Here is a 72,089-nt window from a genome sequence, read left to right on the forward strand (position 1 = left end):
GGAAACGAACAGAGATCATTCTTTCATTTTTGAGATTGCATCCAAGTACTGCATTTCAGACTCTTTTGTTGACCATGATGGCCACTCCATTTCTTCTGAGGGATTCCTGCCCTCAGTAGTAGATATAATGGTCATCTGAGTTAAATTCACCCATTCCAGTCCATTTCAGTTCACTGATTCCTAGAATGTCGACATTCACTCTTGCCATCTCTTGTTTGACCACTTCCTATTTGCCTTGATTCATGGACCTGACATTCCAGGTTCCTATGCAATATTTCTCTTTACAGCATCAGACCTTGCTTCTATCACCAGTCACATCCACAGCTGGGTATTCTTTTTGCTTTGGCTCCATCCCTTCATTCTTTCTGGAGTTATTTCTCCACTGATCTCCAGTAGCATATTGGGCACCTACCGACCTGGGGAGTTTCTCTTTCAGTGTCCTATCATTTTGCCTTTTCATAGTGTTCATGGGGTTCTCAAGGCAAGAATATTGAAGTGGTTTGCCATTCCCTTCTCCAGTGGACCACATTCTGTCAAATCTCTTCACCATGACCCGCCCGTCTTGGGTTGCCCCACGGGCATGGCTTAGTTTCACTGAGTTAGACAAGGCTGTGGTCCTAGTGTGATTAGATTGACTAGTTTTCTGTGAGTATGGTTTCAGTGTGTTTGCCCTCTGCTGCCCTCTTGCAACACCTACCGTCTTACTTGGGTTTCTCTTACCTTGCACGTGGGGTATCTCTTCACGGCTGCTCCAGCAAAGCACAGCCATTGCTCCTTACCTTGGACGAGGGGTATCTCCTCACCGCCGCCCTTCCTGACCTTCAATGTGGGATAGCTCCTCTAGGCCCTCCTGCGCCCGCGCAGCCACGGCTCCTTGGACATGGGGTTGGTCCTCCATAATATTAAATAAATATTTAATAAAGAAATATCCCAAGTTGCAAATAGTCTACATATATATATTAAGATAGATAGATGGATAACAGGTATTTTAGGTATTACAGATGGAGAGCAGATTTGAAAATGGAACTTTCACATACTGATAATATGTTGTTCAGTCACTCTGCTGTGTCCAAGTCTTTGAGACCCTATGGACTGCAGCATGCCAGGCTTCCCTGTCCTTCATTGTCTCCTGGTGTTTGCTCAAATTCATGTCCATTGAATTGATGATACTGGTGTGGGTTGCCATTTCCTACTCCAAATGATAAAATATTATAAGCTAAAATTTTTATCTACCTTATGTATTTATTTCTTTGCCTGTGGAGTCAGGTCTATTCAGTTTTGGATTTGGGCTCTGCCTCAGCAGCTCAGCAGTGACTCTGAGCCTGTTAATTAGTAGACCTCGCCCTCAGCATCCTTATGTGTATAACTGGGATACCAACATAATTTACTTGATGAGTTATTGGACAAAACAAAATAATATGTAAAGAGCAAAGGAAAACATCAGCTTCATAATAAATATTCAGTATATGGTATCTTAGAGAAGGCAATGGCAACCCACTCCAGTACTCTTGCCTGGAAAATCCCATGGATGGAGGGGCCTGGTGGGCTTCAGTCCATGGGGTCGCACAGTCGGACATGACTGAAGCAACTTAGCAGCAGCAGCATATGGTATCTATTTTTCTTCTTATTAAATGATATGGGTTGATATTATAAAAGCAATATATTTTGTGATATATGTAAACTGTAAAAGTTTATTATATTTCAAAAGAAGATGGCCTGAAAATTTAGACCCTGTTAATATTTTCACCTCATTTTTCTATTATATGTATTATATTTTTAAATGAGTTGAATAATTCTAAAAATTGAATGTCTACATCATCTAGAATATGCAGAACTAACATGTGTGAGTATTTAGTTGCTCAGTCGTGTCTGACTCTTCTCACTTCCATGGATTGTAACCACACAGACTCCTTTCTCCATGGGATTCTCCAGGTAAGAATACTGGAATAGGTCGCCATTCTCTTTTCCAAGGGATCTTCCCAACCCAGGAATCAAGCCTGGGTCTCCTGCATTGTAGGCAGATTCTTTACTGCCTAAGCTACCAGAGAAGCCCATAGGGAGCTAATATTGATTATCAAAATCAAGTATCCTCAAAATGAGCAAAAGTTTTAACAATGCCTTGGCCAACTGATAGTTATAGAATTGGCTTTTAGGTGACTGTAAAATTTATGTCATTATTATCACTTATTAAATTTTGATTATGAATATCTATATTTTTGTTAGTTGAAGAGTATCATTTAATTAATGTTTGTTAAAACTAATAGCTCTCCACAAAACTTTTTAAGGTATAACAGTCTATCTCACTACATTATTTCAAGATACAATCCATTCTCATAATTTACAGTAGCTATAATCTATAAAGTACATACAAACACTGAATTAATGAATACTAAATCATTGCCCCTAGGAGAAATACAGGGTTAAATCCTTGTGAGCCTCTGTTCATAACACTTTTAGCAACTGATTATTAGGTAACTTGTTTTATCTAAAGACAACTTTATTTAATATACATTATTGATTTATTAACATTGAACTCAATGAACTCAATAGAAGTCAACTGCATTGTAACTCCTGCCTGAACAAGTTTATCTAACATGTAGTATTTCCTTAAGACATATCAATGCCTATTGGTGCTTACAAACAGGAGACTCACTTCAACACTATACTTGGGTACATGTAAAACAATAAAACCACCAACAAAAAGCCACAAAATTAGCACAAAATAGATCACATAAAGAACTCAAACTTACAATATAAAACCTGAAGCAAAATTAACAATGTCACTTTGACCTTAGTTGGGAATGTGTCAGGCAACTCAAATTTTTTTGCTTCTCCACTCAAGTCTGCAAGTGACTATGAAATTGTCACATATATTGATGTCTACATATTGTAGACAAAACCACTACAATATTGTAAAGTAATTACCCTCCAAATAAAATAAATAAATTAATTTTTTAAAGATATAAATAAATTTTCTCTAGTAGGCATATTTTCAAATATGGAATTTATGATAAAGAGAAATGACTGATTATTTTCAGGGAAATTTTATTGCCAATGGATGTCTAGTGGAACTGGATCCTATTTTTCAAGTTGACACATGTTAACCATAAACTTCATTTCCTAGAGAGAATGTAAACTAGCCAAATCCAAAAAAGAGAAACTATCACCTTTTATGTCTTCACTATGAGAGTTGGCTAAAATTGGTGTAATCATGAACACAGACCAACTGTGATGCACCTAAGAGACAGCTAATTTAGAAAATGTGTTTCTTTAGTATAAAAAAGGTTTTCCTTATAACACAATTTCCAACATTTCTGAACAACAATGACAAAAACAAGAGAAACAGAAGAAAAGCTTTATGGTTTTTTCTTGATACAGAAATGCAAACTACTATTCCCAGAGTCTATATACATCTTAGAAGTAAACACAATTAGATATACTCTCATTATGGAACCTCCAGCTTTACTCCAGCCAAAAGTGGTGTATGTGATACCACAATTTGTAGCTTCCTCAGTCATGGAAGAAAACACAAATGTTAATAAACTCAAAAATAAAGACAGGAGGTGTACTGACCAGAGAGAAAACACTGACTTGAAGAAGACCTTTAGTTTCCTTAACAAGTCAAACCTTTAATGACCTAAAAAGTGCATCACAGTCATAATTCAATGTATCCATGAGTTTAACCATATTTTTTCTGCTTTTTAAAAGCTATTTGAAATGGATAAACTAATCAAGCAGATAGATTTTGACAATTTCTAAATTCAGTGGGAGAGGCTAGACAATGACTAGAATATTTGTAAAGAGTGCAGTTCAGTTCAGTCGCTCAGTCGTGTCCGACTCTTTGCGACCCCATGAACCACAGCATGCTACGCTGCCCTGTCCATCACCAACTCCCAGAGTCCACCCAAACCCATGACTATTGAGTCGGTGATGCCATCCAACTATCCCATCCTCTGTCGTCCCCTTATCCTCCTGCCCTCAATCTTTCGCAGCCTCAGAGTCTTTTCAAATGAGCCAGCTCTTCACATCAAGTGGCCAAAGTACTGGAGTTTCAGCTTGAACATAAGTCCTTCCAAAGAACACCCAGGACTGATCTCCTTTAGGATGGACTGGTTGGATCTCCTTGCAGTCCAAGGGACTCTCAAGAGTCTTCTCCAACACCATAGTTCAAAAGCATCAATTCTTTGGTGTTCAGCTTTCTTTATAGTCCAATTCTCACATCCATACATGACCACTAGAAAAACCATAGCCTTGACTAGACAGACCTTTGTTGATAAAGTAATGTCTCTGCTTTATAATATGCTGTGTAGGTTGGTCATACCTTTCCTTCTAAGGAGCAAACATCTTTTAATTTCAAGGCTGCAATCACCATCTGCAGTGATTTTGGAGCCCCCCAAAATAAAGTCAGCTGCTGTTCCCACTATTTCCCCAATTATTTGCCATGAAGTGATGGGACCAGATGCCATGATCTTAATTTTCTGAATGTTGAGCTTTAAGCCAACTTTTTCACTCTCCTCTTTCACTTTCATCAACACACTTTTTAGTTCCTCTTCACTTTCTGATATAAGGGTGGTATCATCTGCATATCCAGAGAAGGCAATGGCAGCCCACTCCAGTACTCTTGGCTGGAAAATCCCATGGATGGAAGAGCCTGGTAGGCTGCAGTCCATGGGGTCGCTGAGGGTAGGACACGACTGAGCGATTTCACTTTCACTTTTCACTTTCATGCTTTGGAGAAGGACATGGCAGCCCACTCCAGTGTTCTTGCCTGGAGAATCCCAGGGATGGGGAGCCTGGTGGGCTGCCGTCTATAGGATCGGACAGAGTCGGACACGACTGAAGCGACTTAGCAGCAGCAGCAGCATCTGCATATCTGAGGTTATTGACATTTCTCCTAGCAATCTTGATTCCAGCTTGTGCCTCTTCCAGCCCAGCATTTCTCATGATGTACTCTGCATATAAGTTAAATTAGCAGGGTGACAATATACAACCTTGACATACTCCTTTTCCTATTTGGAACCAGCCTGTTGTTCCATGTCCACTTCTACCTGTTGCTTCCTGACCTGCATACAGGTTTCTCAAGAGGCAGGTCAGGTGGTCTGGTATTCCCATCTCTTTCAGAATTTTCTACAGTTTATTTTGATCCACACAGTCAAAGGCATTGGTATAGCCAATAAAGCAGAAATAGATGTTTTTCTGGAACTCTCTTGCTTTTTCCATGATCCAGCAGATGTTGGCAATTTGATCTCTGGTTCCTCTGCCATTTCTAAAACCAGCTTGAACATCTGGAAGTTCACGGTTCACGTACTGCTGAAGCCTGGCTTGAAGAATTTTAACCATCACTTTACTAGTGTGTGAGATGAGTGCAATTGTGCAGTAGTTTGAGCATTCTTTGACATTGCCTTTCTTTGGGATTGGAATGAAAACTGCCCTTGTCCAGTCCTGTGGCCACTGCTGAGTTTTCCAAATGTGCTGGCATATTGAGTGCAGCACTTTCACAGCATCATCTTTCAGGATTTGGAATAGCTCAACTGGAATTCCATCACCTCCACTAGCTTTGTTCGTAGTGATGCTTCCTAAGGCCCACTTGACTTCAAATTCCAGGATGTCTGGCTCTAGGTCAGTGATCACACCTTCGTGATTATCTGGGTCATGAAGATCTTTTTTTTTTTTTTGTACAGTTCTGTGTATTCTTGCCACCTCTTCTTAATATCTTCTGCTTCTGTCCTTTATTGAGCCCATCTTTGCATGTAATGTTCCTTGGTATCTCTAATTTCCTTGAAGAGATCTCTAGTCTTTCCCATTCTATTGTTTTCCTCTATTTCTTTGCATTGATCACTGAGGAAGGCTTTCTTGTCTCTTCTTGCTATTCTTTCGAACTCTGCATTCAAATGGGAATATCTTTCCTTTTCTCCTTTGTTTTTCACTTCCCTTCTTTTCACAGCTATTTGTAAGGCCTCCTTTCTAAAGAGAGTTTTAGTTTACTACAAATGATGATTTCTAAAAAATATTCATCCAAGCTTGAATATTTATATATTAATAATAAAATATATTTTGAAGCTATGCTTCCTAATCTCCTTCAAGCTACAGTTCAGTTCAGTCGCTCTGTCATGTCTCAATTTTTGTGACCCCATGGACTGCAGCATGCCAGGCTTTCCTGTCCATAACCAAAGCTCAGAACTTGCTCAAACTCATTTCCTGTGAGTCGGTGATACCATCCAGCCATCTCATCCTCTATTGTCCTCTTCTCTCTCCTTCAATCTTCCCAGCATCAGGGTCTTTTCCAATGAGTCAGTTCATTGGATCAGGTGGCCAAAGTATTGGAGTTTCAGCTTCAGCATCAGTCCTTCCAATGAATCTTTAGGTTGTTTTCCTTTAGGATGGACTGGTTTGATCTCCTTGCAGCCCAAGGGACTCACAAGAATCTTCTTCAATACCACAGTTCAAAAGCTTTAATTCTTTGGCACACAGTTTTTTCTGTAGTCCAACTCTGACATCCATGCATGACTTCTGGAAAAACCAAGGTTTGACTAGACAGACCTTTGTTGGCAAAGTAATGTCTCTGCTTTTTCATATGCTGTCTAGATTGGTCATAGCTCTTCTTCCAAGGAGCAAGTGTCTTTTGATTTCATGGCTGCAGTCACCATCTGCAGTGATTTTGGAGCTCAAGAAAATAAAGTCTCTCACTATTTCCATTGTTTCCCCATCTATTTGCCATGAAGTGATAGGACCAGATCCCATGATCTTTGTTTTTTGAATCTTGCATTTTAAACCAGCGTTTTCAGTCTCCTCTTTCACCGTTATCAAGAGGCTCTTTAGTTTCTCTTCTCTTTGTGCCATAAGGGTGGTGTCATCTGCATATCTGAGGTTATTGATGTTTCTCCCTGCAACCTTGATTGCAGGTTATGCTTCATCCAGCCTGATATTTCTCAAGATGTACTCTCAGTTCAGTTCAGTTCAGTCACTCAGTCATGTCCGACTCTTTGCGACCCCATGAATCGCAGCACGCCAGGCCTCCCTGTCCATCACCAACTCCCGGAGTTCACTCAGACTCATGTTCATCGAGTCCGTGATGCCATCCAGCCATCTCATCCTCTGTCGTCCCCTTCTCCTCCTGCCCCCAATCCCTCCCAGCATCAGAGTCTTTTCCAATAAGTCAACTCTTGGCATGAGGTGGCCAAAGTACTGGAGTTTCAGCTTCAGCATCATTCCCTCCAAAGAAATCCTAGGGCTGATCTCCTTCAGAATGGACTGGTTGGATCTCCTTGCAGTCCAAGGGACTCTCAAGAGTCTTCTCCAACACCACAGTTCAAAAGCATCAATTTTTTGGTGCTCAGCCTGCTTCACAGTCCAACTCTCACATCCATACATGACCACAGGAAAAACCAGAGCCTTGACTAGACGGACCTTTGTTGGCAAAGTAACGTCTCTGCTTTTGAATATGCTATCTAGGTTGGTCATAACTTTCCTTCCAAGGAGTAAGTGTCTTTTAATTTCATGGCTGCCGTCACCATCTGCAGTGATTTTGGAGCCCAGAAAAATAAAGTCTGACGCTGTTTCCACTGTTTCCCCATCTATTTCCCATGAAGTGATGGGACCGGATGCCATGATCTTTGTTTTCTGAATGTTGAGCTTTAAGCCAACTTTTTCACTCTCCACTTTCACTTTCATCCAGAGGCTCTTTAGTTCCTCTTCACTTTCTGCCATAAGGGTGGTGTCCTCTGCATATCTGAGGTTATTGATATTTCTCCCAGCAATCTTGATTCCAGCTTGTGTTTCTTCCAGTCCAGTGTTTCTCATGATGTTCTCTGCATAGAAGTTAAATAAACAGGGTGACAATATACAGCCTTGACAAATGCCTTTTCCTATTTGCAACCAGTCTGTTGTTCCACGTCCAGTTCTAACTGTTGCTTCCTGACCTGCATATAGGTTTCTCAAGAGGCAGATCAGGTGGTCTGGTATTCCCATCTTCTTCAGAATTTTCAACAGTTTCTTGTGATCCACACAGTCAAAGGCTTTGGCATAGTCAATAAAGCAGAAATAGATGTTTTTCTATTAGAACTCTCTTGCTTTTTCGATGCTCCAGCAGATGTTGGCAATTTGATCTCTGGTTCCTCTGCCTTTTCTAAAACCAGCTTGAACATCAGGAAGTTCTACACATGTTAAACATACAGGGTGACATATATACAGCCTTGTCATACTCCTTTCCCACCATGTCCAGTTCTTACTGTTGCTTCTCAACCTACATACAGATTTCTCAGGAAGCAGATAAGGTGTTCTAGTATTCCCATCTCTTTAAGAATTTTCCACAGTTTATTGTGATACACGCAAAGGTTTTGGTGTACTCAATAAATCAGAAGTCTATTTATTTCTGGAACTCTCTTGCTTTTTCTATGATCCAACAGATGTTGCCAATTTGATCTCTGGTTCCTCTGCCTTGTCTATATCCCACTTGAATGTTTGGAAGTTCTCAGTTCATGGACTTTTGAAACCTAGCTTGGAGAATTATGAACACTACAAGCTACAACTTTTAACAAAAAACTTTAACAGTAATCACAATTTTCAATTGTACTGACTCTTCTATCAGTTCAGTCACTCAGTTGTCTCCGACTCTGTGACCCCATGGACTGCAGCAGGCCAGGCTTCCCTGACTCTTCAATAACTACCTTTAATTTCATTTGAAACATGGAGGAAAATAGATAACCTGTTGCTAAATTTGCAAGGTTTTCTTATGTCCAGTGATGTGTTGTCTAATTTTTAAAAATCATTTGTCCAAACACACACACACACACACACACACACACACAAAGACACACATAAACAACCCTTTGTTTTGTATTGCTTGTTGATTTTCACTGCATAAAGAAATACTCCCTGATAATGAGTGATGTTGAGCATCTTTTCATGTGTTTAAAAAAGAAAAGAAAAGAAAAGAAATACTCCCACCATAGCTGATTTTAAATTAGCGATATGTCAGTCACTAAAGATGAAACAAAGAAATGAGAAGCAAAAGAAACATTCAGTTTTCATGGCAAGATCATGACAGCTGACTCCAACACACCACTGACTATATCTCTAAATTATTCTTTTCATTAAAATGAATTATTCACCATTAGAAAACAATTACTTTCTTAAGGAATATAGCTTATCTTGCTTTATATGTAGTCGTGTCTGACTCTGTACGACCCCATAGACAGCAGCCTACCAGGCTCCCCTGTCCTTGGGATTCTCAGGCAAGAACACTGGAGTGGGTTGCCATTTCCTTCTCCAGTGCATGAAAGTGAAAAGTGAAAGTGAAGTCGCTCAGTTGTGTCTGACTCTAGCAACCCCATGGACTGCAGCCCACCAGGCTCCTCCGTCCATGGGATTTTTCAGGCAAAAGTACTGGAGTGGGGTGCCATTGCCTTCTCCAGTATTAGGGCAGAAAGTACCAATATTTAAAATTTGATTGCACTTCCTAATTTTTTCTAAATTTTATGTATTATTGAAATATTGGCATTTGCATTTATCTTCAAAGATGCAAATTATCATGTACAAATACTTTATATATATATATATCATTTATAAATAATTAGTATGTATAAGCATATATTTGTTCATCAAAATTTTATACTGCAATAGTCAGGCTGAAAATCAGTCTTATCTTTCTTCTGGTATCCTTCTTAATGCCTGAAAGGGCAGTGCATGGGCATATATGTTTATAAGTGTGCATATGTTTGAGTATGAAGATGCATGTGATGGTGAAAAAGAAAGAAAAAAGTAGGGGGAGAGTACTGTTTAGATATCCCCAACATGATTGATCATTAAGAAAGCATAAAACTTACTGGATGAATAGGAAATGATTTGTGACAAGGTATTAACAACCTCAGATATGCAGATAGTACCTCTCTAATGACAGAAAAAGAAGAGGAACTAAAGATCCTTTTGATGAAGATGAAAGAAGAGAGTGAAAAAGCTGGCTTGAAACTCAACATACAAAAAACTAAGATCACAGAATCCAGCCCCATCACTTCATGGCAAATAGATGGGGAAACTATGGAAACAGTGAGAGACTATATTTTTGGTCTCCAAAATCACTGCAGATGGTGACCACAGCCATGAAATTAAAAGATGCTTACTCTTTATAAGGAAAACTATGAGAAACCTAGATAACATTTTAAAAAGCAGAGATATCACTTTGCCAAGTGATCTGTATAGTCAAAGTGGTCTGTATGGTCAAAGTGGTCTGTATTGACCATCTGAATACAAGTGGTCTGTATAGTCAAAGCTATGGCTTTTCCACTAGTCGTGTACAGATGTGAGAGTTGGACCATAAAGAAAGTTGAGTGCCATAGAATTGATGCTTTCAAATTGTGGTACTGAAGAAGACTCTCGAGAGCCCCTTGGACTGCAAGATCACACCTGTCAATCCTAAAGGAAATCACCCTAAATATTCATTGGAAGGACTGAGGCTGAAGCTGAAGCTCTAATACTTTGGCCTCCTGATGGAAAGGGCTGACTCTTGGGAAAAGACCCTGTTGTTGGGAAAGATTGAAGACAAAAGGAGAAGCATGCGGCAGAGGATGAGATGATTGGATAGCATCACCCACTCAATGGACATGAATTTGTGCAAACTCCCAGAGGTAGTGAAGGAATGAGGAGCCTGGAATGTTGCACTCCCCGGGTGGTGAAGAGTAGGACATGACTTGGCAAATAAACAACAACAAAAAATCATGAAAATATATATGAAATATTAAAACAACAGGATATTTTCAGTCAAAAATTTTCAAAATGCATTAAAAGGATTGAGAGGGGAGTTTTTTGTTGTTAAATTTATATTCTTTTTTTTTTCTAGACATTTTCATTTTATTCTGGAATTAAGATTCCAAAATAGGATTTTTCTTTCTTCTTTCTTTTGTTGAATATATATAATAGAGTTTGGTTCATCATAGTATGTTTTAGGCATTTGAAGTAGTTGTAGGTAAGAAACTAGGAATCAGTGCTTTGGGGGCAGTGATACAGATTTCTGTTCAAATTTTATAAAAGTGTTTATTTTTAGAATGTAATTGCAGAATTCTGGATAAGCTCATGCTTAAAATAATTAATTCCATGCATTCTCAAATTCATGTAGTACTTTTGCAGTTACTTCTATTGCAAACAATGTTTTCAAGTTAAATATTATATTTACTTGAATTTGATTTAATATTCATATCTATTTTTACAATCAAACTGAATTAAAATCAGATATATCTGTAACCATTAATATTTATTTGCTAAAGCTTATTTAACAATAAGGCTCATTTTAGTTCAGTTCAATTCAATCGCTCAGTTGTATCCCACTGAACCCCGTGGATTACGCCATGCAAGTGTTCCCTGTCCATCACCAACTAGTGGAGTTTACTCAAACTCATGTCCATTGAGTCAGTGATGCCATCCAACTATCTCATCCTCTGTCGTCCCCTTCTCCTCTTGCCCTCAATCTTTCCCAGCATCAGGTTCTTTGCAAATGAGTCAATTGTTCACATCAGGTGGCCAAAGTATTGGAGTTTCAGTTTCAGCATCAGTCCTTCCAATGAATATTCAGCCCTGATTTCCTTTAGGATGAACTGGTTGGATCTCCTTGCAGTCCAAGGGACCCTCAAGAGTCTTCTCCAATACCACAGTTCAAACGCATCAATTCTTCGGCGCTCAGCTTTCTTCACAGTCCAACTGTCACATCCATACATGACCACTGGAAAAACCATAGCCTTGACTAGATGGACATTTGTTGGCAAAGTAATATCTCTGCTTTTCAATATGCTATCTAGGTTGGTCATAACTTTCCTTCCAAGGAGTAAGCATCTTTTAATTTCATGGCTGCAATCACCATTTGCAGTGATTTTGGATCCCAGAAAAATAAAGTCTGACACTGTTTCCATTGTTTCCCCATGTATTTCCCATGAAGTGATGGGACCGGATGCCCTGATCTTCGTTTTCTGAATGTTGAGCTTTAAGCCAACTTTTCACTCTCCTCTTTCACTTTCACCAAGAGGCTTTTAAATTCCTCTTCACTTTCTTCCATAAGGGTGGTGTCATCTGCATATCTGAGGTTATTGATATTTATGCTCCCGGCAATCTTGATTCCAGCTTGTGCTTCTTCCAGCCAAGCATTTCTCATGATGTACTCTGCATATAAGTTAAATAAGCAGGGTGACAATATACAGCTTTGACATACTCCTTTTCCTATTTGGAACAAGTCTGTTGTTCCATGTCCAGTTTTAACTGTTGCTTCCTGACCTGCATCCAGGTTTCTCAAGAGGCAGGTCAGGTGGTTTGGTATTCCCATCTTTTTCAGAATTTTCCACAGTTTATTGTAATCCACACAGTCAAAGGCTTTGGCATAGTCAATAAAGCAGAAATAGATGATTTCCTGGAACTCTCTTGCTTTTTCGATGCTCCAGCAGATGTTGGCAATTTGATCTCTGGTTCCTCTGCCTTTTCTAAAACCAGCTTGAACATCTGGAAGTTCATGGTTCATGTATTGCTGAAGCCTGGCTTGGAGACTTTTGAGCATTACTTTACTAGCATGTGAGATGAGTGCAATTGTGCAGTAGTTTGAGCATTCTTTGGCATTGCCTTTTCTTTTGGATTGGAACGAAAACTGACCTTTTCCAGTTCTGTGGCCACTGCTGAGTTTTCCAAATGTGCTGGCATATTGAGTGCAGCACTTTCATAGCATCATCTTTCAGGATTTGAAATAGCTCAACTTGAATTTCTTCACCTCCACTAGCTTTGTTCATAGTGATGTTTTCTAAGGACCACTTGACTTCACATTCCAGGATGGCTGGCTTTATACAGTATATCAACTATCTAATCAATCTTTCATTATATATATATACTACATCTTCTTTATTAAACACTCTGTTGATGAACATTTAGGTTGCTTCCATGTCCTGGCCATTGTAATTAGTGTTACAATGAACACTGGAGTTCATATATCCTTTCAAATTATGGTTTCATCTGGATATTGCCCAAGAGTGAGGTTGCTGAGTCACATGGTAGCTATATTTTTAGTTTTTTAAGGAACTTCTATACTGTGACTTGGATAAGGAAATGGCAACCGACTCCAGTGTTCTTGCCTGGAGAATCCCAGGGATGGGGGAGCCTGGTGGGCTGCCGTCTGTGGGGTCGCACAGAGTTGGACACTACTGAAGTGACTTAGCAGCATATTGTGACTATAAAAGTTTAGATTCCCACTCTAAACAGTATAGAAGAGTTCCTTTTACTCCACACCCTGTCTAGCATTTCTTTCTTTTTTTTTTTTTGGCAATATAAATACATTTATTTATTTTTTGAAAGTGAAATTGCTCAGTTGTGTCCAACTCTTTGTGACCCCATGGACTGTAGCCCACCAGGTTCCTCTTTCCTTGGGATTTCCCAAGCAAGAATACTGGAGTGGGTTGCCATTTCCTTCTCCATAGCAGTTCTTATTTGTAGAATTTTTGATTATGGCCTATCTGACCAGTGTGAGGTGATACCTCACTGTAGTTCTGAATTGCATTTCTCCAGTTATTTATGATGTTAAGCATACATTTCGGTATGTGAGAATGCTTTGTAAGCTACTTGAAAAAAGTGAAAAATGATGTGCTCATGGCATGATTACACCTGTGTAGATTATCTCTTCTGCTCTCACAAGGAGAAAGGACATGAATAGCTTCCCTTTACAATATTTATCCAATATCATCTATATGCAAGGCATGTTCAAAGAATTTTATATGTATTAATTTAAAGAAAATTAGTTCATCTTCATTTTACAGAGAAGTGAACTGTCTTTACACAGGAAGCGACAGATCAAGTATTCAAACAGCCACTGGTTAAACTCCACACCATACCTGCTGATCCAGCACATCATGCTGCGTCTTCACAAATGCCCAATCCCAAAGTAGACTAATATTCACCATCAGTAAAACTAGATATTCCTGATGGCATATCATCTATTGCAAGACTCTAAATTCTATGCACATCCATCAATTAGTTCTCAAATGCTTTTAATCCATTGACATTAGTTTTGTACTGGCTACACATGGACATCACAAGATGGTCAACACCGAAAACAGACTGATTATATTCTTTGCAGCCAAAGATGGAGAAGCTCTATACAGTCAGCAAAAACAAGACCAGGAGCTGACTGTGGCTCAGATCATGAACTCCTTATTGCCAAATTCAGACTGAAATTGAAGAAAGTAGGGAAAACCACTAGACCATTCAGGTATGACCTAAATCAAATCCCTTATGATTATACAATGGGAGTGAGAAATAGATTTAAGGGACTAGATCTGATAGATAGAGTGCCTGATGAACTATGGACAGAGGTTCGTGACATTGTACAGGAGACAGGGATCAAGACCATCCCAATGGAAAAGAAATGCAAAAAAGCAAAATGGCTGTCTGGGGAGGTCTTACAAATAGCTGTGAAAAGAAGAGAAGTGAAAAGTGAAGGAGAAAATGAAAGATGTAAGCATCTGAATGCAGAGTTCCAAAGAATAGCAAGAAGAGATAAGAAAGCCTTCTTTAGCGATCAATGCAAAGAAATAGAGGAAAACAACAGAATGGGAAAGACCAGAGATCTCTTCAAGAAAAGTAGACATACCAAGGGAACATTTCATGCAAAGATGGGCTCAAAAAAGGACAGAAATGGTATGGACCTAACAGAAGCAGAAGATATTAAGAAGAGGTGAAAGAATACACAGAACTGTACAAAAAACAGCTTCACGACCAAGATAATCACGATGGTGTAATCACTAACCTAGAGCCAGACATCCTGGAATGTGAGTCAAGTGGGCCTTAGAAAGCATCACTATGAACAAAGCTAGTGGAGGTGATGGAATTCCAGTTGAGCTATTTCAAATCCTGAAAGATGATGCTGTGAAAGTGCTGCACTCCATATGCCAGCAAATTTGGAAAACTCTGCAGTGGCCACAGACTGAAAAAGGTCAGTTTTCAATTCAATCCCAAGGAAAGGCAATGCCAAAGAATGTTCAAACTACTGCACAATTGCACTCATCTCACACACTAGTAAAGTAATGCTTAAAATTCTCCAACCAGGCTTCAGCAATACGTGAACCGTGAACTTCCAGATGTTCAAGCTGGTTTTAGAAAAGGCAGAGGAACCAGAGATCAAATTGCCAACATCTGCTGGAGCATCGAAAAAGCAAGAGAGTTCCAGGAAATCATCTATTTCTGCTTTATTGACTATGCCAAAGCCTTTGACTGTGTGGATTACAATAAACTGTGGAAAATACTGAAAAAGATGGGAATACCAAACCACCTGACCTGCCTCTTGAGAAACCTGGATGCAGGTCAGGAAGCAACAGTTAAAACTGGACATGGAACAACAGACTTGTTCCAAATAGGAAAAGGAGTATGTCAAAGCTGTATATTGTCACCCTGCTTATTTAACTTATATGCAGAGTACATCATGAGAAATGCTTGGCTGGAAGAAGCACAAGCTGGAATCAAGATTGCCGGGAGCATAAATATCAATAACCTCAGATATGCAGATGACACCACCCTTATGGAAGAAAGTGAAGAGGAACTAAAAAACCTTTTGATGAGAGTGAAAGAAGAGAGTGAAAAAGTTGGCTTAAAGCTCAACATTCAGAAAACGAAGATCATGGCATCTGGTTCCATCACTTCATGGGAAATAGATGGGGAAACAGTCTAAACAGTGTCAGATTTTATTTTGGGGGGCTCCAAAATTACTGTAGATGGTGATTGCAGCCAAGAAATTAAAAGATGCTTACTCCTTGGAAGGAAAGTTATGACCAACCCAGATAGCATATTCAAAAGCAGAGACATTACTTTGCCAACAAAGGTCTGTCTAGTCAAGGCTATCATTTTTCCAGTGGTCATGTATGGATGTGAGAGTTGGATTGTGAAGAAAGCTGTGCCCATAGAATTGATGCTTTTGAACTATGGTGTTGGAGAAGACTCTTGAGAGTCCCTTGGACTGCAAAGAATTCCAACCAGTCCATTCTGAAGGAGATCAGCCCTGGGATTTCTTTGGAAGGAATGATGCTAAAGCTGAAACTCCAGTACTTTGGCCATCTCATGTCAAGAGTTGACTCATTGGAAAAGACTCTGATGCTGGGAAGCATTGGGGACAGGAGGAGAAGGGGACAACAGAGGATGAGATGGCTGGATGGCATCACCGACTCGATGGTTGTGAGTCTGAGTCAACTCCGGGTGCTGGTGATGGACAGGGAGGCCTGGCATGCTGCGATTCATGAGGTCGCAAAGAGTTGGAAATGACTGAGAGACCGAACTGAACTGAATGATCTTGAGTATAATGCAGAGGTTTGTAACTGAATGTTAATTGGTGTTTTCACTTTTAAATTGTCAATTATATTGATAATATTTGCCTCTGAGTGTATGGAGGATGATAGACCTGAATACATGTTATTAGGCAATTTATTTTTTTCAGTTTTCAATTTTCATTTTTTAACAGACTTAGTAGCATTTAGAAGTTTCAAGTTAACCAAATTAAACAGAAAGTTCATAGAATCCCCACTGGCCTTCTGTCTCACTCATGCCCAGTCTCCCCAGCTGTCATCCTTGACACATAAAAGTACATTTTGTAAAATCAATAAACCTACACAAATAATGGCATATCATTATTATCCATGGTCCACAGTTTACCTTCGGGTTCATTCTTGATGATGTAAATTCAGTTAGTTCGGCAAACATATAATGATATGTAGTCATCATTATATTATCACACAAGCCGTTTCCACTGACCTAAAAAGCCTCTAGGGTCTATTGATTCATTCTTTCTTCTGCCATCCTCTTGCAATCACTGATCTATTTACTGTCTCCACAGTTTTCCCTTTTCCAGAATGTCATGTAGCTGGAATCACACAGTATGTAACCTTTTCAGGTTGGCTTCATTCACTTACTTCACTGTCTTTTCATGATTTATAGCACTTTTAATTTTAGTGCTGAATAATATTACATTGTCTATATGTACTACAGTTTATTTATCCATTCACCTACTAAAGAATATCGGGATTGTTGCCAACCTTTGGCAGTTACAAATAAGGCTACTATAACATCCACGTGCAGGTTTTTGTGTGGACATAAGGCCTCATATCACTTGGGAGCACAATTACTGGATCATATCATAAGAGCATGTGTAGTTTCTAGGAAACTGTCACTCTGATTTCCAATGTAGTTGTATTATTTTGCATTTCTACCAGCAATGAATTAGAGTTCCTATTGCCCTACACCCTCACCAGCATTTAATATCATCAATATTTTAGATTTTAGCTATTCTAATAGTTATATAATACCATATTTTCATATGTCTATTTTCTATAAGTATATATTCTTTTGTAAGGTCTCTATTTTAGATCTTTGACCATGTTTGAATTATTTTTTTTACTGGTGACTTTTAGGCTTTCTTTGTATACTATATTTTGGAATATAATATTTACTATGTACATCTTTTGCAAATAATTTTTTTTCAATTTGTGGTTAATCCTCTCATTTTCTTGACAGTATCTTTCATAGAGCAGAAGTTTTAAATGATGTCCAGAATACCAATTATTTCCTTCAAGTATCATGTCTTTAGTGTATGTTTAATCATTGCCAAACATAAAACCACCTAGATTTTTTTATACCTCCTAGAAGTTGTACAGCTTTGTGCTTTACATTTAGATTTATGAACCTTTTTGAAAATATCTGTGAAGGATATAATGCACATGTCTATATATATATTATATATATAATATATGTAAGATATATTTATACGTCTTATATGCATTAAATATCTACATAAAATCTATATTTTGCATTTCAATGTCAATTTTTTCCAGCATTCTTTGAAAGACTATTTTCAGTCCTTTGTCAAAGATCAGTTAACTGTTCTGTGCTCTATTCTGGGTTCCCTTGTTATACCTGCCTATTCTTTTCCAATACCACACATTCATGATTACTGTATCTTTGTAGTAAGTCTTAAATACAAGTATTGTCAGTCTTCCTCTGCCTTTTCTAAAGCCAGCTCGAACATTTGGAAGTTCTCAGTTCACATACTGTTGAAGCCTTGCTTGGAGAATTTTGAGCATTACTTTGCCAGTGTGTGAGATGAGTGCAATTGTGCAGTAGTTTGAACATCTTTGGCATTGCCTTTCTTTGGGAATGTTATAGGTTCAACTTTGTAACAGGTTAATTTCTCCAAAAAGTAGAATCTGAGACTGAGATTTGCATGTAGAAATTATACTGGGGAATGCTCTTAAGAACTGTAACTCTGAATGTTACTATGCTTATGCCTAAGTATTTCACATTGTGGTGCTAATATAAATGTTATTGTCTTCTGATTTTTAAATTTCAATGTTCCATGCTGGTAATAAAGGAAAGAGATTGACATCTACATATTAAACTTGTATTTTGTGATTCTGCTATAATTGCTTATTGCATATGGTGATTTGGTGATTTATTGTATGTCAGAATGAAGTTTAAAGACAATAAAAATAGAACTATCCTGTGTACAAGCAAGTCAATACAAACAACCAAGAGAAGAATGACTGCATATAGGTGCATCCGTCCCACTATCCAACAAAATATCTTCTGTAGTATCCCCTGGTTCCTGATACTGAGTATTCTTCCACAGTTGTATCCCTCTAGCTTCTTTATGTTATCTTGGACTGTGCCATCTCTGAGTGAGAAAAATATGAATGACCTGGTAAAGCATAAACAGATCTCCTAATTGGAACTTATTATTTCAACTCTGAGCTCCCCTCGTGTCTCAGCAGTAAAGCAATCTGTCTGCTATGCAGAAGGTGACGGAGATGTGGGTTTGATCCCTGGATCAGGAAGACCCCCTCCAGGAGGGCATGACAACCCACTCCAGTAATCTTGCCTGGAGAATTCCATGGACAGAGGAGCCTGGCGGGCTACAGTCCATAGGATTGCAAAGAGTCAGGCGTGACAAGTGACTGAGCATGTGCACACACACACATTTCAACTCTAGCAATAGTGGTAACTCAGCCAAGTAGAAAATGGTCAGATGTTTACTGCTGCTCGTGACTGCTATTATAGACAGCTATAGATTACTACCCCCTGACCTTTGTTCCCATATATTTGGGGAAAAAATTGTAGTCTATGACTTTCATGTTTTCCTTTTGTCAGTTTGTATAACATTCTGGCAAGTACCGCCACTAATCAGTGGGGATGGCAGCTTACTGAAAAGTGGAAGTGAAAGTCACTCAGTGATGTCTGACTCTTTGTGACCCCATGGACAATGCAGTCCATGAAATTCTCCAGGCCAAAATACTGGAGTGGGCAGCCTTTTCCTTCTCCAGGGGATCTTCCCAACCCAGGGACCAAACCCAGGTCTCCTGCATGGCAGGCGGATTCTTTACCAGCTGAGCCACAAAGGAAGCCCCAAAATACTGGAGTGGGTGGAAGGGTATCTTCCTGACCCAGGAAACGACTGGAGTCTCCTGCATTGCAGACAGATTCTTTACCAACTGAGCTATCAGGGAAGCCAGCAGCCTTCTATCCAAGCCTACTAATCGACACATTGATGTTGCTAAGCCAGTTATATAGGGATAAATTTCTCACTATGACAGGAGTATAGGCACTTGCAATAGCCACTTGTTTCCTATCAAATCTGCAGTATAAACTGTGTTATTTACTTAAGATTCTATAACCAAGTTTACATCCCAATTTTGGCTTAACTAAGTAATTTTCCACCTTATTTTATACTTGGCTTTCCAGCCACTGATGAGGAAAAGTCATACAACCATGGAAAATTGTTTATAGGATGAATCAAAGCCTTGAAAATATACAGACTTATAATATGCCAAAGCCTTTGATGTGTGGATCACAATAAACTGTGGAAAATTCTTAAAGAGATAGAAATACCAGACCACCTGACCTGGCTCTTGAGAAATCTGTATGCGGGTCAGGAAACAACAGGTAGAACTGGAGATGGAACAACAGGCTGGTTGCAAATAGGAAAAGGAGTACGTCAAGGCTGTATATTGTCACCCTGCTTATTTAACTTATATGCAGAGTACATCATGAGAAAGGCTGGGCTGGAAGAAGCACAAGCTGGAATCAAGATTGCCGGGAGAAATATCAATAAGCACAGATATGCAGATGGCACTACCCTTGTGGCAGAAAGGGAAGAAGAACTAAAAAGTTTCTTGATGAAAGTGAAAGAGGAGAGTGAAAAAGTTGGCTTAAAGCTCAACATTCAGAAAACCAAGATCATGGCATCTGGTCCCATCACTTCATGGCAAATAGATGGGAAAACAGTGGAAACAGTGTCAGACTTTATTTTGGGGGTCTCCAACATCACTGCAGATGGTGATTGCAGCCATGAAATTAAAAGACGCTTACTCCTTGGAAGGAAAGTTATGACCATCCTAGACAGCATATTAAAAAGCAGAGACATCAGCAGATGAATGGATAAGAAAGCTGTGGTACATATACACAATGGAGTATTATTCAGCCATTAAAAAGAATACATTTGAATCAGTTCTAATGAGGTGGATGAAACTGGAGCCGATTATACAGAGTGAAGTAAGCCAGAAAGAAAAACACCAATACAGTATACTAACGCATATATATGGAATTTAGAAAGATGGTAACAATAACCCTGTGTACGAGACAGCAAAAGAGACACTGATGTATAGAACAGTCTTATGGACTCTGTGGGAGAGGGAGAGGATGGGAAGATTTGGGAGAATGGCATTGAAACATGTAAAATATCATGTATGAAATGAGTTGCCAGTCCAGGTTCGATGCACGATACTGGATGCTTGGGGCTGGTGCACTGGGACGCCCCAGAGAGATGGAATGGGGAGGGGGGAGGGAGGAGGGTTCGGGATGGGGAACACATGTGTACCTGTGGCGGATTCATTTTGATATTTGGCAAATCTAATACAGTTATGTAAAGTTTAAAAATAAAATAAAATTAAAAAAAAAATAAAAAAATAAAAAGCAGAGACATTGCTTTGTCATCAAAGGTCCATCTAGTCAAGGCTATGGTTTTTCCAGTGGTCATGTATGGATGTGACAGTTGGACTATAAAGAAGGCTGACACAGAAGAATAGATGCTTTTGAACTGTGGTGTTGGAGAAGATTCTTGAGAGTCCCTTGAACTGCAAGGAGATCCAACCAGTCCGTCCTAAAGGAGATCAGTCCTGGGTGTTCATTGGAAGGACTCATTTTGAAGCTGAAACTGCAAATATTTGGCCACCTGATGCAAAGAGCTGACTGATTGGAAAAGTCCCTGATGCTGGGAAAGATTGAGGGCAGGAGGAGAAGGGGAAAACAGAGGATGAAATGGTTGGATGGCATCACCGACTCAATGGACATGGGTTTGGGTGGACGCCGGGAGCTGGTGATGGACAGGGAGGCCTGGCGTACTGCGGTTCATGGGGTCACAAAGAGTCGGACATGACTGAGCAACTGAACTGAACTGAACTAATATGACAATTCTTAACTCTGAGATTCAACTTTGTACCAGGTTAATTTCTCCAGAAAGTAGATTCTGAGGCTGAGATTTGCATGCAAAACTTATCCTGGGGAATGCGCTTAAGGACTCTAACTCTGCAGGGTTGCAGCACTGCAATTGTGACGGCTCTTCACGGTTGAGGGCTGCAAACAGAACATGAGGTCTTCATGTTTTCATATATATATCATTTTTTCCTCTGTAATTCCCTAATGAGAATGTTCCATTCTTCTTATAACTTCCTAAAACTCAGCTGTACAAGGACAATATGAGGCACTGGGGTCAGATAATAATCCCGACTCGACCACTTACTAGACATACTACTTTATGTCTTTTGGACTGAATTTTGTCGTCTGTAAAATTAAAAGATGTAAATAACGATTCTACAGAATCTAAAATGCCCTGAATGTGCTTAAACAATCACAGATGAAATGAAATGATGGCTATAACTCTCAATAATATAGCATTTGGGTGGAGAAAAAGAAATAGTTACATAAATGAAATAATATTTATGGTATGGAATGGATTTATTTCAATTTATTGTGAAAGTTCCTCTATCTTGGTTCATGCTTGAAACATTCCCTAAAGAAAAGTATTTGAAACAGATCTGTTTCTAAAAGTCTATTTTCTATATTTTGCTTACAAAAATATTGATTACAAAGCTAATGCAAAAGATAAGGCTTATTTTCCTAATTTCCTCTATAAACCACATCCAAAATTTCTGTCATGTGAGCATATAAAACTACAACACAAACACCTCAAGAATTTCAAGTTTTCCTAGTATTGAAAGTTTAGATTTTTCTCATTAAAAATTAATACTGTGCTACTTCATCACCTCTGAAAAACAGAGCTATGGATTCTTATTCACAAGTGAAGAGACTCTCTCCAGCCATTATAATTGTATTAACTTCTATGTCTACTCTAGTAATTTATGATTACTTTAAACTCAAAATATATCCTTGTAAATGTGATGCTATGCTCAAAAGTAATTGAAACAAGAGATTACATGCTTTTGCATATTCTTCATAAAGACATTCATATAACATGTTACTCTAGTTACTACACAAAATGTTTTATTTTCATTACTACTATCATCATTAATACCAATCTCATCACTAGGCAATACATTATGAATGTATTGACGACTAGGACCTTAAAACATCTTTTTAAGTATTTATTTTTAGACACTGACATAGCATCTAGCACAGAACAAGTCTAAATTAATTTTTATTAAAATAAATTTGCTTTTTTATCTGTTTTTGCATTTTTAAATTTACTTCTGATTTTTTCTCCTACTTTTTTCTGCTGACCATTTATTTTTCTTATAAAAAAGCTTTTATTTATTTTACTTAAAATTTTATTTTTCTTGTATTAGTCTGTCATCTCCTCAAAAATAGGACACCATGGGTCTGTAAACACAGGTTTTAAAACTCTTTCCAGCTTCTCTTGTGTTCTAGGTGTGACTTAGTAAGCTATAATTGCCTTAATCCATTATCTTTCTTCTGTGCTCATTCTTGTTATTGATTTGCCTTTGGTTTTCTTTTCTTTTTCAAGGTAGTCTTTTATAATTACCTGACAGCAAGGTTCAGTACATAACATAGAGAAATTCGTTTAATACCCAGATAATGGTAATCTTAATGATGATTATAAAAAAGAAGAAAAACAGCTTTTATTATAGAAAACATTAGGAAGTATGAAATAGAAGTAAGCCTATCTTCAGTGAGATATTACTTTATACAAATATAACCTAATGTATTAAAAAGCAAAATTCACTATCTCCTGCTCAAATGTGTGCTGATTATACTGTCTAATCTTCCTGGTGACTCTCCCAGGTCACAGATTAGTTTCTTAAAATGATTTGTAAATTGTGGAATTCAACAGGAATTTACAAAAAGAATGCATTTTTATTTTAGCAGTGAATGCTTATTCGAACCAGGTACTCAGTGAAGCAATAGCACATCAGAAAAGAATTAAAATGGCAACACATGTATACCTGTGGCGGATTCATTTTGATATTTGGCAAAACTAATACAATTATGTAAAGTTTAAAAATAAAATAAAATAAAATGTCTATGAAGTGTGAAGGGGTAATAGAAACAAAGGTTGCCTGTAGCATAATGTACAGCACTAGGCAAAATTTGTGCTACTTGCACACACTTAGCATCTTAGTTTTTTGCGTGACTGTAAGACAACCCCATAGATGAGGTGGCTAATAAAACAATAGAAATTTATTTTCACAGTTCTGGAGGCTGGGAAGTCCAAGGTCAAGATGCTGGCAGATCGAGTGTTTGGTGAGAGCCTCCTTCCTGGTTCACAGATTTCAATCTTTCTGTTGCGTCTTCACGTGAAGGAAGGGGCTTCCCTGGTGGCTCACATGGTAAAGAATCTTCCTGCAGTGCCAAAGACCTGGGTTCAATCCCGGGGTTGGGAGGATCCCCTGGAGGAAGGCATGGCAACCCACTCCAGTATTCTTGCCTCGACAATCCCATGGACCGAGGAGCCTGGCATGCTGCAGTCCATGGTGTTGAAGAGTTGGACGCAACTGAGTGACTAAGCATTCATGCATACATGAAGGAAAAGCAAGAGAGCCTTGTGGGTTTTTTTTTTTTTAATAAGAAATTAATCCTGTTCATTAATTAATACTGCCAACAAAGGTCTATCTAATCAAAGCTATGGTTTTTCCAGTAGTCATGTATGGACATGAGAGTTGAACTATAAAGAAAGCTGAGCACTGAAGAATTATGCTTTTGAACTGTGGTGTTGGAGAAGACTCTTGAGAGTCCCTTGGATTGCAAGGAGATCCAGCCAGTCCAGCTTAAATGAAATCAGTCCTGAATATTCATTGGAAGGACTGATGCTGAAGCTGAAACTCCAATACTTTGGCCACCTAATGTGAAGAGCAGACTCATTGGAAAAGACCCTGATGCTGGGAAAGATTGAAGGCAAGAGGAGAAGGGGACGACAGAGGATAAGATGGTTGGATGGCATCACCAACTCAATGGACTTGAATTTGAGCAAGCTCCAGGAGTTCGTGATGGACAGGGAAGCCTGGCATGCTGCAGTCCACAGGGTCACAAAGAGTTGGACATGACTGAGTGACTGAACTGCACTGAACTGAATCCTGTTCGTGAAGGTTCCACACTCAAGACCTAATCACCCCCTAAAGACTGCACTAATCACATTGTGGGTTGGAACTTGAACATATAATTTTAGTGGGACACAAACATTGAGTCCATAACACCTACATATGAAGCAGGAGGATAGCAGACTGCTATCGTCTCCTTTCCCTGTATGAGAAAACATTAAACCAACTGTGATGGGAAAGTAATTAGTACAGGAAAAAGCATTTAATTATAAAATTAATTATAAAAAACTTTTAATATTTATCTTCAGTTCGAAAGATAGTTCTCATCCTGCTAAGATCCTTTTTCTCAACTGTGATTACTTATTTATTTTGGAAATTCTTTCTCCCAAGGATAGTTACAGTGTTCATTACACATGAGTAGTCACACACACACACACCCAATGCCACACCATTTTTTCTAAACCCCATGATATATAAAACATACATACATTGGAGAAAATATTACATTAATTTTTCATACATATCCTGTGGACAGGAAAACACAACCTACCAGAGATTTGTCTAATGAGAGTTTAAAGATATAGAAGTTTTCTCAAGTATAAGGCCTTCTAAAGATCACAGTATCCAGAGAGAAACAGAGAAATGTGTCCTTGACATGAACAAAAGTTGAATGTGGATTGTTTATGATTTTAGGATTTGAATAGTTGTAGGGCAAACATATTAGGAACAATGATGCAAAGGTCACAGGCATGAAACTAGAACACTTTCTAACACCATACACAAAAATAAACTCAAAGTGGATTAAAGATCTAAACATAAGACCAGAAACAATAAAACTCCTAGAGGAGAACATAGGCAAAACACCCTCCAACATAAATCACAGCAGGATCCTCTATGATCCACCTCCCAGAATACTGGAAATAAAAGCAAAAATAAACAAATGGGACCGAATTCATGTTGATATATGGCAAAACCAATAAAATATTGTAAAGTTAAAAAATAAAATAAAATAAAAAAATTAAAAGCTTCTGCACAACAAAGGAAACTATATGCAAAGTAAAAAGACAGCCTTCAGAATGGGAGAAAATCATGACAAATGATGCAACTGACAAAGAACTAATCTCGAAAATATACAAGCAACTCCTGCAGCTCAATTCCAGAAAAATAAACTTACCCAATCAAAAAAATGGGCCAAAGAACTAAATAGACATTTCTCCAAAGAAGACATACAGATGGCTAACAAACACATGAAAAGATGCTTAACATCACTCATTATCAGAGAAATGCAAATCAAAACCAAAATGAGGTACCATGTCACACCAATCAGAATGGCTGCAATCCAAGAGTCTACAAACAATAAATGCCGGAGAGGGTGTGGAGAAAAGGGAACCCTCTTACACTGTTGGTGGGAATGTAAACTAGTACAGCCACTATGGAGAACAGTGTGGAGATTCTTTAAAAAAAACTGGAAATAGAACTGCCATATGACCCAGCAATCCCATTGCTGGGCATACACATTGAGGAAACCAGAATAGAAAGAGACACATGTACCCCAATGTTCATCGCAGCACTGTTTATAATAGCCAGGACATGGAAGCAACCTAGATGTCCATCAGCAGATGAATGGATAAGAAAGCTGTGGTACATATACACAATGGAGTATTACTCAGCCATTAAAAAAATACATTTGAATCAGCTCTAATGAGGTGGATGAAACTGGAGCCTATTATACAGAGTGAAGTAAGCCAACAAGAAAAATACCAATACAGTATCAAATCAGATCAGATCAGTCACTCAGTCGTGTCCGACTCTTTGCGACCCCATGAATCGCAGCATGCCAGGCCTCCCTGTCCATCACCAACTCCCGGAGTTCACTCAGACTGACGTCCATCGAGTCAGTGATGCCATCCAGCCATCTCATCCTCTGTCGTCCCCTTCTCCTCCTGCCCCCAATCCCTCCCAGCATCAGGGTCTTTTCCAATGAGTCAACTCTTCGCATGAGGTGGCCAAAGTACTGGAGTTTCAGCTTTAACATCATTCTTTCCAAAGAAATCCCAGGGCTGATCTCCTTCAGAATGGACTGGTTGGATCTCCTTGCAGTCCAAGGGATTCTCAAAAGTCTTCTCCAACACCACAGTTCAAAAGCATCAATTCTTTGGTGCTCAGCCTTCTTCACAGTCCAACTCTCACATCCATACATGACCACTGGAAAAACCATAGCCTTGACTAGACGAACCTTTGTTGGTAAAGCAATGTCTCTGCTTTTGAATATGCTATCTAGGTTGATCATAACTTTCCTTCCAAGGAGTAAGTGTCTTTTAATTTCATGGCTGCAGTCACCATCTGTAGTGATTTTGGAGCCCAGAAAAATAAAGTCTGACACTGTTTCCACTGTTTCCCCATCTATTTCCCATGGGTGGTGGGACCAGATGCCACGATCTTTGTTTTCTGAATGTTGAGCTTTAAGCCAACTTTTTCACTTTCCACTTTCACTTTCTTCAAGAGGCTTTTGAGTTCCTCTTCACTTTCTGCCATAAGGGTGGTGTCATCTGCATATCTGAGGTTATTGATATTTCTCCCGGCAGTCTTGATTCCAGCTTGTGTTTCATCCAGCCCAGCATTTCTCATGATGTACTCTGCATATAAGTTAAATAAACAGGGTGACAATATACAGCCTTGATGAACTCCTTTTCCTACTTGGAACCACTCTGTTGTTCCATGTCCAGTTCCAACTGTTGCTTCCTGACCTGCATACAAATTTCTCAAGAGGAAGATCAGGTGGTCTGGTATTCCCATCTCTTTCAGAATTTTCCACAGTTTATTGTGATCCACACAGTCAAAGGCTTTGGCATAGTCAATAAAGCAGAAAGAGATGTTTTTCTGGAGCACTCTTGCTTTTTCTATGATCCAGAGGATGTTGGCAATTTGATGTGTGTTTCCTCTGCCTTTTCTAAAACCAGCTTGAACATCAGGAAGTTCACGGTTCATGTATTGCTGAAGCCTGGCTTGGAGAATTTTGAGCATTACTTTGCTAACGTGTGAGATGAGTGAAATTGTGCAGTAGTTTGAGCATTCTTTGGCATTTCCTTTCTTTGGGATTGGAATGAAAACTGACCTTTTCCAGTCCTGTGGCTGCTGCTGAGTTTTCCAAATTTGCTGGCATATGGGGTGCAGCACTTTCACAGCATTATCATTCAGGATTTGGTATACTAACACATATATATGGAATTTAGAAAGATGGTAATTATGACCCTGTATGTGAGACAGCAAAAGAGACACAAATGTATAGAACAGTCTTTTGGACTCTGTGGGAGAGGGAGAGGGTGGGATGATTTGGGAGAATGGTATTGAAACATGTATAATATCATATAAGAAACGAATCGCCAGTCCATGTGTGATGCAGGATACAGGATGCCCGGGGCTGGTGCACTGGGATGACCCAGAGGGATAGTACGGGGAGAGAGGTGGGAGGGGGGTTCAGGATGGGGAACACGTGTACACCCATGGTGGATTTATGTTGATGTATGGCTAAACCAATAAAATATGTAAAGTAATTAGCCTCCAATTAAAATATATAAATTTATATTTAAAAAACAAAAATAAATAAATAAACCTTAGTTAAAAAAAAAGAAAAATGGGGAAATTGTCTCATACATTTATATTTAAAGTTTTCAACTATTGTTATCCTGAGATAAATTAATACTTCTTTCACCAGAAGTCAAAGCCATCTCTCTGAAAAATGGAAATCTTGCTTAAATAGAGCTCATATAAACCTTAGATAGATATCTCATTTTGATAGTAACTCAAATACCAATTCTTTTATGAAACATATACATAATATGTGCAAAGCACTAGGCTGGGCAAGGGCATGTAAATATATATGCAAACATATTTCCCTTGCTCTTGAAGACTATGCAAACTGAAAATAAGAGCAGACATAACGCGATACTGTAGCAAAGGGTTCAGAGTAACACATGACAAGATACAAATATCACTCTAGTGTATGAGAGTTTAGAAGAGGACTAGATTAATTCTGGTTGGGGGGATATTTTGATGGTGGCAGAGGGATTTGAACTGGGATTGTGGTATTAAAAAATATGGATTTAAGGAGGATTAATATTCTAGAAAAGGGATTATATAGGCACCAAACAATAAATCAGGAAGATGAAAGCTGTATGTAAGGGATTTGCTTAGTTTGATTAAAATTAAAATTCAGTGATGAGGGAAAATGATTGCTACTTTTGAATAGATTTGTGGAGGGATTTTAACAGGCAAGCTATGAATTGCTGATTTAAGCACTGAGACAAGAAGTGTTACAGTGCATGAAGATAAATAACTACAGTTAAAAGATATTACTTTGTTGTGTAAGGATAGAAAAACAGATTCGTGTTTTGAAAAATGTTTACAAAGACTATGAGGTTTTGACTTTATCTAATATTCAGCTTTTTATAGTCAGTCTACATAAAAGTTTGCTGAATTTATCTGCTTCTGGTTTGGGTCTGATGGCAAAGGTGCGGAAAATATCTGACTAGTTAATTTATGTCTCATTAGACCAGACCACCTGATCTGCCTCTTGAGAAATCTATATGCAAGTCAGGAAGCAACAGTTAGAACTGGACATGCAACAACAGACTCTTTCCAAATAGGAAAAAGAATATGTCAAGGCTGTATATTGTCAACCTGCTTATTTACCTTATATGCAGAGTACATCATGAGAAATCCTGGGCTGGAAGAGGCACAAGCTGGAATCAAGATTGCCGGGAGAAATGTCAATCACCTCAGATAATGCAGATGACACCACCCTTATGGCAGAAAGTGAAGAGAAACTAAAAAGCCTCTTGATGAAAGTGAAAGAGGAGAGTGAAAAAGTTGGTCTAAAGCTCAACATTCAGAAAACGAAGATCATGGCATCTGGTCCCATCACTTCATGGAAAATAGATGGGGAAACAGTGGAAACAGTGTCAGACTTTATATTGGGGGGCTTCAAAATCACTGCAGATGGTGATTGCAGCCATGAAATTAAAAGACGCTTACTCCTTGGAAGGAAAGTTATAACCAACCTAGACAGCATATTCAAAAGCAGAGGCATTACTTTGCTAACAAAGGTCCATGTAGTCAATGCTATGGTTTTTCCAGTGGTCATGTATGGCTGTGAGAGTTGGGCTGTGAAGAAAGCTGAGCACCGAAAAATTGATGCTTTTGATCTGTGGTGTTGGAGAAGACTCTTGCGAGTCCCTTGGACTGCAAGGAGATCCAACCAGTCCATTCTAAAGGAGATCAGTCCTGGGTGTTCATTGGAAGGGCTGATGCTAAAGCTGAAACTCCAATACTTTGGCTACCTCATGCGAAGAGTTGACTCATTAGAAAAGCCCCTGATGCTGGGAGGCAATGGGAGCAGGAGGAGAAGTGGATGACAGAGGATGAGATGGCTGGATGGCATCACTGACTCAATGGACATGAGTTTGAGTAAACTCCGGGAGTTGGTGATGGACAGGAAGGCCTGGTGTGTTGTGATTCATGGGGTCACAAAGAGTCGGACACGAATGAACGACTGAACTGAGACTTGATTATGTTGTTGGCATTTCAAACGAATCTCCAAACTCCGAGGCACTGAGATACCCTGGCCAACGAAGGAATCCCTTGGAGATTCTCTGTTAGACCATTTCAGTGTTAATTGTAAAGAATGTTCTCAGGACATGGTTTTGAGATGCTATGGCAACTTTCTATGAACATTAACTGCTAACGTACTTCTGAAAGATTAGTGGAGTTATTGAAAAAGATGCACATGGGTGTAACTGTAGTACTTGTGTTGATGTAACTCACTGGGAAGTGATTTCACTAGGGTCATTCTATTAAGCAGCACATAGATTTTGTCAAACTACTTCTAGAAGGATCTTTCTGGAAATTCTGTCCTCTTGCTTTTCACCTTTTCCTAGGGTTTTAAAGCATGAGATATCAGAATGGGAATACAAATTTTTGTTTTAAGAAATATGGGCATTTGGCATACATACTCTGAAAACATTCTTATTCACAATTCTACATCTTACAACGTTAGGAAGCAATAGCCTAAAAGGTCTCACTAGACCCTGCTATTTCTAAGGATACCATGAAGAGCGGTTGTAGTAGTCTTGCATGCTCAGTCGTGTCCAACTCTTTGCACCACACGGACTGTAGCCCATCAGACTCCTCCATCCATGGGATTTTCCAGGCAAGGATACTGGAGTGGGTTGCCATTTTCTACTCCAGGGGATCTTCCTGACACAGGGATCGAACCCATGTTTCCTGAGTTTCCTGCATGTAGGCATATTCTTTAGAGCTGTAAACAGGAAACTTCATTAAAAATTTCAATGGAGGTAGTGTCAATTGCAGAGATTCTAGGTCCACTGAGTTCACTTTCAAGGTCAACGTGTTATATACTTTAGCATTTCCCAAAAATGCATCTATCGGTGTACAATACAGTATGGAAATTACTATATCGTTTAGCATGTATCTCTTTGAAAATTTACTGAAAAAAATGAAACACTTTAGGCATTAGTTTTAAAGCATTCAATAAACAACAGTAGGCAGAAAGAAATAACATTGTCCCTACTCACTTCAACTGCCCTTCTATTTGAGTATTATCTTTAGCTGTCACCCTGTCACTCTCTAGCTTTCATCCCCATACACTTACTTTTAAGAAGAAAAGTAAATATATTCTCTCTAAAAGACAGATTATAGAGAAACTTATAATTATTAGTTTGTGACTAGAGAACAGAATCATCTGGGGGCTCAGAGAGAAAAGCATCAATTTATTACTGAATCAAATATTTCATTTCTTTTTCTCCCTTGACCCCTGCGGTGGGAGAATAAGTGTAGAAAATGAGAGAGTCAAAGTAAGTACATCAATTCAAAAGGAAAGAGAAGACACAGGCCCTTAAAATAATTAGTGTAAATATGATATTTTTGACTATTTAAAATCTTAGTCAACACTGGGATCTTGCTTGAAAGAGAAAACAAAACACTTTAAAATAAAAATTAATTTAGGGAATGGATTTATTTGGTTTGAAAGAAACAGTTTTCAGTTTGACATATTCTAAATATACATCAATTTATTATCTTCATAATAGATGAAAAACAAATTGGAACACTATTTTAAGTGTTGATTAATTTCTATTATGTATTTATCATTATATTAAAATTTGTGATTTAAATGTTTGGAAACCGAATAAAGTATCGACATAATCCAAGAAAAACTTAATTGTTCACCAAGCAGTTTGTAGAAAACCCAGCATTTTGTAATGTTCAACAAAGAACATATTGTAATTTATACACAAACATAATATGATACGCACAATCATAGACAAAGCCATAGAAAAGAAAAGGAGGAGGGAGTGAGGAGGAAGAAAGAATTGACGAGCAGTTTATTTTTTGAGTGGCCTCATCTTTGTTTATAAGACTTTGTTAAGAAAAAAGCCAGGCCTCTGATATAGCATGGTCATTTTTTATATTATCTCTCTGTGTCTCTTCTCTCTCTCTCTCTCTTTTTTTTTAAAACAATTACCTTCTTACCCTTGACTTGCTCTGTGGTACATTCTTTCAACTCCTCTCAAGGTCTAAAATAATGAAACATGAATATATCTTAAAATGTGTATTAACTATATTCTAAACAGTGCAATATACTTGTTAAATTTTGTTTAAAAATCCCTCTCAGTGTAATGGGACAAAACGGTATGTAAATAAATTCCTTCCAAATAGTGTTTGTAATAATAATCATAATTAAACATGGCAGCTATCAGTGAAATCATGGGATTCTATGGGGACTCACTGGCTTTTATTCTTTCTAGATAACTGTACAATTAATAAAAGTGGTTTATTGTCAACACTGTATGGAAATTATTCACAAACATTCTAATGAGGTTATTCTTACAAAGGGATAAAATTAAACTTGACAATTATCATGTTTTGCTAATTGTTTTCTAGACATCCAGAATGCATTTTGATAAGCCTTTTCATTTCAATTCTACCAGTTTTTCTGAGCAACTCCAGTTTGTGTAGAGAAGTATGTTTCAGTCCTAATAAAAGAGAATGGTTTTTCAGCCTCAAATTCTTTAAGCAATTTGAACAGAAGGCAGACAGAGCTGTGCAGAACTCCTTCGGGGGTTGTAAAGTAAATGTCCATTATGACCTTTTGAAATCTGAGGCAGGAAAAATAAAATCAGGGGCATGAAAATAGACAAATGGGAATTCTCAGTGGTTTCATGGGCATTAGCCATTCAAGATATAGGATGTAATTGTATTTGTTGACTAAATACTGAATGAATAGAAAATGGTACTTTTCATTTGGAAAACAAACAAAAAAAACCATGAATTGATTTATTTGAATAAAACAATTTATGAAGTCTTTTGTTAAGTCCTATGAAGAAAATTGCTTTATAATAACTGAATGCTGTTATTAACTAACATTTAGGAAATTTTTGTATATGTGGCTAGGGTTCTTACCTTTTTAAAACTGTGTGATTCAGATAAATTCAAACAAAATATAAGCCTAATTACTAGGACAATGGTTGGATTTTCTTACCAACTGGCATGAATAAGTATAGTGCATTCAGCAATTTGGCTGACTTGGAAAGATCTTCTGGTACTAGGATGTAAGGGTCAATTTAACTTAAGGCTGTAATATTCTGATCTAGGCTCAAGTGACACTGACTCTCCCAATATATAATGAAATTCTCTTGATGGTGATCTTTCACATGAGAATTGTAGCTGTCTATAAATAATGGGGCTTCCTCGGTGGCTCAGAGGTTAAAGCGTCTGCCTCCAATGCAGGAGACTCGGGTTCGATCCCTGGGTCGGGAAGATCCCCTGGAGAAGGAAATGGTAACCCACTCCAGTATTCTTGCCTGGAGAATCTCATGGACGGGGTCGCAGAGAGTCAGACACGACTGAGCGACTTCACTATACTATAAATAATGCACTGAAACTGTGCATTTGGAAAATACTTCAAATTTTATTGCTTATAGAGACAGAAGGGCACTGCAGTCATGTATCTAAAGTAAAATAATTCTCTTATTAAATATATTTCAATGCAGTATTTGTAATAGCAGCTATACAGAAAAGTATTTAATTTTAATATTAAAATTATCTCCTTAAACATGTTTCTCTTAAAAAATTAAAATGGAGATAATTTTAAAATTCTCTCAAAAATTAAATGGAGATACAAAAAAAGTATGATTTTCCTAATGAATTGACCAAATTTAAAGAGAAACAAAATGAACACAATAGTGCACTCATAGTCAAGAATCCAAAAGTGGAATTTAACAAAGATTTATTTTGTTCATTTTTAAAAACAATTTTTATGCTGTGATATTTTTTAATGATTCTTGACTGTCCTTAGCTCAAAACACCCAAGTATTGGGAAATAAAAGTTCCATTATTTATAGCTAAGTGCACAGAGAAATGGTTAATGTCCTCAGAAGTCAGGTTACCTTTGGTTTCTGTATTTTATTTTCCCCTTTTAATTAAGAGGGGGAAACATCCCCCTCTCAGTTATTTGACTGATTTTGCAACCTCCCACTTAAGAATGGAGGATAATGGGGTTATTCCCCATGAGTGACTCCATCACTTTACTCATGTCTAAACTATTTTTATAGCTTGGCCATTATCCAGAATTATAACGGCAAGAATACTGACAAAACTCATGGTGTGTTTAGAATTGCCTGACTGTTCAAATCTCTGAAACTCACCAAAAGGTGGCTTGATATATGGAAAGAATAATAGTGTTTTGGGTCATCAGACCACTCAGGTTTCATATGTTCTGGTTTCAATAAGATCTCAAAGATTTCCCAAACCTTTGAAGTGTTTAAAAGTGTCCACAAGTTTAAAAGTGTCCACACATACTCATAGACACACCCAAAGTAACATAATGTGAATTTCTGAATCGTCAACATGAAAGCAATAAACTATATAGCATTTTGGCAAAATACAGAGAAAGGCATTTGAACTTGCTTTTAAAATGGCACAACATTTAATTATATAGAGTTTACAAACTGTGAGGAGCATGGTAAGTGAATGTGTGTATTCTCTCTGTTTAAATACTTCAATAGCCCTGTGAGATAAAAATTATTGTACTATAACTTAGAATATAGAACATGGAATAGAATACAGAAATAATAATTCAGAATTTATTCTACAATTTTAAATGCATGCCGTGGATGGGGAAACAGACACAGAAAAATTAAGTAAGTAATCAAAGGTCACAGACAGAGTGAATAGAGGAACAGTAACTTGAACTCAGGCAGTCTGATTCTAAAAATTGTACTTTTAGCCACTATATTATGTAGCCTCCTATTTCTAATCCAATAAGCAGTTTGTTAACACAACATTTTATATATTTTAAGAAAAATCATAAATGTCATGATTCTATTCTGAATTTTTGGTAACTCACAGATATTCTATTTATTTTCTAAACCATTCCATACACTTTCTAGAGAGGAGATGTACAGACAAGCTACATATGTATAATTATTTTCATTATGCATTCCTACTAAGGAAAATTATTGCTTGTTTTTAAACTGAAAACAGTGTTTTTAATAATTTAAATATCTAAACTCTTCAGTTAAAATGTTTGTACCTATTGGATTTATAAAGGTAAATCAACTTATTTTCCAATTAACAGAGCTTATCCAATTTTCAAAATGTAATGTTATGATTCATTTTCTAAATTGTGCTACTATAATGGGTAGAGGGAAGATATTTTTCCCAATGAAGAATACATTTAACTTTGAGAGCTGAAATGTCTATATCAATTTTACAAATTTGGTTTAAACTTAGAAAATAACATAGGACTGCAGGCCCATTTCAAAGTATTTTATCTCCTGCATAACACATTGCCATTATATTTGTCGTTATGTCTCTAGTAGATGTATTTTATGTGCTATACAGATTTGATTCGTATAATTTTTTTAAAAGTATGAACTACATTTTCCTGGGGTTTTGTAACTAAGCATTTTTGCTCTTAAACACCTGATATCTGCTATCACCCTGTGGTAGTAAACTTTGAAAGCTAAGGTAAAATATTATGGTTGGTTTTAAAAATCATAGTACAGTTATCATGGGACTCAAACCTCAATTAAAATAATGATAAAAGTACATCTTTGAAAAAGATATTAAAATTACAGAAACCTGCTTCTGCAAGATGGAAAAGAAATCACCTACATCCTATAAATACTAGTTTTCAGAAATACTAATTTAAGCAATCCTTAGAAAGGATTTGAACTCAAAACATATGTCATCCTCTGTAAGATCAATGTGAAAGTTACGTCTAGCATTATACAAAAGAATTAAAATTAACAGACTAAAAATGACTCAGAAACTATTGGTCTTGATTTTTAACAACTGTGCTTATATACTAGTGTGAGAATAATTGTATATCAACTGTATATTTTTGTAGAATCCTAAGATTCATATTAATACTAGTGTTAAGTATAATGTATAAGAAGAAACTAGAAATTATTTTACTTGAACTCAAGTCAGAAGTTATTGATCATGTCAAAATTTGATCCTGTCTTTATCATTTTGGGCAAGTCACTGAATTTTTGAATATAATTTATTTTATCTGTCAAATCTCAGAAATAACTGATGTATATGTTTTAATATTAAACTGCCCCATTAAATTTAAACATCATTAAAAAAAGACAGATTGATAAAGTAGATTTTAAAAATGACCAAATTATATGAATATGAGAAAAGATAGCATCACCCTCTCTATAAGCAAACTCTGGGAGTTAGTGAAGGACAGGGGAGCCTGATGAGCTGCAGTCCATGGGGTCACAAAGAGTAGGACATGACTTGGCAATTGAAAACACACCTCATATTCAACAATATAGGAAGATTGAAAGTAAAACATGGAATAAGACATTCCATGACACATTAATTTTCTTTAAAAGTGGCTATAGTAATATCTGAAAAAACAGACTGTAGTGCAAAGAAAATTACTAAAGCTACAGGGACTCTGAATAATGATAAAGTCAAATTTAAAAGTCTTATCAATTCAGTTCCGTTCAGTCTCAGTCGTGTCCAACTCTTTGCAACTCTGTGGCATGCAGCATGCCAGGCCTCCCTGTCCATCACCAACTGCCAGTGTCCACCCAAACTCATGTCCATTGAGTCGGTGATGCACCCAACCATCTCATCCTCTTTTGTCTCCTTCTCCTCCTGCCCTCAATCTTTCCGAGCATCAGGCCCTTTTCCAATGAGTCAGCTCTTCACATCAGGTGGCCAAAGTACTAGAGTTTCAGCTTCAACATGAGTCCTTCCAATGAACACCCAGGACTGATCTCCTTTAGGATGGACTGATTGGATCTCCTTGCAGGCAAAGGGACTCTCAAGAGTCTTCTCCAACACCACAGTTCAAAAGCATCAATTCTTCAGCACTCAGCTTTCTTTAGAGTTCAACTCTCACATCCATACATGACCACTGGAAAAACCAAAGCTTTGACTAGACAGATCCCTGTTGACAAAATGATGTCTCTGCTTTTCAATATGCTATGTAGGTTGGTCATGACTTTTCATCCAAGGAACAAACCTCTTTCAATTTCATGGCTGCAGTCACCATCTTCAGTGATTTTGGAGCCCCCAAAATAGTCTGTCACTGTTTCCGCATCTATTTGCTATGACGTGATGGGACCAGATGCCAAGATCTTAGTTTTCTGAATGTTGAGTTTTAAGCCAACTTTTTCATTCTACTCTTTCAATTTCATCAAGAGGCTCTTTAGTTCCTCTTCACTTTCTGCCATAAGGGTGGTGTCATCTGCATATCTGAGGTTATTGATATTTCTCCCGGCAATCTTGATTCCAGCTTGTGTTTCATCCAGCCCAGCATTTCTCATAATGTACTCTGCATATAAGTTAAATAAGGAGGGTATCAATATACAGCCTTGACGTATTCATTTCCCTATTTGGAATGAGCCTCTTGTTCTATGTCCAGTTCTAACTGTTGCTTTTTGACCTGCATACAGATTACTCAAGAGGCAGGTCAGGTGGTCTGGTATTCCCATGTCTTGAAGAATTTTCCAGTTTGTTGTGATCTACACAGCCAAAGGCTTTGGCATAGTCAATAAAGCAGAAATAGATGTTTTTCTGGAACCCTCTTGCTTTTTGATGATCCAGAAGATGTTGGAAATTTGATCTCTGTTTTCTCTGCCTTTTCTAAATCCAGCTTGAACATCTGGAACTTCAGTGTTCACGTAATGTTGAAGCCTGGCTTGGAGAATTTTGAGCATTACTTTACTAGCATGTGAGATGAGTGCAATTGTGTAGGAGTTTGAGCATTCTTTGGCATTGCCTTTCTTTGGGATTGGAATGAAAACTGACCTTTTCCTGTCCGGTGACCACTGCTGAGTTTTCCATGTTTGCTGGCATATTGAGTGCAGCACTTTCACAGCATCATCTTTTAGGATTTGAAATAGCTCAACTGGAATTCCATCACCTCCACTAGCTTTGTTTGTAGGGATGCTTCCTAAGGCCCACTTGACTTCACATTCCAGGATGTCTGGCTCTAGGTGAGTGATCACACCATCGTGATTATCTGGGTCATGAAGATCTTTTTTGTACAGTTCTTCTGTGTATTCTTGCCACCTCTTCTTAATATCTTCTGCTTCTGTTAGGTCCATACCATTTCTGTCCTTTATCGACCCCATCTTTACATGAAATGTTCCCTTGGTATCTCCGATTTTCTTGAAGAGCTCTCTAGTCTTTCCCATTCTGTTGTTTTCCTCTATTTCTTTGCATTGATCATTGAGGAAGGCTTTCTTATCTCTCCTTGCTAATCTTTGGAACTCTGCATTCAGATTTTTTTTTTTTTTTTTTTTTTTTTGGCTTTAACGGAGACAGGATTTATTTTGTCAAGACTAAAACAGAGTGGGAAGGAGGCTCAAGAGGGAGGGAATATTATATATTTATAGCTGATTCATGTTGTTGTACAGCAGAAACCAACACAACGTTGTAAAGCAATAATACTTAAATTAAAAAAAATAGACTTCTCTAATTGTTTGGTGATTAAGAATCTTCCTGCCAATGCTTTTATCTTTTCTTTTATCCTTTGCTTTTCACTTCTCTTCTTTTCACAGCTATTTGTAAGGTCTCCCCATACAGCCATTTTGCTTTTGTGCATTTCTTTTCCATGAGACTTTATGGAGATGTTTTTGAAAAGCAGTTTTAGGTTACAACAAAACTGAGCAGGAATTGGTTCAGAGATTTCTGATATATGCCTGCCCCTACACATGTATAGAGTTTCCCATTTATCAACATAGTTACCAGAACCATACATTTCTTACCAAAGATGAACCTACATGGACATATCATAATCACTCAAAGCCCACATTTTACCTTTCGGTTCACTCTCAATGCCACATGTTCTATGAGTTTGAACAAATGTATAGTGATATATATCGGTTTCCATGATGGCTCAGATGGTTAAGAATCTGCCTGCAATGCAGGAGATTCAGGTTCAATCCCTAGGTTGGGAAGATCCCCTGGAGAAGGGAATGGCTACCCACTTCAATATTCTTGCCTGGAGAATTCCATAGACAGAGGAGTCTGGCAGGCTACAGTCCAAGGAGTCACAAAGAGTCAGACATGTATGAGTGACTACCAGTTTTACTTTCATAAAAATATATATCCATCATTTTACTCTCATTTTCACTGCCCTAAAATGATTGTTTTATAGTTTTCAATTCTCTGAATACATTCCTCATCTGTCCATTCATTATTTTTTATCTTTTATTATAGATCATGATCTGTTAATCCCAATATCTGAGTCACCAGTGGTTCTGCATTTATTTGTTTTGATTATGAGTTCATTTTTCTCTTTTTTTACCTTTATTGTAACATTTACTGGAATTTATGAATAGATTACAGTAGAAATTAATATGTACTTTTATTTTGCTTTATTCATTTTGCTTTTCCCTGTAAAGTACATTCCTTCTTATGCCTGCTGGCAAAAGTGGGGAGAGAATCATTTGCGTCTTACTAAGTGCAAATTGATATGTGGTGGGCCGCAGGTTTTGATAATTGCTGTAGCTGCTACAGATAGTATGCTGGGTCTTATCAAGGTTGACGCCTGGGAATCAGATTGTTACTTGCCTTTGGATTTATTGGTAGCATAGCTTCTAGTTTCAGAAACTACAAATATAGTACACAAACACTATGATAATTGTTTCTGACTTTCATTCTAAACTTCACTGATCTAACAATAAAAAAAATAAGGTAGTAGAAAAGATTGAGAGACTGCATAATGCTTTAGCAGGCAAAAACTCCTAAAACAATTTTTAGAAATCAAAATTACTCCTAACTGTAACAACTTCTCTACATAAAAAAGTATTTGTGGTTAAGAGTAGTAGTTATCATGAGCTTCTCTGGTGACTCAGACGGTAAAGGCATCTGCTTGCAATGCGGGAGGCCTGGGTTTGATCCCTGGGAGGGAAAGATCCCCTGGAGAAGAAAATGGCAACCCACACCAGTACACTTGCCTGGAAAATTCCATGGATGGAGGCGCCTCGTAGGCTACAGTCCATGGGGTCACAAAGAGTCGGACACGACTGAGGAACTTCACTTTCACAGTAGTTACCAAGGTAAAGTGATACCTTGCAATTGAAATTACAGAGTTTTTAGATGACTATAAATTACAGATAAATATTCCTCAATTATATGTGTGTGTTTAGTTGCTCAGTCATGTCCTATCCTTTGTGACCTCCCAAAATTATGTTATAATAAATGTTTTTGGTTTTATAAATCACAGTAACTCTTTACATTCATTCTTGAAAGTAATAATTCCTATTTTCAGTGATATGGGAAAAAACTCTGTCAAAACGTTATATTTGATTTTTATTTTTGTAAGAACTTACAAGTTAAATCTTTTATCTAAACCTCAGTTCTTCCAAGGTTCTTTACTTCTGTCAGTAAGTTGTAATATCCCCCCAATCCCTGACAACAATTCGTTTCCTTGCATAAAATAATGAACCTTAAAAATACATAAACCCTAAAATTCTGTTTAGGGAAAAAGTAAAGAGAAACTAAAGAGAAAAACTAGTTATTGGAAAAACTAACAATATCATGTCATGAGGTTAATATTGACATCATGAGGAGAACTCTGTTAGAAAGCTGTTGTTAAATTAATTTGATTATGATAATATAGAAATGATACTTATCACCTCAGTTAAGGACAGAAATAATACTAATTAATGTCTTTATATTTCTAGTTCTTCCTATTTCTACTATTTAAATTATGACAAATATGTATATATATATATATATAGAGAGAGAGAGAGAGACAGAGAGAGAGAGAGAGAGACAGAGAGACATATTACTATTCCAGTATGTGTAAAATACTGAGGTCATTCTTAGAAATGTCATCAAACATTAATATTAATATTATTGATATATTTTATGTAACCTATATGCACAAAACCATATTTTTCCAATACATAATGAAAAGTCTCTAGTATTTTGAAAAGAACCTGAAATTTGTAGTTTAAGGAAGTTGAATTTGAAATTAGCTCTACATTAGCTGGTGACAAGTTCTATCCTTCTAAAATATGGATAATAAACAATTTTTCAGTATTTTTAGGAAGAATATATGAGATGTAAATGGACTGTGCCTGGAATATTGATTATCCTAATTAATATAAATAGTTCTATTAGAAAAATCAGAGAGGTGTTCAGAGCACATTCAAGAATAAAAACATTAAAGGTACAATTTTTACTCTGGGATTGATTTTCTGTCTGCCTCTTAGCTTCACCATGGCAACTCTGGAAATGCTTAAATATCACACAGAGTTTTCTTATGGATTAACCAGTAGGCAGCTTTATGCTACTCCATGAAGTGGATTCATATAGCGAGTCCTCCTATCTTAGTAGGAAAATAATGCAATTTCATGTAAGAACGTACAATATCCATAGTTACTAGAGGCATTTTGAACTGCCTCCTTATAATAGTTATGTATTGATTCTCTTCTACCCATACACTTGATGCTGCTTGTACCCAGGAACATTCATATCTGGGAATAAACTTTCATGAGTGGGCACAGAACATAAAACAAAGGAAAATCTTGCAATTTTCCCTATGACTCAAGCTGTTTGAAAGCTTTCCTTGTTCTTATTTGGCAAAACTAATACAATTATGTAAAGCTTAAAAATAAAAAAATAAAAAATAAGGTTCCTTTACTAATTCAGTTTATAGTGTATGCACATGATTTACTAAAACAGAATGCACTACCCATGAACACATCTATTAGATTCTTTTGTTTTTTGGTGTATTAAAACTGAGGAAAATGGAGAGGAAGTAAGAATTTATTTTTTTTAATTAATTAATTTATTTTTAATTGGAGGCTATTCACAATATTGTGGAGTTGTTTTTTTTTTTGGCCATATATCGACATGAATCAATCAGGGGTGCACAGGTGTCCCTCCACAAAGCACTGTGGAAAGGTCCCTGTAATTAGGCAACATATAAAGTTGTTTATAAAATAATAAAGTTCAACCTACCTGACTTCAGGCTCTACTACAAAGCCACACTTATCAAGACAGTATGGTACTGGCACAAAGACAGAAATATAGATCAATGGAACAAAATAGAAAGCCCAGAGATAAATCCACGCACATATGCACACCTTATCTTTGACAAAGGAGGCAAGAATATACAATGGATTAAAGACAGTCTCTTTAACAAGTGGTGCTGGGAAATCTGGTCAACCACTTGTACAAGAATGAAACTAGAACACTTTCTAACACCATACACAAAAATAAACTCAAAATGGATTAAAGATCTAAACGTAAGACCAGAAACTATAAAACTCCTAGAGGAGAACATAGGCAAAACACTCTCCGACATACATCACAGCAGGATCCTCTATGACCCACCTCCAGAATATTGGAAATAAAAGCAAAAATAAACACATGGGACCTAATTAACCTTAAAAGCTTCTGCACATCAAAGGAAACTATTACAAGGTGAAAAGACAGCCTTCAGAATGGGAGAAGATAATAGCAAATGAAGCAACTGACAAAGAACTAATATACAAAATATACTAATTACAAAATGTAATTATTAAATGTACTATTAAATGTATTATTAAATGTACTAATATACAAAAATATACAAGCAACTCCTACAGCTCAACTCCAGAAAAATAAATGACCCAATCAAAAAATGGGCCAAAGAACTAAATAGACAGTTCTCCAAAGAAGACATACAGATGGCTAACAAACACATGAAAAGATGCTCAACATCACTCATTATCAGAGAAATGCAAATCAAAACCACTATGAGGTACCATTTCACACCAGTCAGAATGGCTGCAATCCAAAAGTCTACAAATAATAAATGCAGGAGGGGATGTGGAGAAAAGGGAACCCTCTTACACTGTTGGTGGGAATGCAAACTAGTACAGCCACTATGGAGAACAGTGTGGAGATTCCTTAAAAAACTGGAAATAGAACTGCCTTATGATCCAGCAATCCCACTGCTGGGCATACACACTGAGGAAACCAGAAGGGAAAGAGACACATGTACCCCACTGTTCATCGCAGCACTGTTTATAATAGCCAGGACATGGAAGCAACCTAGATGTCCATCAGCAGATGAATGGATAAGAAAGCTGTGGTACATACACACAATGGAGTATTACTCAGCCATTAAAAAGAATACATTTGAATCAGTTCTAATGAGGTGGATGAAACTGGAGCCGATTATACAGAGTGAAGTAAGCCAGAAGGAAAAACACCAATACAGTATACTAACGCATATATATGGAATTTAGAAAGATGGTAACAATAACCCTGTGTACGAGACAGCAAAAGAGACACTGATGTATAGAACAGTCTTATGGACTCTGTGGGAGAGGGAGAGGGAGGGAAGATTTGGGAGAATGGCATTGAAACATGTAAAATATCATGTATGAAACGAGTTGCCAGTCCAGGTTCCATGCATGATACTGGATTCTTGGGGCTAGTGCACTGGGACGACCCAGAGGGATGGAATGGGGAGGGAGGAGGGAGGAGGGTTCAGGATGGGGAACACATGTATACCTGTGGCGGATTCATTTTGATATTTGGCAAAACTAATACAATTATGTAAAGTTTAAAAATAAACTAAAATTAAAAAAAATTAAATTAAAAAAAAGTTTGATGGAAAAGTAGAAATCAATTTTTTTTCATTTACAAAAAGAATAATACATCTTGATGTTACAAAAGCAGATATGGCAATATCTGTGATTTTTATTTCATTGTTCTATTTACATTACATAAATGTTAAAAAATGAGAAGTTACATGTTTCTTTTCTACCGTTTCATCATATATCTAAAGAAACTTCCTTCCTAATTACCTGGGTCAAAGATAGCAAGTCCCAATAGTTTACCAAATTATTTGCCAAAGTAATGCTCAATATTTGGGGTTTTATTAGTTGGTTTCAACTGGAGAAGACTTTATTCAAATCATCCCTTTTATCATGTCTGGGAGTAATTAATCCTGCTTGAGTCTTTCTTACTAAGCTCATTAATTTTCATGATGTTCCTTCATTGCTTGATAGATTTTATTCATAACACAACAAAATAAATCAATTTTTGCAAAATGTATTTCCCTGACATTTCTTTCTAAATCTATTTCTCTATTAAGATAAATATCTACAGGAACATGTATGAAGTGAAATAAGTGAAGTAAGTCACTCAGTTGTGTCTGACTCTTTGTGACCCCGTGGACTGTAGCCCACCAGGCTCCTCCGTCCATGGGATTCTCCAGGCAAGAATGGGAGAAAATGGAGTGGGTTGCCATTTCCTTCTATAGGGGATCTTCCCGACCCAGGGATTGAACTTAGGTCTCCTGCATTGCAGGCAGATGCTTTAACCTCTGAGCCACCATCTGCATTTATGTATTTATACCTATATATTTGTATCTATAGCTACATGTAATATAACAGTGAAAATTATCTACAGGAGAATTTATATATGAATTTGGAGGGTAAAACCCTGTGGACAGTAAGTGTGTACTTGATTGAATAAGGGACATTTGAGACTACTGATGAATTAGCTTTTCACAGGTTTACTGCAGCTACTTGATAAGTTTCCTATTGTCTAACTGTGATGAATCATGGAACTTGCTGAAAATAATAATGACAAGAAAACTAGTGCTCATGTGATCCCAGAATCTCTAAGAACATAATAGTAAGATCAATGATTTCTGTTAAGTAGAAATCTTCTGTGTGTGGTAAGGTTTCAGAGACTCTGGGCTGATTCTACCTGTTAATAAAGTCAGTGTTTCCATATTGTCTGGGTGTCTTCCAGGTTAAACTGACTGAGCCTGGATTATATTAGTGGTTCTATAGTAGCAAAATTGCATCTGGAGACCATACGCACACTTTCTTCCTTACCAATTTTCACTTGTTTGTATTTATTGAACTTATGAAGGTGTTGAGTGAGTCATGGCAAGCTGCCTGTTAAGTGAAAGGTACCATCCCGCCTGGCTGAAGTAAGCACAAGGACTCAACATCTTTCTGTATAAGTGGCTGGTAGGCAACAACTTGGCTCCTTCATATTAATAACTGCATACGTAAGCAAGAAAATCACTATTATTATATGAACAAAATTATACTTGGAGTTTTGTCATTTTTTCTAATGGAGGAATTTGATAAAATGCAGGAAGGCCTTCCATCCAACCTTCTACTGAGATGTCCCCTCAGACTCTCTGTATGTTTCCAATACAAGACAATACAACACTTTCATTGTTGAATTATCCTAATGGCAATGCCTGGTCATTTCTTAAGTTCTAGATTTGAAAGAAAAGTAGGGCGGGGGTGGGGGCGGAATAAAACTAGCCTAGCTTCAAAATTTCTCAAGAAGTTGAGATGTAAGCTCTGTAGGCTGTAGGTACTGGTGATTCTATTATCAAATTAGAAGTTGTGCTGAATAAACTCAACAATCTTCAAGTGTAACCCTGTCATTCTAAAGTGCCATGAATGTTGGTGTCTGAAAAAAGAAATGTCTAATCTTTTCACTTGATATCTGTCTTTTGCATTTCCCCAAAACTGATCGGAGTTCTTTACTCTAAAACAATGACTCTCAATGGAGGGTAATTTTGCTGTGCAAGGGATATTTGGCAATGTCTAGAGATATTTTTGATTGCCACAACTGGGGACAATGGGTGCTATGGGCATGTAGTGGGTAGCAGCCACCGATGCTGCTAAACAATGGTTCCACAGCTCTTGCATTTCCTGGATTGCAGGTGGATTCTTTACCACTGAGCAACCTGGGAAGCCTACAATAAATACTGCAGATCAAAAGAGAGTTATTTGACCGAAACTGTCAATAGTTCCAACTTTGAGAAACAGTGATCTAAGGATATGGAATTAACCCAAGTATTTAACATATATAATTTTAAAGTCATATTGCTTTCTTTTCTGTTGATATATAATTGAGATAAAATATTACATTAGATTCAAGTATACTACTATTGTGATTTGACACTTTATACATTATGGAAAGGTCACCACAGCAAATCTGAAAATCTTCTGTTTCAATTCAAAGTTATGAAAATAACAATATGATTGACCATATTCATTATGCTGTGTATTACATTTTAATGGCTTATTTATTGTATAACTGGAAGCTTGTACTTATTAACACACTATATCTACTTGACCATTCTAACACACTTCCCCTCTGCAAACCACCTATTTGTTCATTCTCTGTAACTATGGATGTTTTCATTTTATTTTTTTGTTTGTTTTCATTTTTAAAATGCCAAATTTTGAGATCAAAAGGTATTTGTCTTTCTATGTCTGCCTTCTTTTAGTTCAGTTAGTCGCTGAGTCATGTCCAACTCTTTGCAACCTCATGAAACACACCTGTTACTCCAGGTGTTTCTTGACTTCCTAGTTTTGTATTCCTTATAATGAAAAGGACATCTTTTTTGGGCGTTAGTTCTAGGTCTTATAGGCCTTCATAGAACCGTTCAACTTCTGCCTTGTTTAACTTAGCATAATACCTTTTAGATCCATCCATAATGTCACAAATGCCAGGGTTTCATTTTTCAAGGGTGACTAATATTCCTGTGTGTGTGTGTGTGTGTGTGTGTGTGTGTGTGTGCACGCACCATATTCTTTAGCCATTCATCTATCAATTAGTGCTTAAGTTGCTTTCATACACTGGCTATTGTAAATAATGCCACAATGAACATTGATAACACTGATGTGTATTTATCTTTTCAAATTAGCGTTTTTGTTTTTTTTTTTTCATTTTCTCCAGATAAATACCCAGAAGTGAAATTGCTGGATTGTATTGTTCTTCTTTTAATTTTTGGATGAATACCCATACTATTTCTTTAGAAGCAGTTTACAATCCCACAAATATTGCATGAGGAGTCCATTTTCTCCACATCCTTGACAACACTTGTTATTTGTTGTCATTTTTATGATAGCCATTCTGACCAGTAAATTGTTATCTCATTGTGGTTTTGACATGTATTTCTCTAATGATTAGTGATGCTGAGCTTCTTTTCAGTTGCCTTTTGACCATCTGCATATCTTCTCTCAAAAAATGTCTATTTGAGCCTTCTGTCCATCTTTGAATTGGGATTTATTTTTTGTTGTTATGTTGTATAAGTTCTCTGCATATTTTGAATATTAATGCATCATTGGATGCATGATCTGTAAAAGTCTTCTCTATTCCACAGGTTGCTTTTTAACTGTGTTGATAGTTTCCTTAAGTATGAAAATCTTTAGTTTAATGTATGCCCATTTGTTTCTTTTTTCTTTTGCTTCCCATATTGTTTTCTACATTGATGAGAGTATATTCAGAAAGGCAAATGACTTGAGCAGTATCACAGAGCTAGAAAGTAAATCAGTTGAACCCAGATTTTCTTGGATTCATAAGCAATGCTTTATCAATAGATTAAGAGAATGCTTGCTTCTCATGTCAAAGTGAAGTGAAGTGAAATGAGGTCTCTCAGTCGTGTCTGATTCTTTGCAACCCCATGGACTGTAGCCTACCAGGCTTCTCCATCCATGGGATTTTCTAGGCAAGCGTACTGGAGTGGGTTGCCATTTCCTTCTCGAGGAGATCTTCCTGACCCAAGAATAGGACCCGGGTCTCCTGCATTGCAGGTAGATGCTTTACCCTATGAGCCACCAAGGAAGCCCTTTCATGGCAAAGGTATTATTAATTTCAGAAGTAATTCATGTCCCTTCTTGTTATTAATTGGTTCTAAGACAGCAAACCAAAACCAGAAAAATTTTGAAAGTCTTTTAGTATGATTTTACTCTCTACTATATGAGTATATGCCCAGGTGCTCTTTCAGCTGTAATAATATTGCCAAAAAGGGTGCAAAATTTTCTTACTTCTCCACTTCATGGGATGTCTGCCAGTTATTTAGCTTGCATATTGTTCCTTTCTGTTGGTGGGAGGAGAGAGGAGTGGGAAGTATAAGTATTCTGTAGTTCACTTAACTCTGTGTCTAGCAAATGTTCATTCCTTGTTTTAAGTACTGATGCACAATTCTTCCATATGCACTTTACAGATCATTTGCTATAAATATGCACATGGAGTAGGGCATACTTTTAGAGGTCTATGATCAATTTCTACTCATGACTCTTGAATTATTTTTTTTTTTTTAGTAAGTGAGGAAACTTTATATATATATATAAAACTCAGCAAAGTAATATTGGAGTAGAATCGCAAGGCTCAGGTTAGTATCACTGATGGTATCTATGAGAAGAAAGAAATATGGGAGGCAAAAGTGGGTCACATATCAGCCTCAATTTGTAGAGGTCATGGAAATCTCTTTAGAAAAAAGATATGAGAGAAATTAAAATCAGAATCACAAATTGTGAAACATGAGCTATGACTCTACTTTGGTTTGCAGAAGTTGTGTGAAAAGTAGGAGGTTTTTTTTCTTAACAGAGAAATAATCATGAGGAGCTTGGTATAGTCAACTTGTAAAGTGAAAGTGAAGTGAAGTCGCTCAGTCATGTCCAACTCTTTGCAATCCCATGGACTGAAGCCTATCAGGCTCCTCCATCCATGGGATTTTCCAGGCAAGAGTACTGGAGTGGGTTGCCAACTCATAGTGACTCTTTAATCATATTTTCTTTACCATATTTGTGTTCTACCTGCACACATATTTGCTAAAGTTTTAAAATTTCCATTGTAAACATGTATTTCTTGTTCTTAGAAAATTTTTTCATAGAGACTAAAAAATTTACTTAATTTTTTCTATATCTTTTCTTCCACTGTTATTGATATAAGTGACATACAGTATTATACAAGTTTAAGGGATATCACACAATGATTTTAAATATATCGTGAAATAATTATCACAATAAATTAGTGAATATCTCCCTTATTTTAGCATTGTCAACAGCATCTTGGTACTAATGTCAGAGTACAATACCCTCTGCCATGTATTATCTGTCAGCATAATCCATGCTTAACAGCGAGCCATTTTCCCATTTCTCTCACTGAAATCTGAGTAATCCCTAGTTAAAAAAATAAAGATATGTAATCTGTTATGATTTTTAAAAAACTCTATTTTCTACATTTTTTCAGAGTGTATTTTACTAATTTTTTGACATGCTTACTTTTTCATTATAACAGCAACATTGATGTTATTTGAACATTGATCATGGCTTTTCTTCTAATTATAATAGAGTATGTTCTAAATTTATCAAGAATATTCAAATATATTTTATGATCCTTAATATGGTTTTGGTTGCTTGTTAGTTTTTTATTTTTAATAACGTAGTTTAACATTCCATTTTTTAAAATTCTTGTCTAATTTTTGAGTAGTTTATCTTGAGTAGTTTATGAAGAAACATATACTCATTTCTACAACAAACACACAGTGAGAACCTACATGAACGTGAAGGTGAAGTCGCTCAGTCGTGTCCGACTCTGCGACCCCATGGACTGTAGCCTACCAGGCTCCTCTGTCCATGGGATTTTCCAGGCAATAGTATTGGAGTGGATTGCCATTTCCTTTTCCAAGGGATCTTCCCAACCCAGGGATCGAACACAGGTCCCCCGCATCGTAGACAGGGGCTTTACCGTCTCAGCCACCAGGGAAGTCCTACATATCATCCTATATTTGCTTTAATCTAGAGATCAAGTAACTGCTTTTTAAGCATCTGCAAACCTCCCATGGATGTGGTAAGAGAAAAAGATAAATAAACAAGCAGTACATATGCTGGCCTTAGAGAGATTACACTCTTGTGGGGAAAAAACAAAGGCAACAAATAAAACACAATGCTTATACAGAAAATGTATATGTATAAAATAGTCAGTGAGCACAGACAAAAACAAGTGATATATTTAATTTGGACTGGGTGGGAAAGGGAAGGACATACAAATGAGCATAAAATAGAGTTTTCCAAAAAATATCATGAACCATCCTGTAATCCACAATTTTAATTTTCTTGATTTAATACCAACTTTGGTATTACTAAGTAGTGCGTGGGGCTCAGTCACTTCAGTCATGTCTGACTCTGTGCGATCCTATGAACTGTAGCCCAACAATTTCTTCTGTCCATGGGATTCTCCAGCAAGAATCCTGGAGTGGGTTGCCATGCTTTTCTTCAGGGATCTTCCTGATCAGGGACCAAACCCAAGTCTCTTATATCTTTTGCATTGGCAGGTGGGTTCTTAACTTAGCGCTACCTGGAAGCCCATTACTAGGTAGATGTTCAACTAAAATTATACATTATTTGGTAGATAATGTATTATTACTCTGTGCTGGTGTTCACACACACACACACACACACACACACATTGACTAAATATAAAAACTGGTGTTTTTAATCATTTTCATGGTAGATTCAATGAAAATTACATCAATATAACATAAGTCTTTCTTTGTAGGTATGGGTGGTTATTATATCAGAAACCCTTTATAACATGAATATAGAATTCACTTTCCCCTTTCTTTTATTGTACAGACTGTTATCTTTCAAAGTAACCTATTTCATTTTGAGATATCTATAACTGCCAGTCCAGAAACTTTTACCATTTTAGTAATGATGGGTAGTATGTAATATGATGGGTCCAAATAAATGGAGTTGCATTGTAATTATTTTTAATTAAATTTCAACAGAGACAAAACCAATTTCCAAATGATGTAAGTTTTCCATGGTGTTTCCTATAATGGCTTATTTATATCTATATCCATCAGATCTAACTCAGTATCTAGCCAAAATCAGACATTAGATATATGGTTATTTAAGCTTTTATACTTTTTGAAAAATAGTTCTACATTTTGAACAATCTACAATTTACAATAAAAAAAGTTAGGCTTGAGGATCATATTAATGCATATAATTTTAAACTAAAAATGCATAAGAAACAACTTTTCATTTGAATTTTATAAAAAGAAACTCACAGCATATTCCAGGTGCAAAAGTTCAGGAGTGCCACACAATTTGTTTAAACTTTTTATTTTTCAGTTTCTCCTGATATTAAACAGACTTCTACATCCATGGTATCAATGTGTACACTGGATTCCAGACTAATCAGAAGTTTCCAAAGTGCAATTATTACATGATTCTTTTGCCCTTTGTAAATCTGGAATTAATTTGGTGATGTATAAACAATGAAAGGAATCTAAAATATTTCCAAAAAATTCAAAATAAAATATTTATTTCAGTTAAGTTTTGCCACAATTGAACTTATTATCTTGACACTTGCAAAATCATTGTCTCAAATGAAAAGAAAAAAGTTAATTTCAAGGGAATGAAAGCTGAAGTGAAGAATAATTAAAAAGCATTCAGAATTGTCTATTAACCATTGTTCTTAAATGCAATATTAATACATCAAAGCTCCAATTTTATTCACTTTACTTACATATACATACACATCTATGTATCATTTTATTTAAGGATTTGGGTTTTACTTTAAAAATAATTTCTTGATTTTTTTTATATTATCTTCTGTTCAGTTTCCTCTACTTTCTATGTAGTTCTTTTAATTGGAATTGGCTCTCCTAGGTTGCTTAAATATGTTAACTTATCTTCTCTAATTTTTCAGATGTAATTTCCTTTTCCTATTTGTGCTTCCTTCAATTCCCTGAATAGATTTTTCCTCCAGGGACAGTTTTAGTTTCTGTGAGAAATTACTCATATTAAAATCATTAAAAATAAAGTAAAAGGAGAGGTTACTCTGTGGTTTGCACTCATGAATGAGATCTTCCAACTGATAAAATTCATTTCAAAATGACTTGGTGAAGAGTCTGACATTTTCCTGAGCAGTCCCAAATGCCAAAATGTAGATGACTTATTCTGGGCTACAACTGCAACTATTCTGGTCCTCCCAGCCTATACCATTACATTTGTTTATATGCATTTACCTAGGGGTGGATGTTTGTCTGTTAATCTTCCTGTGTGCAGAAGTGGGTGATTTGGCATTGGCAAATCATCTCTCCTTTTTAGTCAGCCTTCTCTGAGGATGTCCTGAACTGTGACATCCACTGCCTACTTTATCTGGCAAACAGACACACTGTTCTTATTCCAGGTATTTGTTACAAGGCCCCACCACAACTGTTCTGTCTATTGATGTGTGTTTACATGTCTTGGCTCGGTGGTAAAGCATCCTCCTGCAGTGGAGGACACTCAGGTTTGATCCTTTTTTTTTTTTAATATAAATTTATTTATTTTAATTGGAGGTTAATTACTTTACAATCATTGTATTGGTTTTGCCATACATCAACATGAATACGCCATAGGTATACACATGTTCCCAATCACGAACCCTTCTCCCTCCTCCCTCCCTGTACCATCTCTCTGAGTCATCCCAGTGCACCAGCCCCAAGCATCCTGTATCATGCATCGAACTTGGACTGGTGATTCATTTCATATATGATATTATACATGTTTCAATGCCATTCTCCCAAATCCTCCCACCCTCTCCCTCTCCCACAGAGTCCAAAAGACTGTTCTATACATCTGTGCCTCTTTTGCTGCTTCGTATACAGGGTTGTTGTTACCATCTTTCTAAATTCCATATATATGCATTAGTATACTGTATTGGTGTTTTTCTTTCTGGTTTACTTCGCTCTGTATAATAGGCTCCAGTTTCATCCACCTCATTAGAACTGATTCAAATGTATTCTTTTTAATGGCTGAGTAATACTCCATTGTGTATATGTACCACAGCTTTCTTATCCATTCCTCTGCTGATGGACATCTAGGTTGCTTCCATGTCCTGGCTATTATAAACAGCGCTGCGATGAACAGTGGGGTACACGTGTCTCCTTCAATTCTGGTTTCCTCGGTGTGTATGCCCAGTAATGGGATTGCTGAGTCATAAGGCAGGTCTATTTCCAGCTTTTTAAGGAATCTCCACACTGTTCTCCATAGTGGCTGTACTAGTTTTCCCACCAACAATGTAAGAGGGTTCCCTTTTCTCCACACCCTCTCCTGCATTTATTGCTTGTAGACTTTTGGATTGCAGCCATTCTGACTGGCGTGAAATGGTACCTCATTGTGATTTTGATTTGCATTTCTCTGATAATGAGTGATGTTGAGCATCTTTTCATGTGTTTGTTAGCCATCAGTATGTCTTATTTGGAGAATTGTCTATTTAGTACTTTGGCCCATTTTTTGATTGGGTCGTTTATTTTTCTGGAATTGAGCTGCAGGAGTTGCTTGTATATTTTTGTGTATTAGTACATTTAATAATGCATTTAATAGTACATTTAATAATTACATTTTGTAATTAGTATATTTTGTATATTAGTTCTTTGTCAGTTGCTTCATTTGCTGTCATTTTCTCCCATTCTGAAGGCTGTCTTTTCACCTTGCTTATAGTTTCCTTTGTTGTGCAGAAGTTTTTAAGTTTAATTAGGTCCCATGTGTTTATTTTTGCTTTTATTTCCAATATTCTGGAGGTGGGTCATAGAGGATCCTGCTGTGATGTATGTCGGAGAGTGTTTTGCCTATGTTCTCCTCTAGGAGTTTTATAGTTTCTGGTCTTACGTTTAGATCTTTAATCCATTTTGAGTTTATTTTTTGTGTATGGTGTTAGAAAGTGTTCTAGTTTCATTCTTTTACAAGTTGTTGACCAGTTTTCCCAGCACCACTTGTTAAAGAGATTGTCTTTAATCCATTGTATATTCTTGCCTCCTTTGTCAAAGATAAGGTGTCAGTATGGTACTGGCACAAAGACAGAAATATAGATCAATGGGTTTGATCCTTGAATCAGAAAGATCCCCTGGAGAAGAAAATGGCAACCAACTCCAGTATTTTTATATGGGAAATCTCATGGACAGAAGAGCCTGGCAGGCTATAGTCCAAGGGGTCACAAAGAATCAGACATGGCTCAATGACTCAAAAATAACAAATAATTGTAATGTTTCCAAGAGCACTAGAAGATCAATTTAGTTCAGATTTTTGAATAAGAATCACCAAATATCTATTAATGTTTGTTGCTTTGATTAGTCTAAATCCTTAGCAAGAGACACTATGTCTCACTAACTTTCCTTTCTTTTTTTTTAAATTGAGGTATAGTTTATTTACAATATTAGTTTCATGTGTACAAAATAATGATTCAAAATTTATATAGGTTATACTCTATTTAAAATTGTTGTAAAATATTGACTATATTCCCAATACAACATACAACTGAATTTATCTTTGACCCATCATGCTGCCTGTTCAGGATTATCACTAACTTTTCTTTGTTAGTTATTTGGCATAGTATCCAGGTCAGAGCTGGCACTCAATGATGTCCATTTGAGTAATATGTTCCTTTTTCAAGATCTTTTCTACACTCAAGAGTGTGAAAGAGATTGTCTTTCTATACATATATGTATGCATTCTTGCTCTTCATGATTCTCACAAAGGGCAGCTAAGAGAATGTCACTGAACTTCCTCCAGCTCACCCCAATTTCAGTAAAACATATATGACATCATGGACTTTGGAAGGTAAGTAATTTATAAACACCAAAATGAGTTTGTTTAACGTTACTCTATACTCAAATATTACCAAATGGTTTATGAACTGATCAAGAAACCTGTTAGTTTAAATATCCAAACATATTTATTAATATGGTATTTCACATTGACTGATTTGCAGTCATTAAACCATTTTTGCATCCCTGGGATAAACCCCACATAAACATTGTGTAAGATCTCTTTAACGTGCTGTTGAATTTGGTTTGCTAATATTTGTTGTGAATGTTTGTTTACATATTAGCTGATGATACTGGCCTATAAATTTCTCTCTCTTTTTGTGGTGTCTTTGCTCAGTTTTGGTACCAGGACGATGCTGGCCTCATAGAAAGAGTTTGGAAGTACTCTTTCCACTTCAATTCTGGGGCATAATTTAGAAAAAAATGGGTGTTAATTATTCTTTAAATGGTTAGTAGAATTCACCTGTGAAGTCATCTGGTCCTAAAATTTTGTTTGTTGGCAGCTTGTTTGATTACTGATTCAATTTCATTACTGGTAATCATTCTGTTCACTTTTCTATTTCTTCCTGATTCAGTCTTAGGATTTTTTATGTTCCTAGTATGGCACCCCACTCCAGTACTCTTGCCTGGAAAATCCCATGGACGGAGTAGCCTGGTAGGCTGCAGTCCACAGGGTTGCGAAGAGTCGGACATGACTGAACGACTTCACTTTCACTTTTCACTTTCATGCATTGGAGAAGGAAATGGCAACCCACTCCAGTGTTCTTGCCTGGAAAATCCCAGGGATGGGGGAGGCTGGTGAGCTGCCGTCTATGGGGTCGCACAGAGTCAGACACGACTGAAGCGACTTAGCAGCAGCAGCAGTAATGTATCCATTTTTTTTTAGGCTGTCCACTTTCTTGCAGCATAACTGTTCACAGTAATCTGCTATAATTGTTTGTATTTCTATGGTGTTGGTTGTCACTTTTCTTTCACTTCTGATTTTATTTATTTGGGCACTCTTTTATTCTTGATGAGTCTTGCTAAAGGTTGATAAATTTTATCAGTACTACCAGCTAAAAAGCTGGTGATCTTTATTATGTTATGGCAAATATTTGGCAAAACTGCTGTTATTTGTTAACCTAGAAGGCAGACCACTTACCCATAAGTCTATAGCTACATTGAATAATTTGGGGTATATCATGTTTGGAGAAGCTATTCAAATGTAATTAGAAGAGAATATTATTTTTGTTCAGAGGTTTTCTTTAAGGTGTCTCCTTGTGAATTTCATCTAGATCTTGTGAGTCATAACTCTGGTATGTCTAGTCTAAGGAAGGTTTTTCAGATGGCTTACTGCTTCAGATGTCTTTATTAAAAACAAGAGGAGACAGATGATTCAAGCATAGATGACAGTAACCAAAAAAAGATAATCAGTGGGCTTAAATGTGATGTCAAGAACAGAGTTTAAAGATGGTTACTCAACCGCAGAATTTTCTGGAAATGAATAAACTAGAAATCTACTATATAAATTTACTGTCAGAGAAATAACTTTGAATTGAAAAATTATCTAAGATTGTTTTATTCCTATAACAGCCCCAAGATTTCACTGGCAGGAAGTAGATACTAAAAGCTCCCCATGTCTAGAAAAGACACACATTCTAACACTCATTAAATGTGGCTATGTGAAACAAAACAACAACAACAAAAATGATGCATCAGTTATTGTAGACAGTTTCACTACAAGATCAAAAACTTATAGGACAAGATCAAAAGGAAAAAAAGTTTTATTTTTTTTAACTCTGCAATGTTTAATGTAAAATCAGACATCTCTCTGGGGTCGATGGCTCCCATGTAAATATATGTTTCCACCATCATAAAGAGGCGTCCCTTACTTCACTGGTCAAAAAAAGGCACTTGGCCATATGTAACTTCAAATAGGAATGGAAGAACAATTTTTCCTCTGCCTATTAAGTAAAGAGGATTTCATTACTATTGAATGTTAACAATATCTACCCTAAACCAATTTAAGGAATACTTCTCCAAGAACAAAACCAGGAACCACAGAAAACAAGGGACACAAGAGAGTTACTTTCAGAGAAAAGAACCAAGTGCAGCCTGCTGGGCTGAAAGAAAACCTTACTCCATTGATGGAACAGGACTCACCTTGATTGCTGCCTATTAGGAATTGATAACTGAATGTGTTTGCATTCTTCCTTTTTCCAAATGGGAGTTTTTAATCGTATTTGTTTTGTCATTGTAACATTTTATATGAGAAGATAAATAGCACATATATTTTTTTTAATCAATTTTTCAAGGGCGGTCCTAAGATGGTGGAGGAATAGGACAGGGAGACCACTTTTGTCCCCACAAATTCATCAAAAGATCATTTGAATGCTGAGAAACTTCCACAAAACAACTTCTGAAAACTGGTGGAGGACACCACACACCTAGAAAGGCAGCTCATTCTCTTTAAAAGGAGGTTGCTGCTGCTGCTAAGTTGCTTCAGTCATGTCTGACTCTGTGCGACCCCATAGATGGCAGCCCACCAAGCTCCCCTGTCCCTGGGATTCTCCAGGCAAGAACACTGGAGTGGGTTGCCATTTCCTTCTCCATTGCAGGAAAGTGAAATGTGAAAGTGAAGTCGCTCAGTCATGTCCGACTCTTTGCGACCCCATGGACTGCAGCCTTCCAGGCTCCTCCGCCCATGGGATTTTCCAGGCAAGAGTACTGGAGTGTGTTGCCATTGCCTTCTCCATTAAAAGGAGGTAGGACCAAATATAAAAGACAAAAAGAGAGACAAAAGAGTTAGGGACTGAGACCCGTCCTGGGGAGGGAGTCATGAAGAAGGAGAAGTTTCCAAACAGCAAGAAACCCTCTTACCGGTGGGTCTGTGGGGAGTTTTGGAATCTCAGAGGACAGCATAACTGGGAGGAAAACAAAACAAAACAAAACCCACAGAACACATGCCTAACTGCAACTCCCATCAGAGAAGTAGCCCAAACGTTCATGTCTACCACCAGCGAGCAGGGGCTGGACAGGGAGGTGGGGATTGCGTGTTTAGGGTAAAGACCAGGCCTGAATGCCCTGAGGGCAATCTGAGGGACCTAACCTGAGATAGCAACCAAAACCATGGGAAAGCCAGAGAGAGAAGAAAAAAAAGAGAGAGAGAACTTTCCCACGAAAAGCTCTAATCTAAGGCGCAGCCTGGCCAGCTCACAGAACAAAGGATTGAGCAAATACCAAAGGAGAGCTAGCCAGCTGCACACCGGCCCCTATCCCCATGGGAGGCAGAGAGACAGGCATGCAACAGGAAGAGCCAGAAGGCAAGGGGCAATCTCAGGCCCATAGACAGCACCCTCTACCAAACTGTGAACAGGCTCCAAGTTCCTAACCAAGTCTTCCTGAGATCCTGGACAGTTGACATCTGCCAGGAGGGTCAAAGCTTGAGATCATCTCCCCAGAGGAGACATACCTGAGATGGTGCTCTTACAGCACATCTGGGAAACCAAGCAGCCAGAACCAGGTAGGTGATTAAGATGCATGGTCCTCCTGGGACAGTGTGCTCACCAAGCACCTGGTTGCCTGAGCTGCTCGGACCTGGGAAGGGCACAGCATGCACACCCAACTGAGTCTGTGTCTTTGTGGAGTATCTGAGAATCTGAACCTGAGCAGCTTAGAACTGGAAAGTGCAAGAAACGCAGGGCCTGCTTTAGACAGTACCTCTGCAGGGAAACCTGGAGCCTGACCAGTGTAAACCTGGAAAGCACATGCCACCATGAGGTGGGGCAAACCCAGTGTGGTCCATAAACTGTGAGCACTCCCAACACATGCCAGTGATATTTGTTTGCAGTGTTCCTGCCTCCCCAAAACACAGCTGAACAATTGAGCCTTAATAAGTGACCACCTTTGCCCCCTTGTGTCAGGGCAGAAATTAGACACTGGAGAGACTTGCAAAAAGATCAGATCAGAGTCGTTCAGTCGTGTCCAACTCTTTGCGACCCCATGAATCACAGCACGCCAGGCCTCCCTGTCCATCACCAACTCCCGGAGTTCACCCAGACTCACGTCCATCGAGTCAGTGATGCCATCCAGCCATCTCATCCTCTGTCGTCCCCTTCTCCTCCTGCCCCCAGTCCCTCCCAGCATCAGAGTCTTTTCCAATGAGTCAACTCTTTGCATGAAGTGGCCAAAGTACTGAAGTTTCAGCTTTAGTATCATTCCTTTCAAAGAAATCCCAGGGCTGATCTCCTTCAGAATGGACTGCTTGGATCCCCTTGCAGTCCAAGGGACTCTCAAGAGTCTTCTCCAACACCACAGTTCAAAAGCATCAATTCTTTGGCACTCAGCCTTCTTCACAGTCCAACTCTCACATCCATACATGACCACAGGAAAAACCATAGCCTTGACTAGACGAACCTTTGTTGGCAAAGTAATGTCTCTGCTTTTGAATATGCTATCTAGGTCAGTTCAGTTTCAAATAGTTCCTTGTTCCAGCTTATACTTCTTCTCAAGATCTATAGGCCCCTTCCAATGCTTAGTCAATGCTAACTACAGGGTTTTAATCTGTTGAACCTGTCACTTCCAGAGCGATTCCCTCTTCTTTGTTTATTTTGGCTTCCTCTGTTTGCAATGTAGCTATCCCACAATAATTTTTATCCCAAAATAAACAATTTGCAATGTAGCTATCCCACAATTTTTATCCCAAAATAAACAAAGAAGAGGGAACCGCTCTGGAAGTGACAGGTTCAACAGATTAAAACCCTGTAGTTAGCATTGACTAAGAATTGGAAGGGGCCTATAGATCTTGAGAAGAAGTATAAGCTGGAACAAGGAACTGTTTGAAACTGAACTGACCCCACACTGCCCTCAACAGCTCCAGACAAATTCCTAATTTTTTTTAATATTATCATTTAATTTTTAAGTTCCTTATTCCTCCTTTAATTTTCATTTTTATAACCTACTATTAACTTGCAAAAAAAAAAAAAAAAAGAGACCCGATTTTTAAAGCAAGTGTCATATGTATATTTTTTTGTAATTTTTGTGATTGATTTTGTTTTGTAGTTTTAATGTTGTATTTTTGAAGTCTAACCTCTAGATTTTTAATCTTTGCTTTTTGGCATTTGCTATCAATTTTGTACCTTTAACAATCTAATCTTCAGTATCCATTTCCACTTAGGAGTGTGATTACTGACTTGATTTGCTCTCTCCACTTTTGACTCTCCCTTTTCTCCCCCAGGTTACCCCTATCTCCTCCCTCTCCCTTATCTTCTCTGCTTAACACTGTGAATGTCTCTGAGTCTTCCGGGCTGTGGAGAGCACTTAGGGAACTGATTACTTGCTAGATCGGTCTCTCCCCTTTTGAGTCCCCCTCCTGGTCATCTCTATCTTCCTCCTCCCTCTCCTCTTTTCTAAGTAACTCTGTGAACTTCTCTGGGTGTTCCAGACTGTGAAGAGCACATAGGGAATTGATTACTGGCTAGATTGCCCTCTCCCCATTTGACTCCCCCTCTTCTCCTGCTCTCTTCTAGCTCCCTCCTCCTTTTCTTTTCTCCATGTAACTCTGTGAACCTCTCTGGGTTTCCCTCATTGTGGACAATCTTTTCACCATTAAGCTAGATATTTTATCAACTATGCTGTATAGATGGAGAAGTCTTCAGGCTACTGTAAGAATAAGACTGAAAGCCAGAGGCAGGAGGCTTAAATCCAAAACTTGAGAACACCAGAAAACTCCTGACTCCCAGGAACATTAATCGACAAGAGCTCATCCAAAAGCCTCCATACCTACACTGAAACCAAGCTCCACCCAAGAGACAACAAGTTTCAGAGCAAGACATACCATGCTAATTCTCCAGCAATACAAGAACACAGCCATGAACATTAAAATGCAGGCTGCCCAAAGTCACACCAAAACCACAGACACCCCAAAACTCACTACTAGACACTTCATTGCACTACAGAGAGAAAAGATCCAGCTCCACTCTACAGAATACAGACACAAGCTTACCTAACCAGGCAACCTTGACAAGCCACTCATCCAACCCCACCACAGGCAGCAACCTCCACAATAAAGAGGAATCACAAACTTCCAGTCTAGAGAAAGGCCACTTCAAACACAGCAATCTAAACAAAATGAAAAGGCAGAGAAATATTCAGCAGGTAAAGAAGGATGATAAATGCCCACCAAACCAAACAAAAGAGGAGACAGAGAGTCTACCTGAAAAAGAATGCAGAATAATGAGAGTAAAGACGATTCAAAATCTTGAAAACAAAATGGAGTTACAGACAAATAGACTAGAGCCAATGCCTGAGAAGATGCAAGAAATATTTAATAAGGACCTAGAAGAAATAAGAAAAGAGTCAATCAATAATGAATAATACAATAACTGAGATCAAAAGCACTCAGGAGGGTACCCACAGTAGAATAACTGACACAGAAGATAGGATAAATGATGTGGAAATAAATGAAGCAGAGAGGAAAAAAGAAAAAAAGAATTAAAAGAAATGAGGACAAGAGAGACCTCTGGGACAATGTTAAATGCCCCAACATTCAAACCATAGGAGTCTCAGAAGAATACAAAAGAAAAGGCATGAGAAAATACTTAAAGAACAGACTTTTGGACTCTGTGGGAGAAGGCAAGGGTGGGATGATTTGAGATACTAGCATTGAAACAAGTATATTACCATATGTGAAACAGATTGCCAGCCCAGGTTCAATGCATGAGAGAGGGTGCTCAGGGCTGGTGAACTGGGATGACCCTGAGGGATGGGATAGCAGGGTAGGTGGGAGGGGATTTCAGGAAGGGGAACACACATACACCCATGGATGATTCATGTCAGTGTATGGCAAAAACAATATTGTAATTAGCCTCCAATTAAAATAAATGGATTAATTTTAAGAAATGAAAAAAACCCAATAAATTTAATATGCAAATTGGATAGAAGGGACATAAAATTATTCAGAGATCCTGAATTTTAAACTAGATGAAATAACTATATGGACTCTGGATTTTTCTTCATTGAAGAGAGAATAAATGTGTTCTATATATGGGCAAAATGATATGAACTGGTATTTGGTGGAAAAGAATTGAAGATAATACAGAGATAACTACATATTCCTATGATCCATTATAACTTTCCTCTTGTGTGATTGAACCCCTAAGGTTTTAGTTAAGCACATAATTGCTGTCTCTTTCTGGGTCCTCTAAGAAACATATGACAAATTATAATTAAAGATGAAGGAGATTTAACCACCATGCTAAATGGAAAATCACCAGATGGTTAATGACAAAATCAAATTGATTATATTATTTACAGCCAAAGATGGAGAAGTGCTATACAGTCAGCAAAAACAAGACTGGGAGTTGACTGTGGCTCAGATCACAAACTCTTTATTTTCAAATTCAGACCCTCATTGAAGAAAGTTTTCCTCATTGGAAAACCACTAAACCATTCAGGTATTACCTAAATCAAATCCCTTATGATTATACAGTGGAAGTGACAAATAGATTCAAGGAATTAAAACTGATATACAGAGTGCCTGAAGAACTATGGACAGAGGTTCATGACATTGTACAGGGGGTAGTGATCAAGACCATCCACAAGAAAAAGAAATGCAAAAAGGCAAAATGGTTGTTGGAGGAGGGCTTTCAAATAGCTGAAAAAAGAAGATAAGTTAAAGGTAAAGGAGAAAAGGAATTATACACCCATTTGAATGCAGAGTTTCAAAGAATACCTAGGAGAAATAAGAAAGACTTCCTCAGTGATCAGTTAAAAAAAAGAGGAAAACAATAGAATGGGAAAGACTAGAGATTGCCTCAAGAAAATTAGAGATACCAAGGGAACATTTCATGCAAAGATGGGCTCAATAAAGGACAGAAATGATATGGACCTAACAGAAACAGAAGATACTAAGAAGAGGTGGCAAGAATACACAGAACTCTACAAAAAAGATCTTCATGACTTAGATAACCACGATGGTGTGATCACTCACCTGGAGTCAGATATCCTGGAATAAGAACCCAAGTGGGCCTTAGGAAGCATCACTACAAACAAAGCTAGTGGAGGTGATGGAATTCCAGTTGAGCTATTTCAAATCCTAAAAGATGATGCTATTCAAGTGCTGCACTCAACATGCCAGCAAATTTGGAAAACTCAGCAATGGCCACAGGACTGGAAAAGATCAATTTTCATTCCAATCCCAAAGAAGAGCAATGCCAAAGAATGTTCAAACTACTGCACAATTGCACTCATTTCTTATGCTAGCAAACTAATGCTCAAAATTCTCCAAGCCAGACTTCAACAGTACATGAACCATGAACTACTAGATGTTCAAGGTGGATTTAGAAAAGGCACTGGAATCAGAGATCAAATTGCCAACATCCATTGGATCATAGGAAAATCAAGAGAATTCCAGAAAAACATCTACTTCTGCTTTATTGATTATGCCAAAGGCTTTCACAAAACAACTGGAAAATTCTTTAAGAGATAAGAATACCAGATCATCTTACCTGCCTCCTGAGAAATCTGTATGCAAGTCAAGAAGCAACATTTAGAACTAGACACGGAAAAACAGACTGATTCCAAATTGGGAAAAGAGTACGTCAAGGCTTTATATTGTTACCCTGCTTATTTAGCTTATATACAGATTACATCATGCAAAATGCCAGGTTGAATGAAGCACAAGCTGGGATCCAAGATTGCCAGAAGAAATATCAATAACCTCAGATGTACAGATGACACCACTCTTATGGCAGAAATTGAAAGGGAACTAAAGAGCCTCTTGATGAAAGTTAAAGAGGAGAGTGAAAAAGTTGGGTTAAAACTCGGCATTCAGAAAACTAAGATGATGGCATCTGGTCCCATCACTTCATGGCAAATAGATGGGGAAAAAATGGAAACAGTGACAGACTTTATTTTCTTGGGCTCCAGAATCACTGCAGATGGTGAATACAGCTGTGAAATTAAAATACACTCACTCCTCTGAAGAAAAGCTATGATCAACCTAGACAGCATATTAAAAAGCAGAGACATTACCTTGCCAACAAAGGTCCATCTAGTCAACGCCATGGCTTATCTAGTAGTCATGTATAGATGTGAGTGCTGGACTGAAAAAGAAAGCTGAGTGCTGAGAATTTGACACTTTTGAACTGTAGTGTTGGAGAAGACTCTTGAGAGTCCTTTGGACTGCAGGGAGATAAAACCAGTCAATCCTAAAGGAAATCAGTCCTGAATATTTATTGGAAGGACTGATGCTATAGCTGAAATTCCAATATTTGGCCACCTGATGGGAAGAAGTACTTATTGGAAAAGACCCACATGCTGGGAATGATTGAAGGCAGGAGGAGAAGGGGATGACAGAGGATGAGATTGTTGGATGGCATCACCGGGTCAATGGATATGAGCTTGTGCAAATTCTGGGATCTGGTGATCGATAGGGAAACCTGGCGTGCTGCAGTCCATGGGGTCGCAAAGCATCAGACACATCTGAGTGACTGAACTGAAATCGAAAAGGATTATGAACTTGTAAGGAGCACTTTCAGTCTATGATGCAGTATAGCATGTGTGAAGGAAGAATGGAAGGTAAAATAACTGGGCAATAAGACCTTAGTTTAACGCAGCTTTGAGAAGCATATGCCAGATCATTATGGAATTCCAGAAGAAAATGATTACCTATCAAACGGGTTCCAAACAGAAACAGTTGAGCTCCAGTCACCTAGCAAGCACAACTATTGACTTAGTATAGGCCAAAGACAGAACAGCATTGGCTAGAAAGCTACAGTAAATCAAAAGTTCAGCCACAGGAATGATGTCCTTCAATTACGTCTCTCCTACATTTTATTTTAAAGGGTGGTCTGAGCCATGTGTTTTCATGATTGACATATTACTCAACCAGACAGTACCTTTATTGGTCTCTCTTGAATTTATGTATATCCATGACTGATTTTGGTGACGGAATAAAAGAATAAATTTTGCAATTTACAGCATTTTGTGAGCCAATTTCTTGCTTTCTATTTTCTCTTTCCCTCATTACAAAAGTTAAAATTTGGATATCAGGTGAAGTAAGAAAAGGCTTCAGGTAATGATATATCCTTTAAATGATAAATTTTTCATGACTCTCAGGTGGGCTGCTTGCCGTGCTAGTTTAGCTGACCACTTCTAAAGTAACTACCCATCTTTAGACTGTTGGTTGAGAGATAATCAATCTTCTAACTTATTTGGGTCAAAGATACTGAAGTCTCTTTTTAGTAGCAATCAAACCTATCTAATGCAAACAAATATTACCCCTATATAAGGGCAAAGTAACCAAAGTTCAGAAATTTCTTTCTCAAGATTCCATCATTAGTAATCAACAGAACTAGGGCTCAAAATCCAATTGCAGAACTAGAAATATAATCATTGCTTAAGATCCTTCCTAGATGAAGACAACTGGAATTTATTCTGACTTCACCATTACTAGTTGTATGATCTTTGACAAGTCATTTCATTTCTCTAAACCTGAAGTTCCTCTTCTATGATGTGGTCATTAGATTGTACCTAGGTTATTTAGTAGGTTATGAATATAAATTAAAGAGGATAGTATTCCCAATAAATATATAACATAAATATTATTTATAGTTGTTAAATATTGTTAGTACTCTTGTTCTACATCCCTGTCATTACTCTTTTGTTCCCTAACTATTTTAATCCCACACTAATTTGCACTCACTTTTTGTACATGCACAAATACCGTTGCTAATATATTAAAATAATCCCAACCAAATTCTACATGGGGCTCTCCTTTATCTACATGTTCATTTATTTATTTAATTTTATAAAGTAAAACTGAAAGCATAGAAAAGACTATTTGATAACACAGTATGGGCTATCAAAAGGTAATTTACTACTCTAAAATGTAAAGAAATGAAAGAAAATTTGAAGGATTGTGGACAAGTATCAGGAAAAAAGAGTTTGAAGTATTAGGGGACAATTAAAAATATGACTAACAATAACCATATGGATCAGTTCATGAAATATAATCAGTCGCTGAAAGGCCAACAGAAAATATGAAGGATGTAAACACTATTTGTTGGTGTGAAAAGATATTGTCTATGGGGAAAAAATAAATACAGTTAGGAAGAATAAGGTTTTGTTGTTGTCTGAGTGACTGTTCAAACATATTTCTATGAATATAGAACCGGTGAACCAGTGAAGTTGCTCAGTGGTGTCCAACTCTTTGCAACCCCATGGACTGTAACCTACCAGGCTCCTTCATCCACGGAATTTTCCAGGCAAGAGTACGGGAGTGGGTTGTCATTTCTTTCTCCAGGGGATCTTCCTGACCCAGGACTGAACCCATGTCTCCCACATTACAGGCAGACACTTTACCATCTGAGCCACAAGGGGAGCCCCTGAATATAGAAATGAGGGGAGAAAACATATACATTTCATATGAGAGAAAGTAAACAAATGTATTATAATCAATGTGTTTTAAATATAATAAATATATTATATTAAATCTATTTATTTAGGTGACAAACCTATATTCCAAGTAATGACATAGGGAAAGGAGATAATAAAATGAATATATATTCTATGGCAATGAGTTTCTGGAATAAGATCTTTTAAAAATCTGTAATTTTAATGGGGCCATTGGGAAGAAAGCATTTGGCTTATGAAGAGAAGGTCTGGAGTTGACTTGAGGTGTTTCCAGTTAGAGACAGCATGTTTTGGCACAAACTTGTACATACCATCTGTGATTAAACACACGGAAACCTACTAGCTATGAGAGGTTAACTAGATTCTCTTGATCTACATCATGCTCCTTTAAATTGTTGTTCATAATGTTTGTTTTAAACCATCTAAACATTTAAACTCATTTTTCCCTCGTGTTTCATTAAAGACAAACCTTAAAATCTATATTGGTTCTAGTTTACACAAAATGAGGCTATCATTATTTAAAACATTATTTTCCTGTTGGTTTTTGAGGTGTTGAAAGTAAATTAAATTGACTCAACATCTTTGCCTCTTAAAAATAGGGATGGAATGGGGAGGGAGGAGGGAGGAGGGTTCAGAATGGGGAACACATGTATACCTGTAGCAGATTCATTTTGATATTTGGCAAAACTAATACAATTATGTAAAGTTTAAAAATAAAATTAAAAAAAATGGAAATATTCCTCCAACAGCAAGGCTAATCTCACCATCTCTATGCTGTATTCTGTCACTTCCTCTCCATGCCTTGACTAACTGTCTCTTTTATTTATACCCAGGCCAAGTGTCTCCTTCATTTCCACAAAGCTTTCAGTCAAGCTTTTCTTTATTTACACCTCAGTCTTTTGCAGCTTGGGGTCTGTCCTCACATCTTTATTGAAACAGGTCTGGTTAAAGTTGTGAATGGTCACTTTGTAGGAAAATTTACTTTTAGCTATTATTTTTCTCGGTTTCTCTTGGTTTTGATCAATTTCTCTTTTTCTTCTATGATTTTTTTAACTTGCAATCTGTGATAAAACACCTTAACATATTTCCCCCCATGTATATAGCAACACTTTTCTCCATCTCTTTCATGATCTTTTTCTTTATGCTCAATTTTTAATTTGAGCATAATTGATTTACCATGTTGTGTTCATTTCTGCTTTATGACAATGTGAATCAGCTATGAGTACACGTATATCCCCTCCTTTTGGACCCTCCCTCCCACACCCCTTATCCCATTCTTCTGAGTCGTCACAGAGCATCAACCTGAGCTCCCTGCGCTATAACAGCAGCTTCCCATTAGCTCTCTATTTACATGAGGTAGTGTTATATGTCAATGCCGCTCTCTCAACCTGTCCCTCTCTCTCCTCTCCTCCCCACGTCCACAAGTCTGTTCTCAATGTCTGCAGCTCCATTTCTGCCCTACAAATAGGTTCATTAATATAACTTTCCTATGCTCAATTTTTATCTGTTGGTATTCACCAGTTTTCACCATCTCTTCCACTGGCACCTCTACTTAGTGAAAACACTCATTTCCATGACTTTTCTCATCACCTAGATGCTCATAGGTGTCAATTTTAAAAATATTTCCATAGTTCTTTTCTAAGATTACATTTACTTATTTAATTCTGTAACACAAATTCTAATTTGGACATCCTAGAGCCAACACTTCACTAAATGTGTTCTCAAATCAATTTGCCTCCCATTTACCACAAAATCGCTCCCTTTTCTGATATTTACAGAGAAGAATATAGCATAATATTCAGTGTCTAAGCTAGAAATCTAGTTTTCAGTTGTCAATATTTCCTTTATCCCTTGCATCCAAACACTGATTGAAATCCTCTCCATTCTCCTTGTCTCCACTGAACTTTTTTACTTCACAAGACTGCACTTCTTATTTCACATCTTTCACCAGATTAATTCCACAGCTTTCTGTCCTTTCTTTTTCTATATTTGTCTTTTCTCCACTGTTCTCCACATTGATTTTAGAATATCCCTTTTATGAAAATAATTATAGCATTCCTTTTCATAGTTCTTTATCGATGGATCAATAATAATTAAAAAAAAAGCTAGAAAACACATAGAAACAAAACTTCCACATGATCCTAGAAGAACATTGATCTCACACTGGCAATTTCTCAAAACTACAAAGAGTTTTAATTTGAAGCAATAGGAACTCCATTGAAACTATGAAGAATTCAGCACAAGCTCTACTTGTGTTCCTGTTTCAAAGCATTGCTGTAAAGATAGGATATGATAAGATAAGTGTATTTTGTACTCTATACACTGTATCATTTGTATTCATATCGCTGTTCTCCACCTTATTCCACTAATGCACTGTGGTCATGCTTTTCTATATGCACTTTCTATTCCTACATCTTGTTGTAATTAAAACCTGATTCTTTCCCTAAATCTTTACATAGTCTTTAAAAAAAAAAATCACTGTTTAGCCTTATTTAAGACTTCCTAAAGTGTATCAATAGCTGTTTCACATTTTCCCCCTGTCAACTCCCTGCTATTGTATCAGCAAGCTGACAACACATTATTTTAACCATTTAGGGTCTTGGACCATATAGTCGCTTAATGCCTATTCAAACTCTGTCTTTCTTGCACATTAGAAATTAATATGATATATCAAACTTCTACAAAGGATCATTGATTCACGTATAACATCTGCTTCTTTTCAGTCACTATGCGTTTTACACGTGCTCAGATTCAGTTTCGACTCTAGAATCAGCTGTCATATTTATGACACCAAAAATGTTTATTAAATGAACAAAGTCAAATCAAGATACATTTTGAACCTGTATTATGTTCTCTGCATTCATGTGTGTTGAAACTGAAAAAGGGCTAACTGAATGAGGCATATCAAGAAATTAACATATATAGATATTTTAAGCAGATTAGCACTAGCCTGAGCAAAGTTGGATATAGAGTAGGGAAGAGGATGGTGATAGGAAAAATTGAAATTACAGTTTATATTCCACAGTATAAAATCAGGAGAATATGAGATTTTTTTTTCTATTTTGATCATTGTTCTTTTTGTAGTTTTCAAATTCATTTATTTATCTCAATGTTTAGAAGGATACTTAGGACATAGTTGACACTAATTATTTTTTAAATAAATGGCTTCCCTTAGACAAAAAATAAAAAGCTTTAAAGAGGATTTGAAATTTGAAAAAAAAAAAGCTAACATTTCAATGATCATATGCAAAGCGAGAAAATTGTAGGTTAATTTGAAGCTGATAATTATGGGCCCTCTCCTCCCAAGTTCTCATTCCACTACAGAAGAAAGAAACAATAGATAAAAAGTTCAGTTTGCTTTCCTTCATTGTGGGAGTAAGGATGGAGGGAAGCCAGAAATAGAGTTTAGTTAAATATCTCAAGAGATTTTGAATGTAATTTGAAGAACTGTTACCTATTTGGATGCCAATAGAAAACAGTAATCAGAGAAGGCAATGGCACCCCACTCCAGTACTCCTGCCTGGAAAATCCCACGGACGGAGGAGCCTGGTAGGCTGCAGTCCGTGAGGTCGCGAAGAGTCGGACACGACTGAGCGACTTCACTTTCACTTTTCACTTTCATGCATTGGAGAAGGCAATGGCAACCCACTCCAGTGTTCTTGCCTGGAGAATCCCAGGGACGGGGGAGCCTGGTGGGCTGCCGTCTACGGGGTCGCACAGAGTCGGACACGACTGAAGCGACTTAGCAGCAGCAGTAGCAGCAGAAAACAGTAATGATTTTTGAAGCAAAATAATCAAAGTGAATTATAATCTCACAGGATAATTTTGAAAGGGATCTGCATGCATATGTCAAGGGGGAAATACAAAAGAGGGACACCATTAGTGAAACAAGTCAAAATACAATTCTATCTCAGAGGTAGTTGAGGTTAAAAAGGTCAAGAATAAAGTACAGATTCAAATACCCTTACAATCTAAACCCTGTTGCCAAGCCACCTGTGCAAGATGTGCTAAGAAATTATCATAGTGGTTCTACTAGCCTTAGTCTTTCATATGACCTCCACCAGCAATATAAGGAATGGTGTGTGTGTGTGCTCAGTCGTGTCCAGCTCTTTGCAACCCCCTAGGCTATAGCTCTCCAGGGATTGCCTTGGGATTTCCCAGGCAAGAATACTGGAGTGACTTGCCATTTTCTACTGCAGGGAATCTTCCTGAACCAGGGATTGAACTTGCATCACCTGCATCTCCTGCATTACAGGCAAATTCTTTACCCACTGAGCCACCTGGGAAACCTAGGAAATATGAGAGAGAGATAATTTATTGAGCTTTTGATGGACCTAGAGAGTGAATCTTTTTTTCATAAGAGAGCTGTTACTGTATTACATAATACATCGATTAGTTCCATCGACTCTAGTCCAAGGCAAAAGATATAAAGAGAGCAAATTTGGAAATATTTTAAATAAAGCTTTATAGATTTGGTTGAAACTGTGTTCATAATTCCTCTACAATCTCACATTTGTCTTTTATCTTCAAAGCTAAGTTCTACTGAATCTATGTTTTAATCATGTAGTGCTTATGTACATGCCTAGATTTGCCTGTTATCTATTCCCTGGTGGCTCAGCCAGTAAAGAATCCACCTGCAAAGCAGGAGGAGACCAGGGTTCAACCCCTGGGTTGGGAAGATTCCCCTGGAGAAGGAAATGGCAACCCGCTCCAGTATTCTTGCCTGGGAAATCCCATGGACAGAGGAGCTTGGCAGGCTATAGTCCATGGGGTTGCAAAGAGTTGGAGATGACTTAGTGCTTAAATCACCACCACATATACGTATATGTACACATATACCACATATATATGTATAAACAATGAGAAAACACTTTGGTGTATATAATCAACAAAACTTACTGTCATAATATATGTTTATACCATTTTTCGTAAATGCAAAATTGTTTCTACAATTTATCCATTGTGGTAAATATAATTCAACTACTCAAGTAGAAGTGTATTCACCTTGTTGCTGTTTGATTATCCACTGTATTTATAATTTATCTCTTTTTTATGTATTTAGAATTTTTAAGTCTACTTCATTTGGGTTGCTTTCTATCACAAATAATGTTGCAATGAGTAACAATATATTTATGTCATCATACAAGTACCTGAGTCTTAAAATATAAGACATTGTTTCATTTAAAAATAATATCCAAAATATTTAAGTTCTGTTTTTCAATAAGCTATATGCCTATCCATGCCTAAACACCCAAATTCTTGAATTTTAAAGATTTATGTCTTAAAACTTTATATGTCATATATTCCCTCCTTAGGTTTATGTTATATTGTCTGGACTATTCTTGACCTTTAAAATTCCATAAGAATTTAGTGAAGAGTTTTTCAATTTTAATGAAAAAAAAAATCTTTGTGGGTTTGATTTCATTGCTTTGAATTTATGGATTCTTTTATAGAGAATTGATATCTTTTGACTATTGAGCATTCTCATTAATGAATGCTATACATCTTTAAACATAATTGTCCCATTTTTAAAACATTCATTAAAAACTATAATTATCCCTATATATATCTTGCTTTTTAGGCTTATTCCCAGGTACTAGAAAATGCTTCTACTATTGTGAGATTTTTTTTTAATTTATTTGTTTATTTTTATTTGGATGATAATTGCTTTATAATGTTGTGTTGGTTTCTGCTGTACAACACAAATCAGTCATAACTATATATATGTATATATGCATAATTCCCTCCCTTTGAGCCTCTTTCTCAGTGAAATATTTTTAAATTATACTTTCTAATTAGTTCTTGTTAGCATATAAATTTTTTAAATGAGTATATATCCATGAACTTGCTATGCTCGGGCAATATTTAATAAGTAATCAAAATTTTTGCTAGCTTTTCTATTGGAAATAAGAACATTATATGCAAATGAAGAAAAGTAAAATGTGTATCATTATTATGATTTAACCTAGGACTACTCATGCAATACAAAAAGCAGTAAAATAATGATACCTTATTTTTATTGATATCTAAAGAAATATTTCTAATAGCCCTCCATTTATTAAATATGTATATTTTATTTTGTTTTTATTTTGTTAATGTGCTTAGGGATATTTGCTTCTATTACTTTTTTTGCAAAAATGTTGAATTTTAGTAGTACATATTCAATATATATCAAATAATTTTCTGTATGAGTTGAAATCATTATCAAAATC

The sequence above is a fragment of the Bubalus kerabau genome, chromosome 1 (genome assembly GCF_029407905.1).
Source record: "Bubalus kerabau isolate K-KA32 ecotype Philippines breed swamp buffalo chromosome 1, PCC_UOA_SB_1v2, whole genome shotgun sequence".
Classification (NCBI taxonomy): Eukaryota; Metazoa; Chordata; class Mammalia; order Artiodactyla; family Bovidae; genus Bubalus; species Bubalus kerabau.